This window comes from Eucalyptus grandis, chromosome 3 (assembly GCF_016545825.1).
Source record: "Eucalyptus grandis isolate ANBG69807.140 chromosome 3, ASM1654582v1, whole genome shotgun sequence".
Classification (NCBI taxonomy): Eukaryota; Viridiplantae; Streptophyta; class Magnoliopsida; order Myrtales; family Myrtaceae; genus Eucalyptus; species Eucalyptus grandis.
The window spans coordinates 56,103,707-56,166,354 of NC_052614.1; the positions used below are offsets into that span (position 1 = coordinate 56,103,707).

At 38.6% G+C, this 62,648-nt stretch overlaps 1 protein-coding gene across 1 annotated transcript; it reads left to right on the forward strand.

The window, feature by feature from the left end:
- Nucleotides 1–36,560: 36,560 nt before the first annotated feature.
- On the forward strand, nt 36,561–46,263 carry LOC104437872 (disease resistance protein RPV1). Its single transcript, XM_039309810.1, has 9 exons — nt 36,561–37,060; nt 38,904–38,965; nt 39,139–39,214; nt 39,264–40,389; nt 40,557–40,633; nt 40,802–40,838; nt 40,926–41,101; nt 41,781–42,369; nt 45,868–46,263. Exons 1-9 carry the CDS (start codon nt 36,561–36,563, stop codon nt 46,261–46,263), a joined length of 3,039 nt encoding a protein of 1,012 aa, XP_039165744.1.
- Nucleotides 46,264–62,648: the final 16,385 nt, after the last annotated feature.

Sequence of the window (62,648 nt, forward strand, 5' to 3'; positions counted from 1 at the left end):
GGTTGGGCGATGAGGAGGGGGGCGGCTCGGATGGCGTTAGGCGAACGTCGTTGCCCTCCTCCCTCCGTTTCCTCATTTGGGTTCCGGAGAAGACGGCGGGGGACGGCATCGATTGGGCGGCTTGGTGCAGCTCCTTCTTTTTTTTTCGAGCTCTCTCCCTGTCTCACTCTAGCTTCAACCCCCTCTGCTCACTGTCCTCCTGCCACCCCCCTGCTGCCCCCGTTTCTCTTCCGTTTTGCAGGTCCGCGTGCCAAGGAGGAAGACAGCCGGGCGTGTAATGGAGGAAAGGAAGCTAGGTAGGGCCTAGGCGATCGGGCCCAACTCAACCCTTAATTTTTTGTTTTTTTAGACAATTTTTTGGATTTTTAGCAACTAATTCCTAGTTTTGTATGCGATTAAGTTTTAAGTAAAATAGTAAAATTTAGGTGTCAACATGTGGTTAATTCAGTCTCAAATAAAGACCTAAACTCATCGGTTAGTCAAATGTCCACAAGCCCAACCAACAAGTGATTTTTCCTGCAATAGGAACATGGCTTCTTTTGTCCAAAAAATATGAACAAAAAATTGCGATCCATATAATTAAGAAAAATTCAAATTATTTTTTTCTTCTTTCTTCCGGCCTTGTTACTCTTAGGAGACAGCCCATGGCTACAGACAAAAAAAAGAAGAAAAAAACCATGGCCTTCGATGCCATTCCCACGATCTCGTTCATCGACACTATCGGATCTCTTTAGATACTTCTTGACTGGCGTCGAATTCACCGCCAGATCTCTCCAAGTAGTTGCCGGGGAAGAGGTCGCCGCAGTGAAACCAGCTCTCCTTTAGCCTCCTCAGCACCATCTCCCACGAGATCAACACCAACCTTTCCCAGTCCTCGTATCTTCCCGTCTTCTTCCATTCTTTACCATTGCTGCGTAATGATCCACTCTTTCTTTCTTCGTAATTACACAGTCTCTACCTGAAACAGTAGTTTCTGCGTCCTAGTTGTGTAGTCGAATGCCCTTATGTCGGTAGTTTCATTAATCTGCATTTTATACTAACAAGTACCATATTTTTCTTTGTATGTGTCTTTACCCGATTTGGCTCAACTATACCTTTTTATTGGCAGTCTTTGACGCGGACGCCTCTGGTTATGTGCAGAAACTGAAAAATATGGATCTTATAGACGTTGAAACAGTATGTGCTCTTCTGCTCTTCCAACTTTGGGGAACTATTTCCTTGGTCACTTCCTCGACCAGGAGTTAAGTTTCTGCTGTATTACTTAGAACTAGTCTCCTAATTGATAATTGGACGGTTTCAGAGTTCTATATGAACCATAAGGCTTTTATGATTTAGTGAGAAACAGCTAAACTGTCAAGGTTAAAGAGTGAACGTGTGAATTGGAGGCTCAGCCTTTTCGGTTCAAAAACCCAGGCGTGTGCATGGATACTGGGCCAGCTCGAGAACAGATTGTCTAAATCAGTCTGATAGTTGGGGCAGGGCAGCTATCTGCGGGCCAGCGGCTGCGAAGTTAGTCAGAAGACGGCCCCAGTCTTCACCTTATTCAATATTCCTTTCTAATTTTTTATCCTGTTCACACTGCAAAAGTTGGCGCTACAAGTGATTAAAGGAAAATATGCAAAAAAAAATAAAAATAAAAATAGCAAGGCTTGGTATGATTCATGTGTTCTTTGCTCTTCCTTATTGTGATGTCCGTGTTTCTAGTGAAGACCCGATGCTTTAGTGCGGTCAAGTGGGGGCAGGGCCCAAGTATATGTCATTTATCCCAATTTATTAGGTGCAAGAAAATGCAATTCTATGCTGACATGAATCTAAATTTATTTATTATGGCTGAATGCGGCACCCGTGAGTGATCCAAATCAAAAAGCAGTCGACAGTAGTTGCAGGGAAATGACCTGGAAAGGATGGTGCATGTCTTATGACCATTCACCTATATGCATTCATATAGCTCATATAGTTGAAAGACATAATTAAGCAATTTTAATCATTCATTGAAGAATAGAATTCAAGCATCAATTAGAATCATACGTGAAAAATAGGAGGTAAAATAAATCTAACCTCCTACCATTGTTCCAATCATCCCTCTAAGAAAAAGTTCGGAAATGGAGGCACGTCAATTTTGAATAAATACTTTTCAAAAGGTAGGAAATAAAAATAGCACTGAACGATAGGAACTCGATCTTGGGTCCCGAAATACAAAGTCTCAAAGGAGTGATAGACTTAATTTCTGATCGATAGTGTTTACAAGTACTAATTAATGTTTCAAAGCTTTAGAAAATATCATTCCTAAAATATTTCCCAATAATGCCACGCGTTGCACCCGCTATTGGCCTAATGTAAGTTGGTCACGAGCCTTATCATATGCACGTGCACACACAAAAGAAAAAAAAAAGGCTAGAGGTACAGGAGTCTTTAAACCATTGCAAAACGTCCAATTAGGTTCCTCAACATTTTTTTCGTATAAAATGAATCCCTAAACTATATGCGTGTTTTGTTCAAATTGATTCTTTAATGGAGATGTTGATGTGGTTGTTAAATGTTGACATGGCACTTTATGCGTCAGAAATTTTTTCACAGTTTCACAGATATATTAATTTGTATTTTTTGTGGTCAAAAAATTAATTAAGGATAAATTTATTACAAATGTATCAGTTTGGTGTTTTCGTGGTATTAACACAATAAAATAAGAAAAATTAAACAGAAATTCATTTTGGACAAATGCATGCATCTCCATCTAAAATAAGTTTTGTTAGTGCATTCTAGATTGCATTCATTCTGCTTAAAGATGAATTCATTCTGCAATAAATTAAATTAATTCACGAAATTCATGAGAAATGCATTTGTCTCCTTTTAATATTTTAGAAGATTGCACTCTTTGCTCGCTTTGGTCCTCTCCACTTGCAAATGAAGCTCCTGGAGAAGCCGGGGATTGTCCTCTTTGATCTTCTTCTATAGGTTATCCACGAGCACGCACCTCTCCAAATCCCCGAGCTTTGCGATGTCCACCACCTCACAGTCCAGTATAGATGCCCTCCTCGATCTTCTTCAACATACAGGTAGAAAGTGATGAGGGACACTGATCCTCGCCTCAGATTTGAGTGAGGGCCACCCCCTTTCTAAAGATACAAACGAGAGCCAAAACAGTATACAGATTAGGAACCCGATTGCACAAAAGAAAAATCGTAGGACATGATTGAACAATTTTTTACAATTTAGGGATTAGATGTCTTATTGTAAGAAGAAAAAAATAGAAGAGCTTCTGATTGGCCTTTATGGTCTCCCAAGGAGTCTTTAAAAATTTCCGGAACTTGTTAGAAAGTCTTGGACGCCTTCCCTGGTGTCCACTCGATGCAGCAGAACGTCAGGTGGGAGACAGACGCTGGTGTCCACTTGCGGCCGCAGAATGTTAGGCGGGAGAAAGATGATTAGATTTGATTTCAAAGTGAGCCGACCAACTTTGTTTCTTCCCTCGACCAGTCCAGAAAAATCTCTTATCCTTTTGAGGAAGATTCTCGCATTGACTTGATTGTCACAATGAATTAATATAAATTTTCAAGGACAATGCCCTCAAATGACATTATGTTATCTTGAAAAATTAAATCCGTCACAAAAGAAAGGTCGAACTTGTGTGCTCTGTATTCAGTTGACTACGATAATGAAATCTAATAGATGTCTGATTTCTTATTTTCCTTCCGACTTTCGCTTTAGTATCCCTTGCTAACGTATGCCAAGCGCTAAAGTCAAGATTTGCTACTTGTAAGATTATTTATCTATAGAGACGTCTACCTATAATTCTAGGAAGTTGGGACCTCAGTTCACTTTTAGGAAATTTAATCTTGGACCTGTTGGGTTGCACATATCTTATCAAGCCAAAAAGAAAAAGAAAACCAAAATATTTTATATTGAGATTTTTTTTTTTTGGTCGAATTTTGTATTGGGATTGAAAGAGAGGTGGGGTTGGGGGCCTTTTCATGGAGAACAGCTTGGATATAGGAGTTTTCACGCCTAGGATTGACCAGCAGTTGGCGGTTGCCTTTTTTTTTTTTTTTTGGGGTCGAAAACTTAACTTGACATTCAAGAGGAGAAAAGATTACAACCCTTAGAGAGGGCATCATTACACAGAAGATTAAAAAGGGGGGTGGTGGAAGAGAAGCCCAATTGGAGCCCAGAACTCCACGGCCCTGAGCCTTGGCAGCCCAGTCAGCCGGCAAGTTAGATTCACGCCTACAGTGAAGAAGTCGCAAATTAGGGCATTGACAAAACAGAGCAATGGCGTCCTCAATCAGCAATCGACATTCCGGGGGTGATCGGTGGCGGAGATTCCAGGCCTTTACAAGCTCCAAGCAGTCCGATTCAAGGATCAGGTCAGTAGTAACCATTCCCTTCCCTATCAGAGAGTTGAGAGTGAACAAGAGAGCATGTGTTTCTGTTTGAAGGGGGGAGGAGGCAGTGACATGTTGGGAGCTGCCGTTGATTGAGGAACCATTGTGATCACGGCAAAGATAAGCGATCGAACCCTTGAGGGGGCCAGATAAGGTACTACAAATTGAAGGAAGGAAAAAAAAAACTAAAGAAAACCAAAATATTTAGCTCCAGATCCGGACCGAGCTCACGTGCGACGAACCGTGATTCGCTTATATGGAACTGAAATCGCACGAGCGAATCTGTAATTCGCAGAGTATATGACCCGGGCAGCTCTTATAAGAGCATGGGAAAAACATTTGATTACGGTCCAAATATATATAGAAAAACATCCTGAGACCAACATATCTGCTTTTGTGTGCCAGCACAACAATTAGCAACACGTTTATTGAATCGAAGATATCAATAGATAAGAGAAATAGAGAGTCGTGTATAGAGTGACTGATTGAGAGAGTGATCAATCTCATTGTAGTGATGATATAAATTGATAAAGAAAAAAAAATTCTCTAGATCATAAAGTCATTGTCACCACACAATACTAAATAATATTAAAAAATCTCTCTTTCTTAGCTGAATAGGTGCGCATGGCAACGCTTGTTGGCTGGGAAAGAGTTTTTTTTTTCCAGAAATAGTTCTTTTCTATTTCTACTTCGGAGAACAATTTCGAGCAAGGCTCCGTTCGTTTCATTGAAAATAACTTACTAAAAAACGTTTTCCGGATTTTCCGGTGTTCGTTTCACGGAAAATAAACTACTCAAGGAAGATGTTTTTCATCATTGGAAAAAACAACCTTCAAAGATGAGAAAAATGTTATCCACTTTTCAAAAGTGGAAAACATTTTCCATAATTTATTCCATCTTACTTCTTTTCACCAACACATTTTTGTTTTATTTTTATGCTTTATTTTTATTTTTTCTTTTCTTTCTTTCCTTTTCATCTTTCTTCCAACCGGCCACAGCTAAGAGCTAGCTCGAGCTCGCCCCCGGCGAGGCTCCACCTAGCCCGATTTGGGAAGCCAAGCTTGCCCGAGCCTCGGCAAGCTCGGGCTGGCCGGATCGGGCGAGGCGGAGCTTTGGCCTCGCTAGATCCGGCGAGTGCAGGCGGGGTTTGGGCCTTGCCCGAGCTCACCGGAGGTTCGCGGGCTCGGGGGCGAGCCGCGAGCTCGGGCTCCCGATTTAGGCAAACCGGGAGCCGCTGCCAAACTGGTGAGCTCGTGGTTTGCCAAAGCCCAAACAAACCTGGCGAGCTCGGGTGAGATCGGCCCGAGCCTTGAGCTCATTTGGGTTTGGCGACGGGGTCTTGGGCGTGGACCATCGTCGGACGTGCGGTGGCGGAGGAAGGAAAAGAAAAAGGAAAAGAAAAAAAAAAGAAAAAGAAAGAAAAGAATAAAAAATTTCATTTTTTTTAAAATACAAATAATTAAAAATTCATTTTAAAAAATATAAAAAATAAAACTAATTTTTTGGTCAATTAAAAATATTAAAATTCAATTTTTGATAATTTTTTTTCCAAACAATTAAATTAGCTAACAAACATTGAAAAATATTTTCCACTCAAAGTTTAGGTTTCAGTAGAACACTTGGAAAATATAGTCATTTTTTCTGAAAATGACTTATGGAAAAAAATATTTTCAGAAATTGGCCATTTTCGCGAAACGAACGGACCCTAAAATAAGGTATTTGGTAACTATAAAAAAATTTCAACTCTAAAAATAGAAAAAAGAATAGAAATGCGTTTGGTACGAAACGCTTTTTTTTTTTTTTTTTTTTTTTTGTATTTATTCGTTTTTATTCTTGTTCAAAGATCGTCGACCGTTGACCGCTAGCCGCCATTGCCTATTACGCCCGCCACTGCGATTGTCCGCGCCCGATCGTCACCGCCGGTGCGACCGCCGTCGACCGAAGGCGCGGCGGCGGTGGGTGGCGATGGGTGGCGGCGTCAACGGGTCGGCAGCTAGGCAGTGTTAGAGGTGGCGCGGCAAGGAGAGGAATAAAAAAAGAAAAATAAAAAAAAAGAAAATTGGCTTATTACTAGAAATTGTTCCCGGGAACAAGAAGCTACTTTTTTTTTTTTTGTTTCTTGTTTTTGTTTCAAATCTATTTCTAGGCTACTTTTCTATTTCGGGGAATAGAAAAACAAGTTGGCATTACCAAATGGATTTTTGTTTTTTTTTTTGTTATGGGAAACAAAAGAACGGAAATGGGGAGGAACAAAAATGTTACCATGCAGGTCCATAGTAATTAATATCTTGTCATTGCGCCTTAGTTATGCCAACCCACTTTCAAAGTGACCAGCATTTCTCGAGAAAAATTATTAAAAAATCTTAAATTTATTATACTTTTATCAATTTAATTATAAGTATTTCAATTAAGTTTTGCAATTTGGGTATATCCGGTCAATTTTGGCCATAAATCATTAATGTAGATATCGGTTGTCCAACATGACATGATGGGCGCCAGACGTAAATAATTTTCATAATATTTTATTTGTTTCTTTTCTTTTATTGGTTATGTTAACTTATCTCTCGATCGTCTTCTCCATTGGAATTTCTTGTCCCCCCACCCAAAAAAGATCTTCTCCTTTGAACTTCCCAAGTTCACTTCGACATGCCATTGCCGGTGAGGGTGGGACACCCTCCAGGCCATAGGCCAGCCTTCATTATCTATTCGTGGTTACTCGGTGTGTGATCAAAACCAGATGCATAAAGATATGTGAAGACTATATAAAATTGCTCCCATGCAAGTTCCCGTGGATTAGCCTAATACCCAGATAGACCTTGCCTCAGAGAGGGAGTATGTAATGTTGACGATAGTTGTTCAGTCAAGTCTCCAAACTCTTTTGAGTGTTGTAATTTTCCTTTCTTCTTTTTATTAGGGGGGCCAGAATGGAAGTTGAGTTCTGAGGAGCTCGTTATGTGGGATTAGATTCCAAGTTTGGGCTTGCATAGTATACCAAGCCCAGTGGCCTATTGATGTTGGATGCAAATTGCGCAATCCCAAAATCTCCATAACCAAAACAAGAACATGCATAATTGATTAGAATGATTAACGCACCTGTTTTGAGATCCATCGTTCTTGAAGCAAAAGCGGAAACACAATGTTCCACGCGCAAGTCATTCTCCTTTATTGCCCTCCGTATCACTGGCTCAATGAGGCGGCCCCCCTCACCTTTAGCGTTAGGTAAACGCTCTTTATGTGATGATACACGTGAGAATTAAGGTTAAAGGAAAGACTTGAGCACTATTTATAGAGTTTCCAACCAAGCCCCCTCATTATGGGCCAGGCTCAATTCGGCCCATACTAGAAAAGTCCCATATTAGACTAATTAATAAACCTTCTATCTCACCTTAGACCAAACCCTGTAAAACAGTAACCGTTAAACGGTAAATTACAATATCAATTAATGTAGTCTACATTAGGAAAACTCTTACATTCTCCCACTTGGATTATATTAATTGAAATTGTACGGTATGTGCGCACTTTGGTCTAGAGATAATTCTTAATAGTCAATTCTATCCTATAAAATCTCAAACACCGAATCACGGCGGTAACTGCATGTATACACACAGAGCCTTCCACAGTCACGAGTGCTTTCAATTTTATTGATATGGATTTAATATGATAGTGTGGTAAATAGATAACATCTCTCATAGAGAGATCCCATTTGTCAGTCACCATTCTTACCTTAGAGAATATCTTTATGGTTCTAATGAACCCACATATGCTTTGTCCTTACGGTTAACATTTCTTTATGTATAATAAGACATATGCACAAGGCTAATAACCGGATGCCCCTAGCCTTCACTCAAGGTTTATACAGTACCTCAAGACTTTATTAATATGTATTCAATATAATAACAACACATTCAAAAATATTTTATTGAATGCAAAAGTTGATACATATCAAAACGTTACAAAGTATAACGAGCACAGATGAAACCTTTATCAGAGTAAAGCCAAAATAGCTCCCATTAAATAACAGCATCTCATGATGCTCCTAGGCCCATGCTAATGACATGTCGCTTAAATATACATGAGTGTAGGCCTTTAGTTAGTGGATCTGCAATTATATCATCTATAAAAATATGTTATATTGTTACGTCACATTTTTGTACCATTTCATTTTGGTCAAAAATTTTGACCGCCATATATTTATACCATTTGAGACATCTGCAGTTAATAAATAATACCACAAATTTGTTATCTCAATATAACCGTATGGGTTTATCCATAAAGTTAAAAAACAGTTAACTCCTTCACGAGGTTTCGGAGTTTAATAGCCCAAGTAACAACCTAAAATGATGTTACAAACTCTGCTTACATAGTTGAAGATAACATAGAACTTTATTTACTGTATTTCCTGCTAACATAAATATGTATTTTGTTATTGATCTCATGTTATCATAACAGCCAGCAAAGTTTACATCTAAATACCCTACTAATTGGAAGAATTGAACATGTTTGTAAATTAGCATATAATCTCTCGTCCTCTTTAAGTACCTTAAAACCTTTTTGGCAATAACTCAATTATCGCGTCCTGAATTTGACTGATATCTGCCTAGAAGTCCCGTTGTAAAGATGATATTTAGTTTAGTGCAAATTTGAGCATACATTATACTTTCAAGTGCACTGATACAAGGTACACCCTTTAACTAGATTTTCTCAATATCTAAATAAGGATAATGTAATGGATTCGGTCCATCACCCTTAATAACATGAGCAATTCCTGGCTTGTAATGATGTATATAGAATATTTCCAAAAATACGATTAACAAGTGTCATCTAAGATAAATCTAATAAAATATGGCGAGAATAATCCTTACGAACCTCAGTGCAAAGAACAAGAGATGTCTCAAGGTCACTACTTGTTAGCAAAATATCATGTACATAGAATATGAGAAAAATAAATTTCCTCCCACTAACCTTGCAATATATTGAATTACTTTGTTCCCAATTGAACACTATGAAACTTTAATAATATTGTCTGAAAACTTGCTTAAGACCATAAATAAGATTTTTCAATCTATACACAAGTTTACTTAAAATATGTGCTGCAAAATCTTCCGATTGCACTATATATATTTTGTATCTATTTGGTGTAAGTTTATATCAAAAAGAGCTATTAATGTCACGTTCACTTTGAAAGAATCTTTAAAAGATACTAGAAAGAAATAATTATTTTTTCATTATAAACTATCTATCCCTCTTTCAGAGTGAAAACTTTATCATCTTTTATGGTATCTAATTACATACTTGATTGAGGACAAGAAACGACATTTATAAATGTCACTAAATCAATCATATAGTGGATATTGTAATCATGCTCTCACAAATAGACTATATAGTCTGATGGTATAACTGATTGTCTTTCCCTAACAAATCTCCTAAATAAAGTTGCAACCACTTCATTCTGCACTTGAGAGGTTTGAAAAATTTCATTATAAACTATATCAAAAAATAGTACTTTGAACCTCAATAAATTTAGTCTATAATACAGGAGATTCTACAATTATCTGTATAGGCAAAGACAAAAACACAATAATCTCCATTGTACTATTTTCTTTAATAGTCTGAGAGCAGCTATCCTCTCCAACTACGTCAATCTCTAGAAACTTTACTGTATATGATTCCATAATTCTTATACCTTAATTAGGGTCATAAAATTAATACCCATTTAACAATCTAAATAAGATACAAAATAATTTTGAGTAGATCTAAATTTCAATGCACTTAAAATTGGATTAGATAATCTCGCTTTTACGTGACACCTCTAAATTTAATATGATTCAAGTTAAAATTATGTCCAATTCATAATTCAAAAGAAGGTTAGGGAACAGACTTTGATAAGAAACTTGTTTTGTATGTGTGAAAATGTTACTTTCAAAATATCAGTCCATAGAAAATCGGATAAATTAGTCTTATTAATCATACTCATCACCATATTCATTATGGTGCAATATGCCTTTCGGCAAAACCTTTTTGTCATGATTTTCGGGCATTGTAAATTAAGTTACCACCCAAGAATTAACCAAGTATTTGACAAATGACCCTTTAAGCTATTCTGCATTATCATACTTGCCAAAATACGCACGATCACTATTAAGCCTGACAACATTTAAGATTAATTCTAATCGATTTATTCTTTACCTCTGTCATTTTACTTCTACAATAATCAATAGGATTCTTTAAATAACCATTAAGAGTAGACAAAATATCAACATTATCAACTTTTCTACTATTTCTTTAATCATGTGTGAGATTATTCCTTAAACATAAAACTTTTGAAACAGCCTTTTCAACTTTGTATGAGACGTATATATCATTAGGACTTAAACATAATCATTGCATATGTGTCATAATTTCGCTATTAGACAAAACATAATTTCAAGCCATTAAGGCTTCCATCATCTTTTAGCAGTGTAGTCCGCAGGCAAATCACTTTTCAAGTGTTTCTAAATGGAATGCTTTATGGGCAGTAAGGAAATTCAATTACTATTTTCCCAATCAACAAATCATATGTCCACAACTTAAAATTTCAAGTAGTAAAAATCTCGATAATAGTGGAGTTATTAATTACAAAAAATATAACTGAAAACCACCGCCCGTAGCAACGCAGCTGGCTTGGGCTCTCTCCCCCTCACGAAGGGGAGGAGTTCAAATCCCAGAGGCGTCGTTAGGGATTCTTACCTGGAGTATTGTGGTGGTAGATCCTACAATCGCTCCCCTAGGGTTTGCTCGCCAGCTATCAGCTTACGGGGTTCCTTGGGTCACAAAAACATAAATGTAATTGAAAAACAAGCACGGTGTAACTTGATGTACAAGTACACATCTAGAGAATTACACGAATAATCATATAATCACCTTTGGGCAGAATACATGACACGCAGTTGTACACTCCCCACATGATAGCAGTTATGATAATATATTTCAATCTTCGTGAATTCATCATCTTTGGGCCTATGAACCACTAAGATCAGTCACTCCTCTACCACACCATCATGTATCCCTCCATGAACTAATACACAATCACCTCCTTTGAAAGTATAATCACGCATTAGACCAGAGACATCCCAATCAATATACGAGACCGATATTTCTTAAACTCAATCAAACGTGCCACATTGGCGATCACTACTTAATTGAATCCTTGAAATCCTCTCATACCAGGGATATAAAATTAATTCTCATATACACCATATACATGTGATTTTAACTTTAGTGATAGGAGCAATAAATCACCAAAATCACCTACCATGCTAATTACATTACTTTTCTCATAGATAATATCTTTATTTAATAAAAATCAATCATACATATATATATATATATATATATATATATATCTATGTATGTATGTATGATTGATTTATATAAAGAATCTGAAAGACAGACTCCAATGAGATCGTCAATCACAGCAACACAAGAAACTTCTAACATAGAAGAAAGTATCTCTTATCCACCCCAATTATTGATTACCATAACAACATAAAAAGAATGCCGATCCAGAGGATCCCTCACAAGTTAACATCAATAGCAATACAGGGTACCACAGATCGATAAACCTGACAGCTGATCCACTATCGCACATGAGTTTCATAAGGCAAAGTATGACTCCAAGGCTAACAACTGATTTATTAGCCAACTTTAAGTAACAATTTATCATTGCATCAACTAGTGGCCTATAAATTGAGTCAAACCACAGAACCAACTATCTAAACTATAATAATAGATACTATTGCTTTGCGTAAATGTTGTCATACTTCTTAACCATAAAAAAAAAAGTTTAACTTGATGGACATTAACGAGTGACTAGATGAGTTTAGGTACAATATGCAATATTTTAACTGACATGCATTACCTACATTCAGTAGATGTGTTAATTAGTACAATCAATTTGGTCACGAGTTCTTAAGACGTCAAACATTTAAAGGTTACCAACGTGTAAATGAGTATGCTTGAGCAACAAAAGTTTCATAACATTTTACTGTTTCTCATCAACTCAATACATAATCCAAATACTATCTCATAATGGTTGTATTTCAATAAGCCAGCTTTAGTTTACAATAAAGTTTAAATTTATTAATAAATTACACATTTATAATGTTTATGTGATAACATACCAGTAACCCAACACTTGTATTTCTAAAATCACAAAAAAATTACAAGAAAAATACGCAAAAATACACTTAAAATACACGTATTTAGGGTTTCGTATGCATTTTCACATCCATAAATCATCAAACATGTAAAATAAATATACCACAACATAGAGGATGGCCATACGAATCTAACGCCACCACCCATGCGCCCATCGGAGGTCCCACGCGCCCGCACGCACCGCTTGTGTGCGCGGTGCATGGGGCTCATGCGCAGGCGAAGGATCCAGTCAAAAATTAGTTCAACCAATTCCCGGTCTGACTGTCCGGTCCAGCCACCCGATCTGACCGGTTCGGTCAAGGGTTCATCGGGTCGGGGTCAGTCAATGGGTTAGGTTAGGTTCACGGGTCGTCGAGTCAGGTCAGCCGCCAATTGGGTTGGGTTGAACCCGGGTCACCGACGTCATCGTGACGTTAGCACCCGCGTGCATCGCACACGTGAGGTGCGCCCCGTGTGTAGCAGTGCGTGAAGGCACGTGATCACGCGTGGGGGCGATTGCCTCCTCCGTTGACGCGCCGCCCATGGTTCTGCTCGTCTTGTTGAGCCCAGTTCGAATTTGTGATTTAATTTTATTTTTATCGAATAAAAAATCACAAAAATCACAAATTATGGCAAAAACATTATGTGTTCAAGTTCTAGGGTTATGGAGGCTCTGATACCACATGTTAGATACAAATTGCGCAATCCCAAGATCTTCATAACTAGAACAAGAATATGTATAATTGATTAGAAGGATTAACGCGCCTATTTTGAGATTCATCGTTTTTGAAGCAGAAGCGGAAACACAATATTCTACTCGCAAGTCCTTCTCCTCTATGAGACGACCCCCCTCACCTTTAGCGTTAGGTAAACGCTTTTTATGTGAAGATACATGTGAGAATTAGGGTTAGAGGAGAGACTTGAGTACTATTTATAGAATTTCCAACCAGGCCCCCTCATTACGGGCCAGGCTCAACTCGGCCCACACTAGCCAGCCTCATATTAGACTAATTACGAAATCTTCTATCTCACCTTAGACCAAATCGTGAAACGGTAACCATTAAACGGTAAATTACAATATCAATTAATGTAATTCACATTAGGAAAACTCTTACAGTTGAAGCACGTTATACGCTCAGGATACATTCAATTTGGGTGCCGTTTTTGATTCGTTTAGAAAGTCGATTTTCAAATTTTTATTTTCTGAGTGTTTCTTAAGCAAAAATAATATTTGATTTGACCGAAACATAAATGTTCATTAAACATAGATATTACGGACTTGTTTGTTTGATGTAAGTTGCCTAGAAGACTGGTTTGTTTTTTTTTCACTTGTGATGATGATTGTTTGTGGTGCCTCATGTCATGCACCCCATGTCTTAGTTTCTTTGTGTCTCACAAGGTGGGAGACTATACTTTTGTGAGGATGGGGCAATTCTGATGTTGTAAAAATTGTTGATGTTGTCTAGAAACTAGCTTGGGCAACAAACTAATGCTTGAGCATGTGAGGCATATTCCGAACATTGGGGCGTACTTGATTTCTACTGGAAATTTAGATGTTGACGGTTTGGAAAGTCGGCTCAAGGATGGGACTTGGAAGATGGTCAAGGGGTGTCTCATGCTAACAAGGAGGAGGAAGTGTCCTAACTCTTTACCGCACACAAGTTAAGGCGTGCAAGGACCAAATTCATGTCGTGGGAGAGGAAGCCACACCTGATCTATGGCATATGACACTCACAATGTATGCATAAGTTGCTTTGATAAAACAAAACATCCAGCAACTTCAAGGACTCTGAATATTTTTTATAAGTAAGGTGCCGTTTGGATTCATATAAATTTTGTCGATAATCAATGAAATCAATTGACTTTTTATATATTTCTATGTACATGTTTCTTAAGTGATTGTATTGTTGGGTGTTATGCAATTCAAAAGTTTGGTATGAGTGCTAATTTGGTATGTTGTTACCTTAGCCATCCATCCATATGAATGCTGTTAAATTGTTAATTTATCACAGAACATGGCACTCGACAAGTATACTTGTCTAGTCATTTGAGCTTGTGAAGATCCGATTACCAGGAGCACCGGAATCATTGGAGAGCCTACATATCGATGCTTGTCAATCTCTAAAGAGATTTGGATATCTCGCGGAACATTTAGGCTATAATAATACAAAAGATATCACGTTACATGATGGATTACAATCTTCGAGTGAGTTAGAAAATTACATGGGACTAATATCCCTTAGGGAGCTAAGACATTTCGCTGTTTTTTAGTTGCTCAAACGTAGTTGAAATTCTAAGTTGTCGGAGCTTTGGAATCGCCGGAAGAATCTTATGTTTACGACTGCGAATTTCTAGGAAGATTAGGTGAGTTATCAAACTTGAAGATCCTGAAGTATTTTTATATCTAAGAGGGTGATGAACTCGATTCGTGTTGAGGGCCTTGATGAATTAAGGATTTCTGAAATTGTTGACGGCCAAATTGGGGAAAATTGTCCAAAAAGTCCTAAACCTATTGCAGTTTTGCCAATTCAGTCATAAACCTTTTAATTTTGCCAATTGAGTCCTAAACATTTTCACTTCTTGCCAATTCAGTCCATCCGGCCAATTTTGGTCGGAAAATGTTGACGTGGATGCCGGCGGTGCCACGTAAGACTCCGACGCGGCACTGACATGGACAATTTTTAATAATATTTTAATATTTTTAAATTTTTTGAATTTTAAATTTTCTGTTTTTTTTTTTTTTTTTTTTTTAGGTGGCTGGCCACCCACCATAGCTAGCCGGGTGGCCTTGCCCACCATAGGCGAGGCCTGGCCGGGTGACAGCAATCCGGGTGAGGGCTAGGGCCAAGGCGGCCTCGCCGGCGTCGACCGAGCGACGGTGACGCCGGGTGAGGGGAGCCCTCGCCAAGGCTTGCCCTCACCCAGGTGAGCATCAGCCTCGCCCTGACAGATCTGGCGAGGCCAGCTCTCGCCCCAGGGCTAGGCGGCCTCGCCCGGTGTCGCCGTTGCCCGGGCTGGGCGTTGCTTGTGGCGGCGAGGCTAGCCGGCGGCTATGGCCGGTGGCCGGTGGTCGGCCACCGGAAAAGGCCAAGGAAAAAGCCAAAAAAGGAAAAAAGGAAAAAAAACAGAAAATATAAAAAATTCAAAAAAAATTCAATTTTATTAAAATATTAAAATATTATTAAAAATTGTCCACGTCAGCGCCGGTAGTCTATGTGGCACCGTCGGCGTCCACATCAGCATTTTCTGGCCAAAATTGGCCGGATGGACTAAATCGGCAAGAAGTAAAAAGGTTTAGAACTCAATTGGCAAAGTTAAAAGGTTTAAGATTGAATTGACAAAACTGCAATAAGTTTAGGACTTTTTGGACAATTTTTTCCTGCCAAATTTTGCATGTCATTGAGAAGGTTGATCGATGTGTCCCCCACAAACAATGCCCGACCATTGCCTTACCATTTCTTTTTTCTTTTTAAGATTTTGCCTCGATCGGAGCCTTCTCTCTCCTGTTCGGCTATCAATTCCGCTTAGGCTTGACTGCTCTACCCACTTCTCCACTTCTTTTTAGTATTCCGGCCAATTTAAGACGGGCATAGCTCGTGCATTTGGCCGGTCCACAAGAGGTCCGCAGCAATCTTGCTTAAGTGGACGTTTCGCGGGGACATGTTATTCTCAAACAAATGTCTCTAGTATCCAAGTGACAGGAAAAAAAGAAAAAGCAGCAGTAAAGAACGAGAATGACGGACCATGGGTCAAATTCATTCATTTTAGGCAAAGTCGATATCTAATTTTTTTGTGAAATGATTGAGTAGATATGCACATTCTTCATTCTTTATGTGTTTCCCACATTACAGGCAATGCAAGGTTATAAACCCTACTTCTCGAAGGAGACTCGAGGCCAATATGTCAAGGTAAAATTCTATTTTCCTCGCATTTTTCGTACATTTTACCTAAAGGAGACTCAAAACCAGCTTGCTGGTTTTGAAATGCAAATCAACTGTCTCCTTCCATAGGCCAATCTGTTGTGTCCTGGAAAGAAGATCGCTCGCACGCGTCTCCAGAGTTTTCTATGGGCGCCTCTTCATTATGAAATACAAGTGAAGGCCTCTTCAATTAATTTAGTTTTTTTAGTGAAAACCGCATGTAAGGGTGACTTTGAAATATGGGAAACCATCACTTGCTGTTGAATTTCATTTTGTTGGGAATAACGGATCCCCAAAAACCGGATTCGACACTAAATCGAACCTCTAAAACGATTGCGGAAGACAAGCCCAGGAAAATCATGTATCACCGATCCTAAAGCACACCACGGATTCGAGCGTACCTTTTTAGCCACAGATTAAACACTGACGCCGACGTGAGGAAGAGAATTTGGCCCTGTTCGATCCGATGACACCAAATCGTGGTTGAAGGGAAGAAAAACGTGCCTTGTGCTTTACTGTTTTCCTTTTTTGGGAGAGAAAGAGAGAGAGAGGGAGAGAAAAAGACGTATGTACGTTTATTTCCAAAAGGTATCTTCTCTCTCTCTCTCTCCTCCCTCTTATACGTCCCTCCATCCACGGGCCCTAATCCTACTGGCCGGGCTTTTAGGCCCAACATGGGCGGACAGGCCTTAAGCCCATCACTAATAAAACCATCATCTCCCACTCGCACATGGTGGGCCAAACAGGATTCTCTTTACCTCTCTTCGACATTCATACCGGTGAATAATCCGTGCGACCAGCATAATTTGAGAGCTTGTTGCTATACATTTGTTAGGAATATATAACAGCTCATAATGGGCGTCACACTCTGAGTAGATTTAGTATGCAGTACCCTAGATCGATCGATCACATTTATATCTCTCTTGATCTCTTTTAAACAATGATATATATATTGTATTCACAATTATAGTTATCACAAAGACAGCCATAATTGGTCGACCAGTTAATACAAAACTACAATGTGATTTTCCAAAATTGATCTTCCTCTTTCCTTCAAACTCTCAATTTCAGTTCAGCTTACTTTTCTAGAAATGTCCCATTAGATCGAATCAACTCATGACCATTGGCAACATCCTAAGATAGCAAACACTAAATAGAAATCTTGAGAATAAGTAAAAGTCATGAGAGCACTAAAATTGAGGAACTCTTTTCCTCAAGAGTCTCACACGTCATAAAAGTTGAGATCAAACTTTTTGCCACTCTTCTTGGTCGTCTCATGCATACGTAGTATGAAATACGTATTACGGTATTAACTCCTTTCCCATGGAGCGTATGTCTACACCTTTCAATACCATACATATGATAGTACAGACACACCCAATGTCTAACTTGAGTTCACGTACCTACTCATTCACAAAATTCATCAGAACTCACATCTGGCATCTTAGACAGATAAAGTAAAATATGTGGGGTATTTTACTTTCGGACATCGTAAGTATTATGTCCTCATTTTAACACTTGGTTAAGGCGACATTCGTATTTTAAGCTTGAGCTCTCGATTATCACCTAGATAATAAGCTTAAAAACAGTCTCATATCTATTTATCACATAGTAAATAGAGGCGATTATCCGTGTGAGTGGGCTAATCTTTTATCTGTCCGACATACTTCCTCAACTTAAAATAATGCACCGAGCATTAAGATGCATAAAAGATCATACATAGATTCATAGGCATTAATCAATGAAAAACAAAATTTCATAAATGTGAACAACTCAGGGAAATTACAATTCGGTACATCGACTCTACGCAATCCTAGAGATTTTACATGACCACAAAACACATCTCTAGGTATTGGCTTTGTCATAGGATCTGCAACCATTCTATGCGTAGATATGTACTGTAAGTTCACATCCTTTCGTGCAACCATATCTTTTACAAAGTTATACTTGGTATCTATATGTTTGGTCATGCCATGATACTTTGGATCTTTGGTGTACGCTATAGCTGCTTGGCTATCACAGTTAACCAATAATGGATATGCAGCTTTCTCAATAACACATAAATGATCCAAAAATCTCTTAAGCCAAACTCCTTCTTGTCTCGCTGCTGATAATGCCACGAACTCAGCTTCCATCGTGGATAAGGCTATGCACGTTTGCTTCTTACTACTCCATGATATGGCGCCATTGTTCAGTAAGAAAGCAAATCCAGAGGTAGATTTTCTTTCATCTAAATCTTCTCCCCAATCGGCATCGAATAGCCTTCAAGTCGCAGATCCTTTCCTTGGTAATTCAACTTGTAATCAGTTCCCTTCGGATACCTCGGTATTCTCTTAACGGCCTTCCAATGTCTTTGGACTGGATTGGATTGGAATCTACTCACCATTCCAACTGCAAAACATATGTCGGGTCTTGTACACATCATAGCGTACATCAAGCTCCCAACAGCACTAGCATAAGGAACATGTTTCATTTGTTCCTTCTCTTGTGGAGTCCTTGGACACAATCTATGACTCAATCCTTCACCTTTCGTAATAGGAGTGTCTATGGGTTTACAATCTTGCATACGAAATCGTTCAAGAACCTTATTTATATATGTTTCTTGCGAAAGAAACAACGATCTCTTCGAACGATCTCTTGAAATCTTAACTCCAAGAATGTATGCAGCCTCACCCATATCCTTCATCTCAAAGTTGGAAGACAACCAACTCTTGACAATATTAACAAACTCCATATTACTTCCGGCAATCAGTATATCATCAACATATAATGATATGATCACAAATTGATCATTGGATCTTTTGACATATACACAATCATCCTCATCAATCATTATAAAATCATATGCTATTATGGCATTATGAAAACGTATATACCATTGTCTCGATGACTGCTTGAGGCCATATATCGATCTCAAAAGTCGACATACTTTTTCTTCTTGGCCTTTCACTATGAAACCAGCGGGTTGTTCCATATATATTTCTTCCTCTAATTCTCCATTGATGAAAGCAATTTTACATTCATTTGATGTAATTCAAGATCCAAACTAGCCACTATTGCCAGAATAATGCGAATCGAGGTAAATCTCACTACAAAAGAAAACGTATCTTCATAATCAATTCCTTCATGTTGATTATACCCCTTCGCCACAAGGCGAGCCTAATGCCTTTCTATCGAGCCATCAGCCTTTCGCTTTATTTTGAGAACCCACTTGTTCCCAATAGCTCTGCGTCCTTTTGGAAGATCAACCAGTTCCCAGACTTGGTTTGATTTCATTGACTCCATTTCCTCTTCCATTGCATGAATCCATTTTTCCTTACTAGGGCAATTTAGAGCCTCATTAGTATTTCTTGGCTCATCCTCATCTTGTGGAGCAACCATAAAAGTTTCCCCTTCAATGTCAAAACGTCGACAGGGAATACTATGGCGACTTGTTCGCCATATGGGAAATTGTACACTTTGCACATCATTCCCCATCATGCTCCCACTTGGATTAGGTAATGATGATGTCATCTCATCATGTGGTTGCAATTGAGAATGAGTTGAATTCAATTCATCACTTCTCATATTACTCCCACTTGGATGAACTCCACTAACATCATTATCTTGATCCAAGGTCTCAAATAGGAGTAATCTTCCCTATTTCGCCCTTCTTAGGAAATTCATCCTCTAAGAATGTGACATCTCGTGATTCAAATTCAGTTATACTCCCACTTTCCTGCTCACCTATGAACACATATCCTTTCGAGTGTTCCGAGTATCTTATGAAAATACTCTTCTTTCCTCTGGGACCCAATTTCCCAAACTTGTGAGATGACTCATGTGTATAGGCAGCACAACCCCATGACTTAAGAAAACTTAAGTCCGGTTTTCTACCTGTCCATAACTCATATGGAGTGGAAGTAACTAATTTGGAAGGCACACGGTTAAGTATATATGCAGCAGTTAACAACGCATCACTACAAAAGGTAATAGGTAAGTTAGCATGCGCCATCATGGACCTAACCATTTCCAGTAGGGTTCTATTTCTTCTCTTCGCAACACCATTTTGTTGAGGAGTATATGGAATAGACAACTGTCTTTCTATTCCTTTTTCATCACATAATTTTCTGAACTCATCAGATAAATATTCTCTACCTCGATCGGATCTCAATGCTTTTATTTTCTTGTCTAATTGATTCTCTACCAGGTTCATAAACCTTTTGAAACAACTTATTGCTTCAGATTTATGAGAAATCAAATAGACATATCCGAATCGAGTATAATCATCTATAAAAGTGATGAAATAAACAGCCACATGCCTTCCTCTCACATTCATTGGACCACAGACATCAGAATGGACTAAATGCAGAGAAAATTCAGCTCTTTTACCTTTTCCAAATGGTTTCCTTGTCGTTTTCCCTTCTAGGCAATGCTTACATATGGGTAAATTGACTTTTTCAATGTTGCCCAACAAGCCCTCTTTGGCTAGTCTATTCATACGCTGTTGGCCAATGTGACTAAGTCTAGCATGACACACATTCACATCATTATCATATGTATTAGGAGACGTGAGAAGGGAATAACAAACATTTACATTAACATAATCAATATCTAATACAATGAAACCATCCAGAAAATAACCACAACCATAGTAATTTGTATTCAAAAACAAATCCACACCTCTATTATAGAAGTTCATATTAAAACCTAATTTAACCAACACTAAAACAGACACTAAATTCCGACGAATCTCCGGAGCATACAACACATCATGTAGGAACAAAGTGCGTCCACCACGCATATTCAGTTGGCATGTGTCAATTCCTTTCACTTCGGCTTTAGAGTTGTTTCCCACATAGATCCACTTAGTTCCAGTTGGTACTCGTCGGAATTCCACGAAGGATCCTCTATTCTTTGCTACATGGTCTGTCGCTCCTGAATCCACAGTCCACAAAGGATTAGACTCAATTAAGAACACAGAACTCGACACAAAAGCAAAGTTATGAAAAGTACAAGGGGTGCAAACCTTCTTTGGCTCACAACAGTCGCGAGCATAATGACCATTCTTGTCACAGTTGTAGCATTTCACCCTTGCAAGATTTTTCATGCGAGGACGCTTTCCTCTTTCATGTTGGTTAAACTTGGGTTTCTTCCCTGAAGGACCTGCTTCCTTGCCTTTCCCTTTATCAAGCCAGTTAGGACGTTTGCGGTTGGAGCTCGACATGTGAGCTAGAATTAGCATGATAGAGTTCAGCATCCAGCTTAGCCACCAAAAGGCGGTTCTCTTCCAGCTCAAGATGGCGCACTGCATCCTCAAAAGTTTTGATATTTTCATTATGGGTCAGATGCACCTTCATATGCTCCCAACTCTGAGGCAAGGAACGAATCACTGCTTGCACTTGCTGCTCATCTGTGAGGACATGGCCAGCATCTTTCAGCTCATTTATCATGTTTGACATCTTTCTAAGATGTTGCTTCATGTCTGACCATGAGGCTTCTTGTAAGAGTCAAATCTAATAGTGAGCTGTCTCGATGGTCACTTAGAAGTATGACCAAATCTAGCTGCCAATGCCTCCACATTTCCTTGGCATTGTCAAAACGCCTAAACTCTCGCATGACGTCATTTTCCATGCTGCTCGCAACGTGATGCGAGCAAGAGAGTTCTTCCTTTTCCATGCAGCAAAAGCTTCTTTATCTCTCTTGTGCTGTGCAGTGTTTCCTTCTTCAGGTTCTACCATGGTCAGGTTAAGAGCTTCAAGTGCCTCTTGCTCTTCCAGCACATATTGGATTTTCATGTGCCATATTTCATAGTTGTCACCATTGAGCTTTTCACCTTTGTTCAGCTCGGCAACTATGCTCTTTGTGGCTGAAGCCATTGATCTGAACACATCAAACATATATGCACGAATTATTAATACCTATCATTTATGCATCCCTATTTTGCATAGACCTATCATATTAATAAATAATTTCAAGTAAGGCTTCAGAATCAAAAAGTCACTATGTTTCCAATCATCCTCCAAAAATCCTAACTTAAAATTATCATTATTATAATTGTCTTATGCAAAGTAAATTCTATGAAGTTACAAAAACTTCTATAACTACCCACCGCAACTAGCAATAACAGAAAGCAACAGATAATAATTGACATCCAATAAAACAATAATGCTTTCACATAATACAACTAGCATATCGGTTGCTACATCAACAACAATCAAGTAGTAAACATTACATAATATGTCCACAAAGCACACTTAATAAAGATCAGCCAATACAACTAACACCAAGTTAGCACACGAACTGGGAAAGATCCTCTTTTGTTCAATTTCTTGATCTTTTCCCTTGTAATAATCCAGTAATATTCATTTACAAAATCCATTACAATTTTCTTATAAGAAGCAGCTCTGTTGACATCCCATATGCGATTCAACACTCCTTCCCATTCAGGTGGAAGGGTGTTCATGAAAAATTGCATCATCTCTGACTGTGGCATAGGACGACCATTCCATATGACCTTTTGAATTTTCCCGTTGACTTCAAGGACATGATCAATTGAGTCACCACTCTCCCATCGATGATCGATCAGCTCGGCCTATCAACTTAGATAGCCTTCCTCCTTTGTTCATCGGTAATTGCGAATAGGTGTGTGCAACTGAGGGAGGCATAGTTCCTACAACAAATGCAGAACTGTTCGCAACAAATGCAGAATAAATAAGGGATCACATATAATCCACATAGAGTTAATTGAAAAAGAAACACATTCTTTTCCTTTTTTTTTGTCAACGGTCAACGGTCGTCAGACCGGTCGGACCGGACGGACCAGTTGGGCCGATCGGGCCGGTCAGGCCGATCGGGCAGGGTCGCACGAACCGACAGCACGTGCTGGTTCGCCGACCGGCGCGTGGCGCCCACGCGCAGCGGCTTCTGGCCGCGCGTGTGGGCGCGTGCGGCGTCTCCTGGCGGCGCATGACATGTCGCCGGACTCGTCTCGACGAGCCCTTTCACTCTATTTTATCAGAATTTGATTTCGAGTTACAGAAACTCGAAAAATGGACAAACAGTGCTTGGGTGTCGGGATTTCTCGCCCGATCCGTGTCGGCCAAATTTCTTTACGAAAAATCAATCAAAAAACATGAAAAGGGTTGGGAAAACATGAACTAGGGCTCTGTTACCAATGTTGGGAATAACAGATCCCCAAAAACCGGATTCGACACTAAATCGAACCTCTAAAACGATTGCGGAAAACAAGCCCGGGAAAATCACGTATCACCGATCCTAAAGCACACCACGGATTCGAGCGTACCTTTTTAGCCACAGATTAAACACCGACGCCGGCGTGAGGAAGAGAATTTGGCCCTGTTTGATCCGATGACACCAAATCGTGGTTGAAGGGAAGAAAAACGTGCCTTGTGCTTTACTATTTTCCTTTTTTGGGAGAGAAAGAGAGAGAGAGGGAGAGAAAAAGACGTACGTACGTTTATTTCCAAAAGGTATCTTCTCTCTCTCTCTCTCTCCTCCCTCTTATACGTCCCTCCATCCACGGGCCCTAGTCCTATGGGCCGGGCTTTTAGGCCCAACATGGGCGGACGGGCCTTAAGCCCATCACTAATAAAACCATCACATTTGTTGATCACCTCCAATCAAATTTAATTCCTTTTTTCAGCATTTGACGTCAAAAGCATAATCTTTTCGATTAATGATCCTACATACACTAAAAATTAAGTTTCAGTAACAGGAGCACCAAATCCAATAAGAAAACTAATGAAAAAATTGACATTAGATTATATGAATACCAAATTAATAAGCACACCAGAGAGTCATTATTGCCTAAAAAACTCAGTAAAAGACAACCACTATACAAATAAACCTCATCAAACCCATTTTTACTTCAGCAAATTTATTATGAAAATCATTGGTATCTCGCTCGCTCTTGAATACCATGCCTACTGTTGATACACACTACATGACCTAGAAATCTAGAAGGGTCAACATTAGCCTAGTTTAATCACATTTCGAAAACATATAAAATGAGAGACGGATCAAGAACTTATGCTCCAACATACTTGAACAAATGAATAAAAGAAAATAAAATATTCGAAATTCGCGAGAAAATAGTAGTATTGATGGATTATTGAATGAATAAAAATTAAGTTACTCATAGCAATTTCACATATCAAAACATGACTTCTTATGGCAATCAAAACTGAGTTACCATACCATGCATCGTAATGCACTAGACATACGACCACACAAGCCCTATTATCTAGTCCAACCAAGCATCAAAAAGCATGTTATGATGAAAGGGACAAAGAAAAGCATAAATTTCCACCCCAACAGATGCGCAATACAATAATTCACGTTTTGCATTCCACATTAGCTCATGGAGCAACAACCGATCGTAAGTGGAACTCACGAAATAGAATTATCAGCAGCTTGGAGAAGAAGACGACGGCCCAAACCCTTCCATTTCTGTTTGTTGACTTGGTTTCCTTGTTATTTTGATATCGGGCCACTAGAGAAAGGTTAAAACACAAGGCCTACAAAATTCATTAAAGCCCACATGCAGAGCTCGCACTTTCGCAGCCACGGCATGCTTTCTCTCTTGAAGCTTTGACGCGGATATGAGGTTCGATGTGGCTAATTCAGTCTCCAATAACGACTTAGACTCACCGGCCAGTCAAATGTACACATGCCCAACCAACAAGTGATTTATCCTGCAGTCGGAACATGGGTTCTTTTGTCCCAAAAATATGAACAAAAAATTGCAATTAGTATGATTAAGAAAAAACTCTTTTTTTTTTCTTGTTTTCTTCCCGTCTTGTTACCTTAGGAGACAGCCCATAGCTACAGACCAAAAAAAAAAAAAACATGGCCTCCGATGCCATATGCACGATCTCGTTCATCGACACCGTTGGATCTCTTTAGATACTTCTTGACCGGCGTCGAATTTACCACCAGATCTCTTCGAGTAGTTGCCAGGGAAGAGTCGCCACAGCAAAACCGGCTCTCCTTTAGCCTCCTCAGCACCTTCTCCCACGAGATCCTCACCAACCTTTCCCAGTCTTCGTATCTTCCCGTCTTCTTCCTTTGTTTACAATTACTGCATACTAACCCACTCACTCTCTGTCTCTTCGTAATTACAGTCTCTCCCTGTCTCTACATCCTAATTGTGTAGTTAACTGCTCTTATGTCGGTAGTTTCATTAATCTGCATTTTATAATAGCAGGCACCATATTTATCTTCGTATGTCGCTTTACCCAATGTGGCTCAAGCATACCGTTTTATTGGCAGCGTCTTTGACCCGAACGCCTCTGGTCATTTGCAGAGACCGAAAAATATGGATCATATGGACGTTGAAACAGTATGCGCTCTTTTGCTCTTCCAACTTTTGGGAAAAATTTCGTTGGTCACTTCCTCAACCAGGAGTCAAGGCTCTGCTGTATTCCTTAGAACTAGTGTCCTAATTGATAATTGGACAGCTTCAGAATTTTATATGAACTATAAGACCTTTAAGATTTAGTGAGAAACAGATAAACTGGGTGATTTGGAGGTTAAGCTGTTTCGGTTCAAAGAACCCAGGCGTGAGCATGGATACTGGTCCTGTTTGACAACGTATTGTCTAAATCGCAGTCTGATAGCTGGGGTAGGGCAGCAATCAGCGGCCGCAGAATCAGACAGGAGACGGCCCCAGTCTTAACCTTGTCCAATATTCCTTCCTAATTTCTAGTTCACACTAGAAAAGTTGGTGCTATTAGTGGTTCGGCTAGCTGTGATTCATGAGTATTCTTCGCTTTTCCTTTTTCTTTTCTTGGTTATTTATTGTGATGTTCGTGTTTCTAGTAAAGGCCCGATACTTTAGTGCGATCAAGTGGGGCAAGGCGCAAGTATCCGTCAGTCATCCCAATTTATTAGGTGCGTGAAAATGACACTGCTGAAATTGAATCTAAATTTATTTATTAAGGCAGAATGCAGCACCTATGAATGATCCAAACCAAAAAGGAGTCGACAGTAGCTGCGGGAAAAGACCTGGAAAGGGTGGAGAATGTCTCACCCCCGTTCATCTATATGCATTCACATAGCTGTAAGACATTACTGAGCAATTATAATCATGCATTGAAGAATAGAATTCAAGCATCAATTAGAATCACATGCAAAAAACAGGACATAAGATAAATCTGACTTCCAACCATTGTTTGACTCATCTCTTTAAGAAAAAGTTTTGAAATACTAAGATTATCACACGAGGCATGTCAATTTTGAATGCCTAAATAATTTTCAAAAGTAGGAAATAAAAATAGCACCGAAGAACAAGAGCTCGATTTTGGGTCCTCAAAAACGAAGTCTCAAAGGAGCGATAGACATGATTTCTGATCAATGGTGTCTACGAGTCCTAATTAATGTTTCTAAGCTTTAGAAAAAATCATTCCTTCCCAATAATGCCACGTGTCGCACTGGCTATTGGCCTAATGTTAGCTGATCACAAGCCTCATCATATGCGCGCGTGAACACAAAACAAAAATGGGTAGAGGTACAGGGTGCCCTTAAACTAGCAAAATGTCCAAATAGATTCCTCAAAATATATATATATAGTATAAAATGGATTCCTAAATATACACTTGTTTCGTTCGAATTGATTCTTCTATTAAAATTACAAACGGAGATGCTAATGTGGTCATTAAATGCTGACATGGCATTTTATGTGTCAGAAATTTTTTTGTAAACATATTAATTTGGGTTTTTTATGATAAAAAATTAATTTATAATAAATTTATCAAATATATATCACTTTGCAGTTTTTTGTAGTATTAACTGAATAAAATACGAAAAATCAAACAGAAATATATTTTGGAGAAGCGCATGCATCTCCATCTAAAAGAAGTTTTGTAGTGCACTCTAGATTGCATTCGTTCTGCTTAAAGATGAATTCATTCTGCAATAAATGAAATCAATTCACGAAATTCATGAGAAATGCATTTGTATCCTTTTAGTTTTGCAGACGATTGCACTCTTTGCTCGCTTTGGTCCTGTCCGCTCGCACATGAAGCTCCTGGAGAAGCGGGGGATTGTCCTCTTCGATCTTCTTCAATAGTTTATCCCCGACCCCGAGCACGTGCCTCTCCAAGTCCCCGAGCTTTGCGATGTCCACCACCTCACCGTCCAGTACAAACGCCCTCTCCGATCTTCTTCAACATACGGGTGGAAGCAATGAGGGCCACCAACCTTCGCCTCAGATTTGAGCGAGGGCCGCCCCCTCGCTGAAGATACAAACAAGAGCCGAAAAGGAATGCCGATTAGGAACCCGATTGCACCCAAGAAAAAAAAAGGAATTTGCGGGACATGGTTGAACATTTTTTAACAATTTACGGATTAGATGTCTTATTCCAAGAAGGAAAAAAAAAAAAAGCTTCTGATTGGCTTTTATGGTCTTCCAAGTAGTCTTTAAAAAATTTCCAGAACTTGTCAGAAAGTCTTGGACGCCTTCGCTGGTGTCCACTCGATGCAGCAGAACGTTAGGTGGGAGACAGACGCTGGTGTCCACTTGCGGCTGCAGAATGTAAGGCGGGGGAAAGACGATTAGATTTAATTTCAAAGTGAGCCGACCAACGTTGTTTCTTCCCTCGGACCAGTACAGAAAAATCTCTTATCCTTTTGAGAAAGATTCTCGCATTGACTTGACTGTCGCACTGAATTAATATAAATTTTCAAGGACAATACCCTCAAATGACATTATGTTATCTTAAAAATTAAATCCATCACGAAAAAAAGTGTTGAACTTGTGTGACTCTGTATTTCAGTTGACTAGGATAACGCGATCTAATAGATGTCTGATTTCTTATTTCCTTCCGACTATCACTTTAGTATCCCTTTTCAACATATGCCAAACGCTGAAGTCAATACTTGCTACATGTAAGATTATTTATCTATAGAGACGTCTACCTATAATTCTAGGAAGGTCGGACCATGGTTCATTTCTAGGAAATGTAATCTTGGACCTGTTGGGTTGCATGTATCTTATCAAAGCCAAAAAGAAAAAGATAACCAAAATATTTTATATTGGTATTGAAGAGACGAGGGTGGGGTTGGGGGCCTTTTCACATGCGACGAACCGTGATTCACTTATATGGAACCGAAATTGCATGAGCGGATCTATAATTCGCGGTGTATATAACCCAGGCAACTCGTATCTGAACACCGGAAAAACATTTGATTACAGTCCGAATATATATAAAAAAATACTTGACATTATAGCTACGTTTGATCGTCCGAAATTCTAACAATGATAGGATTGAATAGGATTAGATATGAAATCTATGAGATTTTACTATTTGTCGTCAATTGTTTGATGATTACAATAATAAAGTTGGATATATTCACATCATATTATGTACATTATTTAGTATAAATGCCTATACGAATCACAAATTTTATGAATGCATATGGTAAAAATTTATCGCGACACTCTTTTCTACTTTATTTTATTTTTCCTCTCTTTTTATTTCTCTCTTCCCCTTCCATCATTCTCTTATAAAATTTTATTAAATAGAAAATTTTATTAGTATACCTAAAATACTAAAACACCTAATATGTAATAAATATATATTTATATATTTAATTTATATTATAAGATAGAATTAAATTCAAATATATAAATAAAAATAATATTAAATTAAGAAGCTAAATTTTTATTTTTTGTTATTTTGAATTTCTTATATTAAAATTCAAATATTATTTATATTGAAATATAATTTTAATTTGTTAATTTAAGAAATTTGTTATTTGAGAAAAAAAATTTCATATTATAGATATTAGAAATCTTATCTATCTTTATCTCACCTTTCCCATGAGATAATTTTATTCGGTCTATATTTCATTTATATCTAACTTTATTCTATTTTGAGCAAGTACTAAATCGAGAATATGATAAATTTTATCATGTTCCGAATTTTATCTTGATCGCCCTTACCTAACATCTTTACTTTTGTGTGCCGGTATAACAATTAGCAACATGTTCATTGAGTCGAAGATATCAATATATAAGAGAAATAGAGATAGAGTCATGTGTAGAGCGAGTGATTGAGAGTGTGATCAGAATCTCATTGTAGTGATGATATTAATTAATAGAGAAAAATAAGTTCTCTAGATCATAAAGTCATTGTCGCCACACAATGCTAAATAATATTAAAAAATCTCTCCTCCTAAGTTGTTTAGTAATTAGTATCTTGTCGCTGCCCACTAGTTATGCCAACCCACTTCCGGTCACCAGCATTCCTCAAAAAAATTTATCTAAAAAGTCTTAAATTTATTATACTTTTACCAATTTAATCATAGATATTTCAATTAATTTTTGCAATTTGAGTCTATTCGGCTAATATTGACTGGAAATCATTAATGTAAACATTGGTTGTCTAACTTGGTATGGCCAGCACTAATATGTATAATTTTTATAATATTTTAATATTTTTGAATATTTTATTTTTTCTTTTCTTTATTGTTTATATTAACCTATCTCTCTCATTCGTCTTCTCCCTGTGAATCGGTTCTAGCGACTCAAGCACGAGGGCATGCGCTTCGACTCCGTCGGATTTTATAGTTTTGTTTGCTAGGTTTCTAGTGTATTGCTCGCTTTTGCTGCCGATTCTTGCCAAGAACACCGAGGCTTGCTTTGCTTTTCCGTTGAAATTTGAAGACGGTCCCAATTCCAAAGGAGAAGATTTTTCTTTTTTCGGACGAAATTCCAAAGGAGAAGACAATCAAGAGAGGTAAATTAAAATAAACAATAAAGAAAATTTAAAAATTTAAAAATTTAAAAACATGAAAATATTATTAAAAATTATTCACGTTAAATCAACGATTTTTAGTCAAAATTGGCTAAATTGACCCAAATGGTAAAAAGTGAATTTTTTAAAGATTTTAATTGGTAAAACTGAAAGGTTTATAATTTAATTGGTAAAACTATAATAGATTTAGAATATTTTTTTTAGATAATTTTCTCGCACACATCGCTAGTTTGGATTAACCCCTCCTCGTCCCCACCCCCACCTTTTCTCTCATCACACGTGCTTGTGGGTGACAAATTCATTTCAAAATATCAAAATATTTTCCTCTCTTTGGGGAAACCATATGATGTTTTCTCCATGTTGAAGTAAATTAATTGCTGCTTTTTATTTTAAAAGAATTTCTGATAGTGCGAGCTAGTACATGTTATAGAGGACAACATGTCCAAATCAAAAGGGGGCCAAAAGTATCATTCCCATATTTTTTGCGATGATAAGCTTAAGACTCGATTATATAGGGATGCATTCCTAGAGCATGAGGAGCAATTTACCTATTAAGTCAAGGCATAGAGCATAGGTGCAATTAAGAGATGGAATCTTAATGACCTTGGCTAAAATATGGTAATTAGTCGTGGGGTTTGCTAGCATCACAATCTTTTGGCTATTGTGAGATAACGGTTTGTTATGAATCATAATTTTTTTAAAAATAAGCCATACAATAATTTATAATTATTTTTCATTTAATTTTTTGTGGTCTAGATTCTCAAAGTAGATTAAAGATTATCAGCTAATCATTTCTCATTGGTTATTTACCAAGCCAATCCTAAAATTATTGGCTTTTCTTGACATGACAAGAGAAACACTCATTAGAGAGAGACAATAGTAACAAATAAGTTAAAGACAAATATTACCAAAATAAGATAAAAAGTTGAGCCCAAAAATCTTAAGCATTACTTAATTAAGGGTTGGATCATAGAACAATGCATTTGAGGTAATTTGTTGTTCATTCAATGTTTAATAATATGATCCAAACATAAATAAAGATATGTCGACTAAACTTTCATTAAGTATTGCCGGTATAAAAGTAATTTACACTTCATTGGATAGTTAACATATTGATATATTCTACTACATAACTATCTTAAAGCACACGTCATATATTCAATGGTCAATGTGTAAAAAAAAAAAAATTACATTGGCATTGGATATAATAATCCTTTCAACATTAAAATAGAAAATAATTAGTAAAAAAGAAGAATGTCCTGAATTCAAAAGGTTTGAGATATCAGCTTCATCTTTAGCAAGCAAGAGAACTCTTGTGTATGATAGATCATTCCATACAAGAATTAGAGGGTAGTAAAACTTAATATGGCTGCGGGATGTACTTGATTTTCGAAAGAAGAGGAAATGCAAATCACGTATAAACATACTACTTAGAAACAAAAACCATCTAAATTGATATTCAAAATACAAAGTTTCTATTCAAACATAATGTTTCAAGAAAAGGTGTCTACATATATTTTATTACAAAGAATATTCGTCTAAACTACTTCTAGAAATATGAAAAAAATTCGACCAATCATTTGGTGAGTATGCAATATTTTAATGTAAAATGTCTTTCCTAAAACATGTCGGTAGTGTTTAAAGTAGTCACTAAACCTTCAAGCTTTAAAAAAATATCATTTCTGAAATAGTTCTCGATTATGTCGTGCCATGCACAAACTATTTGTCTTGTGTAAGTTGATCTAAGAGCTTCATCATATGGACCTAGATTTAAGGACAAAGACATTCGGAGTCCTTCCAGCAAAATGTTTAATTAGGCCCTTCAACTACTATCATTATAGCAATCATCGAAAGAACAAACTAGGAGCCGCCGCTAATGACGATAACGAGATAGTTTGGTGTTGTTGGGGGGTGACCTCAGGTTACGTTTGGTCGTTCGAATTTCTAACCATGATAGAATTAGATATGATAAGATATAAAATTCAGGAATTTTACTATATCTTGTCTGCAGTTGGAAATATTTACATTATATTATGTACATTATTTAGTATAAACGGCAGATTAATATAAGTGAACCAAAAAATTTGCAAATCTCTCGTGACACTTTTGTCTACTTTATTTTTATTTGCTCTTTTCATTTTATTTTCCTCTTTTTTTAATTAATTTCTTTGTTATTTATTTCTTTCCTTTCTACCATTCTCTAATAAAAATTTATTAAATAGCAAACTATACTAATATACCTAAAATACTAAAATACCTAAAATATGTAAAAATATAAATATAAATATAAATTTATATATTGAATATATATTATAATATATATTAAATTCTAATATATAAATAAAAATAAGATTAATTAAAATAACTATTTTTTTGAATTTCTTATATTAGAATTCAAATATTATTTATATATTGAAATATAATTATAATTTTGTTAATTTTTTTTGGTTGAATAATTTTAATTTAGTAAATTTTGTTAATTTTGTTAATTTAAGAAGTTTGTTATCCAGAAAAAAAATAACTTTCTTAAATATGAATGTTAAAAATCTTATATGTTGGAGAAAACACGTATTTGTTTTGAAGTTGACAAAGCGTTTCCATCGTTTAGTCTAAAGACTTGCAGACTCTTTCGTCAAAGTCCGAAGACCGCCAGGACCATGACTCAAGATTCAAAGTCTACCCTCATTGGGTTTCAGACCGTCGAAAAGACTTATCAACTGAGTATTTCTTTAAGGATTTGATTCTATCGACTAAAGAAGATCTCTCATTTGGATCTAGCATCTCGGAATCTTTTATTCGTCTTGATTTTAATTCGAATATTTCGGATCCGTTGATTGGCGAAGCATTCTTGGAATGTTCTACGCATGGAAACCTAGATCCTAATTGTATGGGCGAGCAAGATTGGTGGGCTATCGTTATATTCCTTAAATAACTCAAAATCTTCCTAATTGATTCTGTCCAACGGGTAGATTGGAAGAGCTCATTTGGAAAGTGCCAATGGTTATGAAGGCATAGAGGAGTATATAAAGAAGATGTTCTAGTTATTCGAGTATGTGCGCGATAGATAAATTCCAAAGTTTGAAGCTCATTCTTCTTTGCCAATTCAATTGTTGAACGAAATATTGTACTCAAAAGAGAATTTATACATTAGTGAGACATTGATGAAGTGTAGTGAGTCTTTACACCTGTGGAATCAAGGACGTGATGCGTAACGACTCTTTTGATTCATAGTGAAATCCAGCCCGGTGGGGGTCGGTGCGGGGAGAATGAACGTAGGCTTGGATTAAGTCGAATCACTATAAACTTTGTGTTATTATTCTCTTCCCTAAACTCTTTTATTTTACTCATAACTTTATTTAATTGTTAGAGTCTCGTTTCTATTTTAAAATCTACTATTAAACGGACTCGGGTTAAAAGTAAAGTTTTATAATAAACTTCTCAAAAGTTTGTTTTCGCACCTATTCACCCCCTAAGTGCTCATACTAGCATTTACATTATATACATTTATCTCACATCTCTCTTGGGATAATTTTATTCGATATATATTTCCTTATATATGATTTTATCTTGTCTTGAGGAGACACTAAATGTAGAATATGATAAATTTTATCATATCATGAATTTAATTTTAACTGTCAAATGCAATTTTAATAGGATGGGAGTGAGACTTGGAGGAGGAAGAGGATAAATTCAGGTAGTGAGGCAAAAGCCCGCGGAGACTACCCGCGGAGACTAGCTTATCTCCATGGACGCCGTGCGTGTTGCATTTTTTTCGGGAGGAGCAGTAATTAGGGCCAGCCAATGGGGCTGCTCCGTACAGTTTCTTTTTTCTTTTTTGCCTTCTCCCTCTTTCTCTCACTTTCATGGGGAAAATTGGATTTTCCCCAGAAAATTTGGTTATTAGCTAGAACGCGTGGTGGTTTGTTGGAATTATTTAGGGCTGGTGGTTCAATCTTTGTTCTCCACCTGAAGCACTATATCAATTTGTCCTTTCGGATCTTCCCCTAAACCCGCTTAGTTATGCGAGGTAGGGATGGGAATGGAAAATTTCCCCCGCGGGGGTGTAGGGCAGAGCCGGATCTCAAGTCGTTCATTAAAGCTTTAAAGCTTTAGAAAATATCATTCCAAAAATAGTTCTCGATAATGCCATATGTTGCACGGGTTATTGGCCTTGTGTTAGTTGATTGACGAGCCTTATTATATGCAGAAAAAAAAAAGATCAAGGTATTAGGCGTCTCTAAATTGTTGCAAAACGCTCAATAAAGTCCCTCAAATTTTTTGTGCAATTAGGTCTTTAAACTGTATGCTTGGCTTGTTCAAGCCTTATGTTGAAAATGCAAATAAAGATGCTGACAATGTTGTTATATGTTGAAGTGACACCTTACGCACGAAAATCATGAGAAAAGCATTTGGGTCCCCTTAATTTTGCCTATAATTATCCGATTGCATTCTTCGCTCACTTCGGTCCTCTCCACTTGGTCAGGAAGCTTTTGGAGATGTGGGAGATTGTCATCTCCGATCTTCTTCAACAGGCTGTTCACGAAGAGACGCCTCTCCCCGTCCTATAGCCTTGCGAAGTCCGCCGCCTCACAATCCAGCGAAGCCGCCCTCTCCAATCTACATGCAAGTGGAAACGATGGCCGTAGCCCTTGCCATCTAACTGGGACTGTTCTTCCCCTTCTCCTCGTGATTTTTCTTTGTTTTGAGGATTTTGGTTCTTTCCATATTTTTATTTTTTAAAGATTTAATATAATTTTTTATATTATAATTTCCCTATAAGGTGCAACATCAACATCTAATGGTGACATCGGCATCTCTGTTTATAATTTTAATTGTTGAATCAAATGGAACAAAAAGGTATGCAGTTTATAAACCCAATTGCACCACCAAAAACAAATTGAGGGCTTGATTGAACATTTTGCAGTAGTTGAATGACCGATGCCTTTATTCCAAACGAAATAAAAGGACTTTTGATTGATTTTTGTGGTCTTCCGAAGGGACCTCCTTGGGGAGTCTTTCCCTGGTGGGAGGTCAGCCGAGGCGGGCAGGTCGCCTTGGGGGTAGCCCCCGTAGCCCTAAGGAGACGTAAAACAGGATCGGGGTAGAGGCAGCTCCCGTGCCTCGAAAAATATAGCAGCTCGGATAACCTCTCATAAGATTTTGGTCCTCGGCATGACCTTAAACTGCAGCGCTCCGGAGGAGACAACCCCGATAACAAGGCTCCCGAGCTCGTGTTGGAGCCCGCCCTGCGCATTAGTGGGCCTCCCGCCGCACAATGGGTGTTTGCTCCCGCCCGGAAAATATAAGGGCTGGGTTAACACCCGTAAAACCGGACCTAAGCAGGTCCTTAAACTGCTTCCCCGTCAATGAAGGGACCTCCTTGCGGAGTCTTCCCCTGGTAGGAAGTCAGCCGAGGCGGGCATGTCGCCTTAGGGGTAGCCCCCGTAGCCCTAAGGAGATGTAAAATAGGATCGGGGGTAGAGGCAGCTCCCGTGCCTCGAAAAATATAACGGCTGGGATAATCTCTCGTAAGACTCGGACCTGAGCAGGTCCTTAAACTGCTCCCCTATCCATGAAGGGACCTCCTTGGGGAGTCTTCCCCTAGTAGGAAGTCAGCCGAGGCGGGCAGGTCGCCTTGGGGGTAGCCCCCGTAGCCCTAAGGAGACGTAAAACAGGATCGGGGGTAGAGGCAGCTCCTGTGCCTCGAAAAATATAGCGGCTGGGATAACCTCCTGTAAGACCTTGGACCTGAGTAGGTCCTTAAACTGCTCCCCCGTTAATGAAGGGACCTCCTTGGGAGTCTTCCCCCACGCCTAACCGGCTGCCTTCATTTCCCTGTAAGGCATCTAGGATGTTTTACCTGGCAGCCTCATCGCGGGGATCGTGGCGCAGGGGAGGTGTAGGTTAACACCGTTAGGTCCCCCAGAGGTTTATCATTACCCCATTTTACGTTTGGGGTTGACTTCGATAAACGTAACCGTTTAAAGTCATGCTAAGGACCAAAATGACCGATGCCTTTATTCCAAACGAAATAAAGACTTTTGATTGATTTTTTGTGGTCTTCCAAGGAGTCTCTAGAAATTTCCAAACTTGTTAGAAAGTCTTGGACGCCTCCACTTTGCTAATGCAGAACGTTAGGTGGGAAATAGACAATTACGTTTGACTTTAAAGTGAGCTGGCCAAGTATTTTAGGTATTGGCACTCACTTGCCTCGTTCAGATCCAAAACCTCACCTCACCTCATTTCTTAGCTTGGCCACCCCACACCAACCTTTATTTCTCTTAAGTTGAGAGAGATTTCTGGAAGTAGTGAGCTTCCTAACTATGGCAATCTCAGCGGCTAGATTGATTAGTGATGTTGCACCAGCATCACGAGGCAAGTACGATGTGTTCCTGAATTTCAGAGGAAAAGACACTCGTTATGGATTCACAGACTTCCTTTATCACCACATGAAAGAAGTCGGAGTCCACGTGTTTAGGGATGAAGAAGAACTCTCCATGGGTGAAGTGATTGGCGAGGAACTTCAACAAGCTATCAAAAATGCCGTCATCTACATACCTATTTTCTCTCAAACTTATGCTTCTAGCAAATGGTGCCTCCGCGAGCTGGCTCTCATGGTAGATAATGTGTCTAAGTCGAAGAAAAAACGTATTTTTCCCATTTTTTTGCACGTGGAACCTGATGATGTTAAACTTAAGAAACCACTCTATGAAGCTGATTTCAAGAAACATGAGGAGGACTTTCGTAATGAAGTCGAGACATGGAAAGGAGCTCTTAGGAAGGTAGATGAACTCAAGGGATGGGTTGTGAAAAAGGACGAAAGGTAATCCTCTTTAATGTTCCCTGACTCTTTCATCTTTTTTTTTTTTCCGTATTAGGGGATTCGACGTTACCCTGTTAGATGATTTCTTTTTCCTTTTTCTTAACGGACAATACTGAAAACAGCCTCCGATTGCTGCTCTCATTCAACTTTACATCCTCTGCTTTTAACGTCTTCCCCAAAATTTTCCCCTACGATGTCAGTAACTTCAATGCTTTTAACATATTCCTCTTAGCCATTTTTCCCCTTCCTGTCTTGTAAGGCTACGAAATATTCAAGAGCACCAGTTTGCATTTGCTATTTGGGATGATTACCAAAATCAACTTCAGATTTTGCACCCATATTGATCTGCATACTCAGTTGCTTCGACCCAAAAAATAGATTTTTCCCTTGTGACAAGAACATCAGTTTTCATTTTCATCAACAGGGAAGAAACAAACGAAATTAGAGATGGCATCTGATGCCAACTTTAATTATACGCATTTTTGAGTGCGACTTAAGAAACACCAATTACACGAGGGAAGTAAGATTTAGAGAAAAAAGTTCATGTATAAATATTCAATAGAAGCGAGAGCATCCTGCGAACATGTAAAAGAATGATTGGGCCGTCATCTAGGGCCTCAAGCTCTAAAGAGCTCGCAGGAGGTCCAATCAAGGCCGGGCAACCTCAATATGGACAGGGCCAGAGGTGACGACCATAACTGACCTCTGATCTGAGGTCGGCGACGGCACGTAGGCTTTCGAGTGGTGTGGCCCCGTGTGCACAGAGAGAGAGAGAGAGAGAAGGGACACATGGTGTAGGGGGTACTGAATTTCGCGCCAGTTCAAGCAGCGAACCAATTTACAGCGGCCAAGGACGGGCGGCTGAAAGTCGATGGTCACAAGTCAAGGAGAGTGGTGAGGGTCCTTTTGATAAGAAAGTTAGGGCAACAGATGCAATTTTCAAAAGAACATGTAAAAATTGGGGATCCAATTTGCATATTGTGAAATATATAGATGCAAGTTGATGTGTGTGGAAAACAGTTTTAGGGATTTACTATTATTTCCCCTTTCACCTTTCTTAGGGATTGTATCAGGCAAACTAAAAAGCCTTGAAATAATAATCAGCCTTATAATCTAATCCAGAGTAAAAAAGGTGGAAATGAAGACTGGGCCACATGGCTCATTAGCTTATCATCACTCATCAACAACAACACACAGTTTAGCTGTCAATTGATAAATTTAAATATAACAAACGGTCAACACCTAGTATGTATTATTATAGCATTGTGGGCGGCCCATTACCTTCACCAATGTAAATGAGCTGTTTTTGCACAATTTAGAGTTGTCAATCTCTTATGCTTTTGGGTTATGTAGTCAAATGTGACCACCACGTCGCTTGAGAATCTTGGTTTTTTAACCAAAAGATGGAGTTTTTGGAGAGCAAATTGACATGGCCTCTCCATTTTGTTTTTTATGTGGACAAGGAAGTCCACCGTAGATGGGTAAATTCTGAAACAATGACTTATCCTACTAAGTCAATGAAACCAGGAAAGGCACGTGCCAAAATCCAGATTGGTGGCCCAAACATAGAAATGCATTCACTTAATGGTCTGGGGAATCAAATCGGTGATGTGCGCCTAATGCACACACAGATTCATTCTTTAAGCACCACATTAAGCTCATTAAGCTCATGGGAGTCTGACTCCTCGGTTGAGACACGGCTCTTTAAATGCCTTATACTTGATATAATCAAATTCATAGCAGACATACATGCAAAAGTTAAGCAATACAACTTATTAAAACTATACGGCGCTGAGAAATAGTTACATGAATCGGGATTATGTTTTTCTTTTCCAAAATGTAGGTGCTTAATGGATTATGTTGCATCTGTCTACATTATCTCGGATCATGATTCTCCTATTACGAGTGCTTTCAGGCTGAGCTATAAATGCCGAAATTTTGCTTATGCACGATATAATAGTCACTTAGTAACTTTGCCATCGTGTAAACCAATACTACAGTCTTCAGGAATTTCTCTCATCATATATGAAAAATGTATTATGCGACTTCTACTAAATTAGCATATACTGAATTTTCAGAGTACTTCAATATTGTTATTGATGTGCTTCAATCTTTTCAAGTTAAGATTCTGACAAACCCATGGGTGATGCATGGGTATGTAATTAATCTAGTCAGCTAATGAAAGCATTTTTATACATGGCAGCCAAGCAAATATTGTCAAATTGGTTGTTGAAAAGGTTTTGGCGGAGCTGAGGATAAAACAAAAATCAGTGCCTGAACATTTGGTTGGATACGATGGTCAGGTAAATGACTTGATGGAATTATTAGATGTCAAACAATTTGATGTGCGGCTCATTGAAATTTACGGAATGGGCGGTATGGGTAAAACAACTATTGCCAAGGTTGTCTTCAATAAACTATGTTCCCACTTTGGAAAGTATTGTAGCTTCCTTGAGGACGTTCAAGAAAGGTCTACCAAGAAGGGCATAGTCCACTTGCAGAAGAAATTACTATCTGACATTGGTGGTTCTGGATCTATAGAGAAAATTAGTGATAGTGAAGAAGGAATGAGGAGGATTGGAATGGCACTTAGCAATAATAAGGTCCTTGTGGTTCTAGATGATGTTGATGAGAAAGTGCCTATTAAGTATCTTATAGGAAATTCCAATTTACATAAAGGATCTAGGATAATCATTACAACAAGAGATAGAGATATTCTTGGAATTGGGGAATTCAGAGATATTCTACAAGTTGGGGGATTCAAAAATAATGTTAAAAAATACGAGATGCAAAAGATGGATAATGCTCTTGCACTTCAGCTTTTTTGTCGGCATGCCTTTGATGGAGACTTTCCTTCGAATGATTATCGTGAACGTTCACGTGAAATTGTATCACTTATGGAAGGGCTTCCTTTGGCAATTGAACTGGTAGGTTCATTACTTAAGGGGAGAAATGAAGATTTTTGGAATAATATGTTGGTCAAGTTAAGGGAAGAACCTATGAAAAAGATTCTAGATAAGTTGAAAATTAGCTATGATGACCTAGAAAATGATCAAAAACAAATTTTTCTCGATATAGCATGCTTCCTTTTCAATGAGAAGAAGACTGATGCAACTTACATATGGGACGATTTTTTTCCTGCAATAGGAATTGATGTTCTTACCAAGAGGTGCTTGGTAAAAATATTGGATAACAATAAGTTTTGGATGCATAAACAACTAATAAAGTTGGGAAAACATATTGTCCGTCAAGAAAGTCCAACCAACCCAGGAGAGCGGAGTAGGTCGTGGGTTGCAGATGAGGCCCTCAGAATCATAAGAAGCCAACAGGTGAGTAAGAAATGTCCCATTATTAAATAAAAGTTGTATATCATGGAATTAAGGATTCTCTTTTTGTTTATGATCTTTATCATTTTTGTTCTGCCCATTCGAGTTGTAAAACATAATTGTTAAAAGTTGACAAACTTCTTTACATCATTGCAAAATTTCACTTGCAGAGGAAGGACAAGGTTCAAGGGATTAGCATAGATGGACTGAATTACTCCATAGAGATTAAAAATGAAGAGTTTGAAAGGTTAGAAAACCTAAGACTCCTTAACTTAGGCAATGGAACTTATGCCGCGGACTTTGCAAAGTGTTGTTCAAAGTTGAGATGGATTTCTTGGCATTCTCCTTGTCGAGATTTGAGGGGAGACAATATGTATTTCAATAAACTTGTTGTTTTTAAACTTCATAATACTAGCTTCAAGGATGATGCAAAAGCATGGGACATAATCAAGGTAAATTACATGCTTTAATTCTAGTATGATAGTCATAGTGTATACAATGCATAGTTCTCACACTTGACATGCCATCCATTTTTGCAGATGGCATGGAATTTGAAAGTTCTATCTCTTACTCAATGTGGTGGGATAACAACAATCCCGGACCTCTCTAAATGCTCGAGTTTAAAGAGGTTGACTCTTGCACATTGCGACAGGCTCAAGAGAATTGATAACTTCATTACAAATCTAAAATCATTGATTGAGTTAGAGATTGAATGGTGCGAGGGTCTTACATATTTGCCAGAAAATGTGGGGGAACTAGTAAAGCTTGAGCGCTTCTCATTGAGGGGATGTTCTGGATTGAGAGAACTTCCATGCTCACTTGGAAATTTAACTTCATTGATAGAGTTAGACTTATCAAAAACAAGCATTGCCAAACTTCCAAACTCCATGAATGGACTACTGAAACTTGAATCTTTTCTTTTGACAGACAAGACCATGATAGAATTTCGCAAATTCATTACAAACTTAAGATCATTACGTGTATTAAGTTTACCGAAAAATGGATCATATTCTCCGGAGCATCATGTTTGGCAGTTACCTAGTGACATCAACATGTTGGAAATTCTTGAAGAGTTGGGTCTCTTGGGGGGTGATGAAATGACAGATGAAACTCCCGTTGGAATTGTAGATTTATCATGTTTTAGAATCCTAAATTTAACTAGCACCCAAATTTGTGAAATTCCGAGAAACATCGATGTGCTTCATTACCTCCAAATTCTAAACTTAAGAAATTGTCATGAGATTCAAGAGTTGTCGGAGCTTCCCACAAGGACAATCAACATGCTTCATCAACATGCTTCATCAACTCCAGTCGGCTTCTTTGTCTCAACTAGACCTAAAAACCGATGGAAAGCTTTCGTCCTCTCTACTGAGATTGGATTTACTATGCTCTAGCTTCAAGTGGGCAGATTTATTTCCCTCCAGCTTGATATTGAGAAATTTGATGACTTTAGAGTTCTATTATGTTGAAATGGAAGACATTCCACTCGATAGACTTCCAGGATTGGAGAGCTTGACTGTTGACGGTTGTGAACTGCTTAAGAGATTAACCTTTTCTTCGGAGAACCTACGGCATGCTCACGTGTCATCTTGTCCAGATCTAGTTGATATATCTTTTTCTCTTTTGGAAAAATTGGAGTCCTTCTTCGTTTTCGGGTGCAGATCTCTGGGAACAATAAATCAGTTAGGTTGCGTGAAAAACCTGGAGAAATTGGAAATCCAACAGTGTAATGGACTTACGGATGTTTGGGGCCTAGAGCATCTAGAGTCTTTGAAGTCGTTGGAGGTCACACAGTGCCCGTCATTGAGAAGGTTGATTGATGCCTTCTCCCCAAATATGCCAAATGATTGCCTCGTCAAAATTCAAGCGTGTGGAGATTTTTTCAAAGATTCTACTCCGAGTGACCCACTCGGGATGCCTTTGTTGCGTTATGTACAGGAGATTATTCTGGATTCATCAAACTTTGAATCCAAGTCAGACAAGGTGCGGCATCTTCTTCATTAATATACAGTAGACGTGTGAAAATTGATTTGTTCTAATTTTTGTTTGATGCTATAATTTGGTAAAACAACACAAATTGTAAAAATTTGAACATTACTCTGAAATTTATGTGGACAAAAATATTATTTTTATCCAACAACAAAAAACTATCAAACAGATCTTTAAATAATTTCAAATACATTAGTGCTCTTTTGACATGTTCTTTGTAATTCAAAATGTTGTTTGGAATAAATTAAGTAAATACACCTATAAACTGTAATTTTTAAGTTTATTTTTTGCTATATAACTGAGTGTTGGATACTAAGTAATATGATATGTGTTTATTGTGATGTCCCAATGTTATTAGCAATAATTGCCCTCATGAACTTTGACACTATTGCACAATAGTCCACAAACTTTGTAAAATTAGACATTACCCCCTTCCCCCACCCAAAAAAGCTTTGATTTACTGTTGCATCCATTAATGTTTCAATCTGCATAACAGTTAAGTGTTACTTAAAATGGACTGACTCACTTTTCTTGATCAAATTTTCTTAACTAATTTGATCAACCGTGCTTCATTTTATATTTTCTTAACTTCATAAACTATGGAATAGATGCTATTGTGTTCTATATGAATTAGTACATTTTCAGTTAACTTGTAACGGTCATACAAACGGAAAAAGTAATGGCTGAAACAAAAATGACAGCCTACATAGTAATCTTTAATTTTTCAAAGGTTGCGTGCTATCATGCAGAAGTGCCTAAGTTTAGGAGGGTCATATGCCTAAGTTTAGGAGGGTCATATGATATTTTCAAAGTACGGAGCTATTGTGCATATAACGAACTTGTTTGGTTCAGAACTTTCATTAGATGTCATTAACCATTACTTTCAGCAATGGATGACCTGAGATATTCTGTTAAGCATTCCAAAGTCTTCAAAGAGCAAGACATAGTTACTTAAGATTCTTTACGAAAAGCAAAAGAAAATTCTAAATGAACAGTTAAAATGAATGTGGAATCCGAAGTTTTGTATTTTGTTAGTATCTAAATGAAACAATACTTAAAATGAACATGAGTGGAATATGAATATGTAATCTCGTGCGAGTAAAGGAAGGAATAAAATTTGAAAGAAAATCTTATATGTTAGAGGGAGCTTTGCTTCCTTTTTTGGCCAAATATCCTCCTTTCTATAGCCACATCTACATCGGCCCTTTAAAGGTTGCCATTTTTTGTTGCACCGTAATTACGTTGCACTCCCTCTCTCTCTCGCTCACTCACTCTGTCTCGTTCTCTTTGCAGACAAAGACTGAAGGCAGGAAAAAGGCCACACCTTGGTGGAAAAAAATTAGGGTTTTCAGGACGAGCAAAGAATCTTACACCAAGAAAAAGGATAATGAAAAGAAAAAGGAAAAGGTGAATGATTAGTTGAGACGATTGAGAGCTGATTTTCTTGTTTCTTCACTTAGGTTACTCATTTTATTGCCTTACATCAGTCACTTATCTCAACTTCCTTTTTGGTGTTGGATATTCTTTCCTCCCTCTCTTGAGATTCCAATTTTTTGTTGGATAGTTTTGGTTCTTTAATATTGCAGTGAACTCATTTAATCATACTATAATTATTAATTCATTAAAATTGCTTTCACAGATAAGATATTAGATAATATATTACACATTAGAGATTTCAAAAACGTTATTTTTTTTTGCAACAGGAATAATCAATGCACAAATTTAATATTATACACATAATAATAGTAATTATGGATTATTTGATCCAATTATTGCATTAATGAGCTGTTGAGAAATTAATGTCAAATGATTTGATCACCGCCATACAAAAGAAGAAAACAATAACTCATTAGATTCCTGTCACGTGTTGCCATACCCATAAATGAATGGTCGACAAGGGGTAGCTGATTCGTGGTCTATACGTTTGATATTATGATGATCCATCTCGTATGAACTTGTTGTTGGTCTCTCGAGTAAAATATCATTAGAATGTTTATTTTGCCTCGTTTCTTTAATAATTCCACTAGTCTACTTGTAGATTAAGCAATAACTATGTTACACAATAATTTGTGATTTTGCCAATGCATGCATATATAGTGGGCTGGACTAGTTTTCTATTATTGGCCACTAGTAGATCTTTTTGGTTGGAACCATAGCAAATTGCCACCACACTGGATTCACTTCTTTTCATAGTACATGACTATTTCAAAGTAAATTAAAAGCACATATTGCTTGAGAAGAGTCATATACTATGTCAGGATGTAACTTTTATACGAGTGAACATATTATTTCCCTGAAAAGTGCAACGTACGATGAAAAGAGACACTAATCGATTTTGAGGTATATTACTTTAGATTAAGAAAGAACACAAAAACATACAAACTTTCGTAAACTTCTTTGAAACAATGTGTCCCATGGTTATGGATTTTTTATTCGAAAAGTAGAAAAAAACTCTTTTTAGTTCCAAAATGCAAGACGACTATTAGTATTATAATGAAAATAAACAGTTTAAATTAAAAAGATAGTAGTAGATGAAGTACGATACAATTATCCAAAAATAATAGATTAATGTAATTAAGGTGAAAATAAGATGGAGGAAATTCACCGAAATAATAACATAAATAATAGAAAGAGAAACAAAACCGGATGTGGATTTAGAACAACAAGACTTTGCTATTCCCAAGATGTTCGATGCCCTTTTTGCTGCGTGCCAACAGTCTGTATGAGGGAAATAGATTCCTCGTAAATCTTGCAGCATAAAGTATCAGGACAGTAGCCAATTTTTCAAAATTGCTTAGCAAGCATAGCTCTGTTAAAGCTCAACAGACCTTCCAACCCCATTCTCCCTTCCTTTTTCTGCCTTACCAGTACCTCCCTCCAGGATATTCCAGTTCTTAAGAGTTTTTAGACCAAAAAGATGTGATTTTTCCCCTCAATTGCCCTGCAAATAGAGGCTGACATTTGAAGTATTACTTAACTGTACCACCTTAACTTCAGCTTTTTCGTTGTTAGCAGGATAAACTTTGCTAGATATAAAGTGATCTTGGGAGCAACACTTGTTAAAATGTGGTTAAAGCCTTATTTGAAGTACGTAGACTTGGTAGAATATGTGTACCATTAAGAATAAGCCAAGCTAAATGTTAGCATTATAATATTCGAGAGAGAAGCCTTCAAAAAAATTTTACCGACCCATTTTTGAGCAATTATAGACATGTGAAGAAAATTTTCCATAAACGACATAATCTATGCTTGATTTGATGGTTAGTGAGAACGTGAGTACTTAGTATCCTCAAATCAAAAGGGAAAAAACTGTTACTGGAAAGTTTTATTTACTCTGATAACTGGACATCTTCCGAGTACTTGACTCTAAATTTGTCTCTAACTAATGAAAAATCTGTACCTCATTGGATTTCGGGTAAATATGCAAAAAGTTTTGGTATGTATCCTGTACATATGTTTTTTGGCTCTCACATTGAAGTTGTTACATCACAGATGGAACTTTCCTTCACAATCAGATTCCACCTTGGAGTAAAGGAGTCCAGCGAGCAGCTTGAGTTTGTTGGTGGAATTACGGAGGAAAACAAAGATGTCACCCCTGATTCAGTGACATATAAAGGATTGATTGCTAACGTGAAAGGATTCGGCTTTTGCTTGAAGAGAATGTGGTACAAGACTCCTGGTGAATTCAACAATTTGCTCATAGAGATCAAGAGTGATGAGCAAGTGAAGGGAATGGTGCAACTAGCATGTAAACAAGGATTGATTCATTTGTACGTTGAGGGAGGGGTTGACAGTGAGGGAGAATATAATGACCGGATTAGGGAAATGTTTGGAGAGGAATGGAGAACGAACACTGATGTGTATCCCCATGAGGGTGGGGCTGAGTGAAGACTCGGACTCTGCATATAATTTCCAGGCAGAGTCGCCCACTGCTGAATGTTTTGAGGCCATGGAAAATCGGAGGCAAATGAGGGATGGAAGGATTGGGCACCGTGGCGATGTTGATGGAGGGAAAACTGTGAGTTTGGAATATTGGAAGAAGGATAAGGATGAGATTGGAAAACCTGTCAACCAAAATGATGTTGTCTCATCCAGCTGCCAGAGGGGCAAAGGAGTTGAACATTATGAGAGATCATGGAAAGCTACAACTGAAGTTGAGGATCAAAGAGACCTTTCTTGTGTAAGTACCAAAGATTTGCATCATCTTAATTGTGCAGTCCTTAAACTTATGTTGAATTTCAACTTGGTCCAGGTGAAGGATAGAACTGTGGAGACTGAACGGGTGCCTGCACAAACAGGCAGAGGAAGTGGGAACAGATGTGCTTCAAACCCAGGAAAGGATCCTGAAGAAAGAGGCAGAGCAAGGGGTATTGCTTCAACTTCAAGAAATAGCCTTCCAGATCAGGTGGGGTTGCAGCTTCCACTTCAGGAACAGACCCAACATCAAATTGAGATCAAGAAGGGGCAGAGATTCAACTTCAAGAAAGGGCACAACTTTGATCAGGAAGGGGCGCGACTTTGAGCTTTGGAAGGGCAATAGGTTCGAGTTCAAGATGGGGCACAACTAAAATGGGCGTAATTTTGAGATAAAGGATGGACAAAGGTTTGAGCTTGGGCAAGGCTGAGCCTCAAACATCAAGCTATTTATAAGAACAATAAGGCAAACGTGAACGAGCACTAAAGCAAGTGGAAGATCGAAGGTAATATGACATACTTAGTAGATGTGTTCTTCAGTGTCCTACCGACATTTATCCTTGTGTGCCTATGTCACAGGCAACGTAACCCTACATTTTTATCAAGGAGACTCAAAACCAACAAGTTGTGATTGAACGTGGCTCATCTGTCTCCTTCCATGAGCCAATCTGTTATCTCATTTCTGTTATAAGTGTTTCTGGTTCTTCTTTTCTGCCCTCTTCCCTAGTTTTATTTACGTTCTCTCAAGTTGTTTACCTAATAACTGCAATAATATCTTGTTCTATTACTGCATTCATTTCTTCTAAAGTGGCAGGTTTACTCCATTCTTCTTCCTTGCCCCTCACCTTTTATGTCATGCTGTAGTGTTCTCTCCCGATTTAAATTCTACCACCGGTGGATAATTGCTCTTTTGGGTATTCCTTATGCCATGATATAAGTTGTATATCTCCTTGTTTTACTCTATGTTGAAACCAATCGAAGAATTTCAGATTTACTTTCTTTTTGTTTCTTAATGCATATCATTGTCCTAGAAGAACCTTTCTTTCGGTTGAAGTATATATTTCTGCAAATTATTTTCTTTTTGCCTTATTTTCTTCTGAAAAGAAATCTTCTTTTGAGATTATGTGATCTATTTTAAAGGAAGCATTAATAAGTTTATTTGGTAATCCGAAAACATGAGAGAGCTTGGTCTTGGTTACCCTACATTTGCTAGGATGAATATTCGTAGACTCTTTTTCTAGCAATATAGGATCAATCCTATAAGTAGGATATTGCTCGGTCTTCTGCTTCTCTAATTCAACTGCAAACTATTCTCTCATGCTCTGTTTCTGGGATAAGTGAGCACGATGACTTAGAAGGTACTTTATATGCAATCCTCGTAGGAATTTTTCCTTCATTTAATTCTCCAATGTTCAATTTCACCAATCCACTCTCTTTAAACTTGATTTCTATTTTTCCGTCTTCATTTTCAATGACCTTTTCAACTTCTTGATTTTGTATAGGCCTTTGAACTTTTTTTGATAGGAAAATTCACTTTCTTTAAATTATAATTTCATTCCATCTAATTGTTTTTTGCAGTACTACGTTTGTAATCTCCGTATTTGCACATAGCATAGCAAAATCTTTTCCCCAATATCTAAATCTAACTTATGTGCTCTTGACCAATTGTTGCTGAAATGACCTTCGTAATATATTCTATGGGTAATGACATCCGCAAGAATGTGAACTTTTGCTCTTTTTATAATAAAGTATCTAAACTTTTTTTATTCAATCAAGTATAACTTTTCAAATTTGGCTCAGTGTGAAGCCTTGTAAATTGCCATGTCATGTGATTTTACTAATGTGGCTTACTTACTCGGTTTTGAGGTTCTTTCACTTAATAAAAATTGTCATCTCCATTTAGGTGTTTGGTGATGAGGGAAAAGAGAGTGCTAACTTGGAGCTTTAGCCATTCCATTTGTCTCTACTAACGTGACATCATCTTAAAAAACCACTAAATATCATCCAATATGGGACCATAAAACTTGCCTTCATCAATTTTGTTTGTCATTGTCATCCAATGTTTTAGGCCAACTTTACTAATTTTTCTCCATAGCTGATGAGACTTTCTATATGGAAATGGACTCAAGAATCGTACAGTGGCCAATGCTATCACATGGATCTGGCTAGGACCTTGTAAATGCAAATTTTTTATCTGTCAAACTGAAGAGAAGTATTAGATGAGTTGTCAATTCGGTGCTCTATATTTGATTGAAGTTCTTTTCTTACGAAATCTTTTGTAGGTGCATAGGTTCAATCAGATGAATCTTAAGCTTTTGTTTGTAGGACGGAAGATTCATGCATTTGCTACGTCAGAGAAACCGTCTTAATGATCAGCATCTAGAGCATCTCATCGTCTAGTTTATGCATCGAAAAATTTCTAGTTTAATTTCAGGCCTCCAGTGCAATTGAACAATCAAGTCTGGGTAATCCTGCATCTGGTTTTTAACTTCTTTCCCCAGAAATAAGAGTTATTTGTGTTGCACAAGCTTTGCATCCAATAATTTTGTAGTCTCTGTGACACTAGCAGTGTGAAACAAATCAGTTCATCTTGTATTTTTTATCATGTTGATCATTGATTTGCAACCTCTGGTAGTGAGTTTCCTTGAGACCAGAAGACATCTATGTATTTAATGTGAAGTTTTTCAAAGGCAAAACCAGTAAAATCCTTACAGGTTTATGTTCAAATTGTTAATCATACATGAATCTCTTTGTCCAAGTGATCAACCTGAAAACCAGCAATTCTGGAGATATTTGAATCTGCATAACCTTCTAAAATCTCATGTTGGGAAGTGCTCTCTCATTTTTTGAAGGTGAATGAGTTCTCTCTTAATTGAGACAGCTACCAATCAGTTCCAGGCTTAAGCGACAATATTGTCCGAATAAAGCTAAAGTTCGTTGTTATTGACAATGATTCATAACTCATTCCAAGACAGGAATGATGAAACCCTGGCAATTACCAGAGCATCTGATTGCGGTCCATGGTACAATGAGAAGGTCAACCGGGGATTAGACTGATCGGTTCGTCATTTTTTTCCATGATTGACCTGTTCAGATGATCACATCAGGAAGCCACCGAAACCGAAAGAAACCACGATTTTCTTTTTTTTTCCTTGACGACAGGGTGTTGTTTCTGTTACTAGTATATCTTCTCGTCCAACGCCGAAAACACCATCAAAATAGGTCTAATGGATTCTTATGGCTGCGACGTGTGCCGATCTGGGACATAATTCCTATGTATGTACACCATTAATTGCGACTTAGGTGTTCCCAGGGACACGGGAGGACTTGAATTATGGCTTAAGACTCGGCGTTCACAAATATAAGGATCGGCAACAACCAAATCAAGACATCATAAATCAATCCAATTCTGAATAGTATTAGAACAGGTGAGATGTGTGATGCAGTGGAAAGGAACAGAGCATAAATTGCACTCCGCAACATGGGTAAAACTTGGAAACACGCATGAATGTACAACGTGCTCGAAGCACACACAAAGATGATCTCCCAAACACCATTTTCAAATTTCAATGCATCTTTCTTCCCTGAAATCAGACTAGAAAAAAACTCTCTTATTCTTTTGAGAAAGATTCTCCCGCTAACTTCACCATCGAAGGGTGCCTATCAGTGTCGAGGGGAATTTTAACTCATTATTAGCGTGAAACTAGATCGCAGCACGCAGCCTATCTATCTCAACTAATCCTGTGCGTCAACAATTTATATTAATTCAATAAAATAATACCTTCAAAATGATATCTTGCTATCTTAAAAATTTAATTTATCACGAAAAAGGCTGATTTGTGGAAAGTGATTGTATTCTAGTTGGCAAAGATAAGACAATATAAATGTTTAATTTCTTATTTTCCTTCCCTCTATCTCCTTGATGTCAAATACTAGATTATGAGGTCATTTATCTTGATATCAAAAGAGTCCACATTATTTTGAGGGATATGTTCACCGAAAGTTTTAAAATTTGTCACCCAAGTGCAATTGAGTCATAAAAATTTACAAAAATATAATCAAATCCTAAAACTTGTTAAATTGGTAAAATCAAGTCCTTTGGTTAACTTCGTCAATTTAAACTAACAGAAAATACTAACATGGCTTCTTTTAAATATTTTCTCTCTCCTACATGGCGATAACATGACTAAAACATGGAATACAAAGCTAAAATGACATAGTTTTGGATTAAATTCTAATTTTTTAACCAAAATCTTAAGTAAATAAATTAAATATATTTAAAAAAACATGCACAAAAAAAAAAAAAAAAAAAAAAAAGGGGGCAAGGGCAAGGGCCTACTTTGCCCTTGTCATTGTCGCCCCCGATCACTGGAAAGGGTTGGCAAGGGTTTGATAAGGGCTGACGGGGTCACCAAGGCCTTGACCAAGGCCGGTGACCCTCGCCAATTGCAAGTGAGGGCCTAGCAACCCTTGCCCAGATTTGGATGGAGAGCCACAACGCTTACCGAGCCCCCGCCAGCCTTTCCGGCGATGGGGTGATGGTGGCAAGGGTCCTTTTCCTTTAGCTTTCTTTTTTTCCTGTCCTTTTTTTTTATAAAAACTTTTTATTTAATTAATATTTTGGTTAAATAAATTAAAATTTAGTCCACGTCATCGCCACATTAGGAGAAAAAATATTTAAAAAGTCACATCGGCATTTTCCATTAATCTAAATGGACAAGATTAATGGAAGATTAATTGAATGACTCGATTGTATCAATTTAATAATTTGGTCAATTGCACTATCATGACAAGTTTTAGAATTTTTAGTAAACATATCCCTTATTTTCTATCAACTTGTTGAAAAGTCTGGGGCTCTACAGGATAACAACTCCACATGTTCCTTTGTGTGCGTGGGTTGGGGGAGGGGGCGAGAGAGAGAGAGGAACCGAATATACAAGTTTTGCTTCTCGAAAGAGAAACATAACCCTTTTACCATTCCATTCTTCTTTTTTTCCTAAGACTGCTAAGAAGATACATACATAAGAACTACTGTTTCACTTTCCACAAACAAAATGAGACAAAGTCAATGAAAATTCCTGTAACAATGCAATTTCTTATTAGGGAAAAAAAAGGAAATGTGTTCACTAAAAATGCCAAAAGAGATGGAAATATGATGAAAACACCCAATGACAATCAAGCAAAGAAAGCCACGACAAACTTTGAATTGAACGAAATGAGGGGTTATATATTGGTTTTTCCAAACTCCAAGTAGGGTTTCCTCCTGACTTTGTCCATCGAATGATGGCTTGCATTTGGTCCCCCAAATATTCTATCTCCCTTAATGGTGAGCTCCACGGCTTCTTTTCAAGCGGACAAGGGATTCGACAGGGTGACCCTATGTCCCCCTATTTATTCACTCTTGTTATGGAAGTTTTTACTGGGATTCTCAACACCCAAACTGGCAAGCTGGGTTTTGATTTCTTCTAGAGGTGTAAAGCAACCAGGCTCTCTCACCTCTTCTTTGCAGATGATGTTCTATTATTCTCGGAAGCTAATATGACATCTTTGCGGCTTCTTTTGAATGGAATTCATTCCTTTGCTAGCTGGTGCGGGCTCAATCCTAACCTCAACAAAAGTGAAATCTTTCTTTCGGGTGGCCACGATTCTCTAAGGAATGCTCTGGTACGTACCTCTGGATTTCAGCTGGGCTCTCTCCCTTTTAGGTACCTTGGTGTACCTATTATTTCTTCCAGATTGGGCAAGGAGGCTTGTGTTTCCCTAGTGAATACTATTACTTCTCGTCTTCAATCTTGGACAAACCAGTTTCTTTCTTTAGCGGGCATATTGCAGCTAATCAAATCTGTCCTTCATTCTATCCAGGTTTATTGGTCTAGTGTATTTATCCTTCCCGCCTCAGTCACTAACCGAATTGAATAGATTTTCCGGCAATTTCTTTGGAGAGGCCCGAGCTTAGGGTCTGGGGGCGCAAAGGTGGCATGGGTGGATATCTGTTTACCTAAGGAGGAAGGTGGTTTGGGTATTAGATCCCTTCGGGTGAGCAATATTGCTGTCATGCTCAAGCACCTATGGCTCCTTTTCACCGATAAGGAGTCGCTTTGGTCTAAATGGATTCATTCTATCTTCTTAAATCGCAAAAATTTCTGGATTGTCCCAAGACCTACCTATTGCTCTTGGGCTTGGAAGAAGTTGCTTGGCCTCTATGACTTGATCCAACATCATTTTAAATGGCGCGCTGGTAATGTGCTATCTGTCTCTTTCTGGTTTGATCACTGGCACCCTCGTGGTCCGCTCTACAAGCTATTCTCTGACCGTGAAATCTACTGCTCTAGTATATCAAGGCTTGCTACGGTAGCTCTTTTGCTTTGGCTTGCCTTTCCCTATCTTCTCATTTGCGACCTCTATAAGGAATTGGGATGATCCCCTTCCAAACCTCAATGAGGCCAATGACCGTCTTCTATGGCTTGGTCATTCTTCAGGAGTGTTTTCTACTGCCTCAGCTTGGTGCCTTCTAAGGCCGAGGGATGTTGTGGTCCCCTGGTCGAGATTTATATGGAATCCCTCCTTCCCTCCTCGATATCAAACCCATTTATGGTTAATCTCCCGCAATCGACTGCCAAGCCAGGTATTGTTATTAGCTCACGAGAGAATCCCTAATGTTTCTTTTGCCTTCTGCTCTTCTATACCAGACTCGATTGATCACATTTTCTTTGGATGTTCTATCACTAATCACCTTGCATCCTTTTGGGCGGCTAAGTGTAACTTACCTTGGAGGAATCATGCTTGGAATGACAATCTTTTATGGGTTATTGAACACCTTTTTGATGCATCCTTCCACCAATCCTTGGCTCGCTTTGCCTTTGGTGCCTTATGTTATCTCATTTGGAAAGTAAGAAATAACATTATCTTCCGCAATGAAAAATTATACCTCCCGGCTTTAAAGGACCTCCTTCGTAAAGCTGTCAATGATAGGGCTTTATCATTCCCCAAGGTCCCGGACAACCCCCATAATAGAAGACTACAACTTAGTTGGGGCATCCCTTCCTCCATCTTTGATTGATTTTGCTTACTATTGGCGCCCCCTCTTTTTCTTCCTCGGCGATGGTTGGTGAAGCTATCCTTTGCTACATTGCTGCCCATCTCGCGATTCTTGGTTGATACTTCTAATGGATCTCTCCCGAATCTATCCTAATGTTGCGGCTTGGGTTCCCATCTTGGTGTCTCTCCTATTCTTCTCCTCTTTGTGTCTTTTCCTTGTGCGGGCCATAGTGTTGCGTGCTCTTTGCCCTTGGCCGCTGTTTTAGCCTTCTTTTGCTGCTGCTTTTATTTGCAATGTATCTCTCTTGCAGCTCTTCCCTCCCCTTTTCTCCCCTTGGCCCCGGCCCCCTTCCACTCGTTTGGATTTTCTGTCCTTCGAGTGTGGTAGGTGCCGGTCCCTCCCTTTCTGTACAACCGTATAGCTTTTTTTGTGCAAAAGTCTATATACCTATTACCTTTTACTAAAAAAAAAAAAACTACTTCGCATGTGTTGGTCTACAAATCATCCAACCCTTAATTAATTAGCCAATGCTTAAGATTTATGTGCTTATCTTTTTGTTTCACTCTATCAATATTTTGTCTTTAATGTGTGTGTGCGTGTGTGTGTGTGTTTTTTTTTTAAATTTTTTTTATCTCTCTCTAATGATTGTTTCTCTTTTTGTATTGAGAGAAGCCAACAATTTCACAAATAACTTGGCAGATAGCCAATTGTCGTATTTTCCCCCAGATCCTTCAGGTTCCATTTCTTAATTGCACCTACATGGGCAAGAGCATCTCGCCACGCCTTCACTTCATGTGGAAATTGCTCTAGTGCTTAGACACGCAATTATGTATAGCCTAAGCTTAACATTGTCAAGTATCACACTAAAACATGTGAGAAGGATACTTTTGTTCCCTTTTGATCTTGACGTGTTGTGCACTATAACATGAACATACGGGCAATATTTGCATAAAAAGGTAGCAACTAACATTTAGTTCAACATGGAAAAAAATCATATATTTTTCCAAAAGAGAATAAAAGATTCCACTTTTATAAAGGATTGAAATGGACTCGTCACTTGTCGCCCACGAGCACATGCAAGGGAAAGAGAGGAAGGGAGGGAGGGATGGGCGGTCGATTGAACCTAGTGAGGGATGGTGGTGGCGATCATCATGGCTTCAACAATGGGTTGGTGTCACTGGAGGGTAGCCGAAAAAACACTATGTTTCTGAAGGGGAAAGACTTGTTAATAGTGTTTAGTAGGTTTGCGACGACAATGACTTATGGTCAAGAGAACTTACTATCTCTATCAAATTATATTTTCATTCCTAACAGATTGTTAGCACTTTTTCAGTCGCACGCTCTATATATGATTTTATCCCAATTCTTTTATCTATGGATGTCTTCAATTCAGTAAACGTGCTGCTAGTGGTTACATCGACAAAAAAAAGTAAAGATGTTAATGTCAGGTTGTATAGAGTAATTTGGGAAATGGGGGTGATGGGATCTGTAATTAGGGGGAAATTATTAAATATTTCTTCCACTTTAGTAAAGATGGAGGGAGGGATGCCCCAACTAAGTTGTAGTCTTCTATTACGGGGGTTGTCCGGGACCTTGGGGAATGATAAAGCCCTATCATTGACAGCTTTACGAAGGAGGTCCTTTAAAGCCGGGAGGTATAATCTTTCATTGCGGAAGATAATGTTATTTCTTACTTTCCAAATGAGATAACATAAGGCACAAAAGGCAAAGCGAGCCAAGGATTGGTGGAATGATGCATCAGAAAGGTGTTCAATAACCCATAAAGATTGTCATTCCAAGCATGATTCCTCCAAGGTAAGTTACACTTAGCCGCCCAAAAAGGATGCAAGGTGATTAGTGATAGAACATCCAAAGAAAGGTGATCAACCGAGTACGGTATAGAAGAGCGAAGGCACAAGAAACATTAGGGATTCTCTCGTGAGCTAATAACAATACCTGGGTTGGCAATCGATTGTGGGAGATTAACCATAGATGGGTTTGATATCGAGGAGGTAAGGAGGGATTCCATATAAATCTCGACCGGGGGACCACAACATCCCTCGGCCTTAGAAGGCACTAAGCTGAGGCAGTAGAAAACACTCATGAAGAATGACCAAGCCATAGAAGACGATCACTGGCCTCATTAAGGTTTGGAAGGGGATCATCCCGATTCCTTATAGAGGTCGCAACAGTAGAAGATAGGGGAAAGGCAGTTAAAGCAGTAGCTACCGTAGCAAGCCTTGATATACCAGAGCAGTAGATTTCACGGTCAGAGAACAGCTTGTAGAGCGAACCACAAGGGTGCCAGTGATCAAACCAGAAAGAGACAGATATCACATTACCAATGCGCCATTTAAAATGATGTTGGATCAAGTCACGGAGGCCAAGCAACTTCTTCCAAGCCCAAGAGCAATAGGTAGGTCTTGGGACAATCCAGTAAATTTTTGCAATTTAAGAAGATGGAATGAATCCATTTAGACCAAAGCGACTCCTTATCGGTGAAAAGGAGCCATAGGTGCTTGAGCATGACAGCAATATTGCTCACCGAAGGGGATCTAATACCCAAACCGCCTTCCTCCTTAGGTAGCAGACATCCATCCATGCCACCTTTGCGCCCCAGACCTAAGCTCGGGCCTCTCAAAGAAATTGCCGGGAAAATCTGTTCCAATTCGGTTAGTGGCGAGGCGGGAAGGATAAATACACTAGACCAATAAACCTGGATAGAATGAAGGATAGATTTGATTAGCTGCAATCTGCCCGCTAAAGAAAGAAACCGGTTTGTCCAAGATTGAAGACGAGAAGTAATAGTATTCACTAGGGAAACACAAGCCTCCTTGCCCAATCTGGAGGAAATAATAGGTACACCGAGGTACCTAAAAGGGAGAGAGCCCAGCTGAAATCCAGAGGTATGTACTAGAGCATTCCTTAGAGAATCAGGGCCACCCGAAAGAAAGACTTCACTTTTGTTGAGGTTAGGATTGAGCCCAGACCAACTATTAAAGGAATGAATTCCATCCAAAAGAAGCCGCAAAGATGTCATATTAGCTTCCGAGAATAATAGAACATCATCTGCAAAGAAGAGGTGAGAGAGCCTGGTTGCTTTACACCTCTAGAAGAAATCAAAACCCAGCTTGCCAGTTTGGGTGTTGAGAATCCCAGTAAAAACTTCCATAACAAGAGTGAATAAATAAGGGGATATAGGGTCACCCTGTCGAATCCCTCGTCCGCTTGAAAAGAAGCCGTGGAGCTCACCATTAAGGGAGATAGAATATTTGGGGGACCGAATGCAAGCCATCATTCAATGGACAAAGTCAGGAGGAAACCCAAAGGCCAATAAGGTTAACTCAATAAAAATCTAGTCTACCGAATCAAAAGCTTTGCAGAAGTCGACCTTAATGATGCATTTTGGTCGGTAAGGTTACGTGATGAAAATCAACGAACAATTCTTGGCTAGCATAATGTTATCACTAATGCGTCTACCTTTAACAAAAGCATTACGAGGTGGCCTGATGATCGAAGAGCAGCACAACGGCTAACCTGTTAGCCATAATCTTGGTAATGCATTTATAGATTGTGTTGTAGCAAGCGATGGGTCGGAAGTCATTGACAGACGAAGCATTGGGGACCTTCGAGACTAAGGTCAGGATGGTTGTATTAATCTCCTTAAGAAGATGACTAGAAGCAAAGAAGTCCCGAACCGCCAATAAGACCGAAGGGCCAACAATTTGCCAAGACCGCTTGAAGAAGTCCACATTAAACCCATCCGGGCCAGGAGCTTTACCACTTGCAAGAGAGAAGAGGGTATCTTGGATTTCTTTATCAGAGACAGGCTGAGAGAGAGTCCGAATCTGATCATCATCAAGGGTATGATTTAGTTTTTCCCTGATCTCCTCAATTGTAGGCACATAGGAAGGTGGGATGCCGCCAAGAGAGCTTGGAAATGAGAGACAAAGAGCTGTTGTACCTTAGCAGGATCAGAAACCAGATTGTCCCCATTGTAGATTGAAAGGATTATGTTTCGGAGGTGGCTTTTCTTGGTCGAGTGATGAAAATATTTAGTGTTTAGATCTCCTTCTTTAAGCCAACGAACCACAGTTTACGCTTTAAAGGATTCCTCTTGAAGGCGCAACTCGGAGAAAACCCATAGGTGTTCCTTTTCCGCATTTGCCCGCTCTGGTTGAGAGGGTCCAGTTGAATGGCATCTTGGGCCAGCGAGAACAATCTCCTAGCCTCATTTGTTTTAGCTGAAATATCCGCATAAGCCTCTTTATTCAGGAGTTTAAGCCTACATTTAAGAGCCCTCGCCACCTAAAGAGAATGCACATCGGCATTCCAGAGAAGGGGGAGTCCCACACTTGAGTCACAAGATCAAAGAAGGAAGGATGGGTCAACCAAAAATTGAAGAATTTAAAGGGTTTACGGGTGTTGGGAGTAGGCAAAATCCTAACAATCATAGGAGAATGATCTGAGACTCTAGGAGGAAGAAAAGATGCCTCAGAAAAGGAGAAAATAGAGTTCCAGGTCGAGTTAGTCAATACCCTGTCAATTTTCCTTTGTTTGCGAGTAGGACCCGAGGAAGCTAACCATGTAAATCTGTTCCCCACATATCGAGATCATCCATTGACTTGATTAAGACAATTGCCAAAGTCGTTAAACAGGGATCTAATAGTTGGATCTATCGCTCCATCGGGCGGGCCAGAATGGCATTGAAATCCCCCGGCAATAATCCGGCGAGTCCACAACTTGGAGACTAGGCGGATTAAGTCGAAAGGGTCTTCTCAAGACAAAGAGTGCTCATACACCGCGGTGAGGATAAAAGAAATACCGCTATTCAGACAAACCAGGCGGCTGTGGATAGCTTAAGACGAGCAAGCAGATAAAACAAAAGAGGCAATCTCGGGGTTCCAACCCACCCAATTCTTCCTCTAGGTGAGTGAACATTATTAGCGCTCCAACACCATCCCGGAATGAGAGCGCCCGAGACCAAAGGAAATGCCGCAGGGGAAATTTTAGTTTCCAAAATACCAACACAACTTAGGTGATTGGTTCTGACAAAATTTCTAATCTCAGCCTGCTTAAGGGGGGACCCGAGGCCCCTAATATTCCAAACTCCAAAAAACATAGAGGGAAGGAAGAAGGGCATTACCGTTTCTTGCCACCTCGTTTCTTCACCGAGGAAGTCATTGGCTTTAGGCTCTAAGGAATAGCCACATCAGCAGAAGTAGAGTGAAGATTACCTTTTCGGCGGCTAGGGACAGCCACAATAGGTTCAGGAGGGAGCTGGGGAGGGAACGGCTCCTCAAGGATGGAAGACGCAACCACAAGGGGGGAGTCAGAATCACTTCCTCCAGAACTAATGTCATCCACAACTTCATCATCTGAGGACGATGATGACTCCGGCATTGATCTTTCAGGCGCCTGAAGTTGACCAGGTTGTGAAGGAGCTAGGGAGGTACGGGAATGAGTTCGGGGAGGAGGGGCCTTCCTCAGCGGCTTTCTTAGGAGGAATCACGGTAGGCTCCGCTATCGTGGTGCAGATAAATGAACTTCAATTCTACGGGGAGGGGGCGCAATAGTACGAGAGGTAGGTGAAGCAACATCCGAAGCACGGGTTCTGTTATTTCACTTTCCACCAACTTCACGCCATTCACTGGAGGGATGCGCTGAAGGGGCCTTGGCAGCTAAAGATCCAGCTTTAGGAGGGCCAGGTGCTTTAGGGTCAGCACATCTATGGCCAAACGAACAACAACTCGGACACAGAGTTGGCACCCATTCATAATGGACATCCACCGAACGAGGCTCACCATTCAGCATAAAATCAATAACTTCAGGGAATGAGCTCGAAGCATCAATCTCAATGCAGATACGGGCAAAAGCAACCATGGCCATCTGTTCAATGCGGTTATCTACAAAGAGAGGCTTACTGATTACACTCGCAAGGGCACTAATGCCCGAAGCAGACCACAAGTTGACAGGAACATTCCTTAGGCGAACCCAAATAGGAACTGATTTGTGGCAATCTTTCTTGAGCTCCATCATTAGGTGCCATTGTTGGAGAATAAGGGGTATTTTGGCAACTTGGTGATTGGCCCCCTTCCAGCCTTTTCCTTCTAAAATCTTTATAAGGAATATGGAAATAGTAAAAGCCAGTGTTGCAATAACTTGAACTAGGTGGTTACCCCGGGCATGTTTGAGCGCATCCTCGTCAATTGAAAATGGAGTCTCTTCCCAATGTAATAACCAACTAAGCAATCATCCCATTTAGGGTGGGCAGCTCGCAAGATCTCTTCTGAGATTTGAACAACAACTTTGTTATCAACTACGGCAGGCGGAATATAAGAGAGGCTATAACCCTTAGTAGCCGAGCGAGTAACAACAGCCAATGACCGAGTTGGGGGCTGAGCATCAATAGAGGAAGGGACCTTCTGGGTCAAAGCCGACTTACCCGCCTCGGATGAAGGCACATCGCGCTGAGGAAGAGTTGGATGAGAGGGGGCAGCAGGAAAACTACCAACAGCAATTCCTTTATCCTTAGTAGAACGAATCGAAATCGAAGTAGAGTTAGAGCCATTAATAGCCGAAGGAGGGGGTGGAAGAGTACCCAGGAGAGCGCTAGCCTTTCGGGCTCTGCTGCGAGATCGTCCACGCGTACCACGAGCAACCGAAGAGTAACGAGCAGGGGGGGACGAGAGGGGGGTGGGAGAGAACCATCCTTAGGGGCCTCTTGAGGGCCTTTGCCCAAAATGCCAACCGGCGTAGAGGAGGAAGACGCCATTCGAACAAAGAAGACCCGCATAGCCCAATCCCTAAAAACACAGCAGGCGATTCCCGACAGCAGGAGACATACCGGGAAAAATCGCTCAGAGGAAGTGTAGATCGGGTAGGGGTGGAGGCCGGCTCCGAAGAAGAGCCTCAACGGACGGCTGAAGTGGCCGGAACCAGCAACAGCCACTCTTGATGAACAGTAGAGACGCGAACAGCCTTGAGAGCACCAGGGTGAACAGTAAACCGAGGAGGTGAAAAAGTTTGTTGGTTCATTCATCAATTTTAATAGTAAAATTCAAATATAAAGAAAATATATGTTCACAGTAGGTCTACTGCTAGTGTAAGGAATAATTTACACCTCATTGGATATTTAACATGTTGACGGTTTCCATTACATAGTTATCCCGAAGCACACATTCGTCAGGTTCAAAAAATTACACTTCATTGGATAGTGAATCAGAGATATGCTTTAAACATTGAAATAGAATAAAAACATAGATGAAATGAAGAATGTCGTGAATTCAAAGGTTTGAGATATGAGCTTCACCTTCAGCAAGAAAAGGATCTTTTGTTTTTTAGAGATATGTTCTTTACATGAAGTAAGTCTAGTAAATTTAGTGTGGTTGCGCTACGTATAAGTAGATAATGTAAATCCCTAGCAAAAAAAGTTGAAATGAACAATGTTGTGAATTCAAAGGTTTGAGATATAAACTTTGTCTTCAGCAAGAAAAGGATGTTTCTTTTTCGTATGATCGAATAGAAAATTACTTTTGGAATACAAAGAAATGGGTCTGTTCAAACGTTTTGTTTCAAGAAGGGGTATATGCATATTTGTTTCGCTTTTTGTTTGAACTACTTCTAGAAATGTGAAGAGAAGTGTATTCAAATATAGTGTTTCGAAGAGAGGTGTCTGTTCGTGCAAATATCAAGAACATATTATTTAAAAAACACATACCATCTAATCAATTTCAAGGAAACATGTGTTTTCATGCAATAATAAAGCAAATAGTGCCTAGATTCTCTGATCTATATGTTGTAGAACGAGAAATTTGGAAATAGAACAGCAAACATAATGCGAATGCGAAGAGATATGCCTGTTTGAAGTATAAGAATTATTTTCAGTAAAGTTGTTAGTTCAATTAATAAACTATTCAAAACATGTGTATTATTTCAATGAAATAAACTAATATAATTTAAACTACAATTTAGTGCGAACAGACATGTCTGATTAAAGTTTAGACACATTATTTTCAATTAATAAACCATTGAAAACATGTGTATTATTTGAATGAAGTAAACTAACCTCTAAATATTGTGCTTCAACTCTGGGAAAAGATACCACGAATGTCATAATTTTTTTTTTTCAATCACTTGAGTGCTATAACTTATGTACAACGTTCACTTGAATGTTATAATTTTTTTTCCGATCAATTAAGTGACATATAAATTTTAATCGATCACTTCAATGCTAAAACGTTTTTAAAATGTTCATCATAAATTCTATGTCATGTTGGATTTCTAGTATTCGGGTAAATTTTTTTAAAAAGTTTTAGTAAGAAATTAATTTTAAGTGATGACATTTAAATGAACATCTTTTAAATAAATAATGGTACTAGAGTGATCGAGAAAAAGTTATGGCACTTAAATGAGTAGTGTACAAAAATTATGATACTTGTAATGTCTTTATGCCTATCAACTTTCAACTTAATAGTACATGTTAGGGTTTTTATCTCTACGAATGGAGGAATACTAGAAATCATGATAAAGAGACTACTTGGAGAATGTAATATAAAATACTACTTAAGAAAAAGAGAAGAGATGCATGTTTTTAGCGAAAAGAAGGGTACAGATGTCTGGATTGCACTTCAGGTGTTCTCCTATGGAGGCGGGAGAGTAAACTCCATCTCTGCGAACTCCGTCAATGGTGCAATTGTTTGGGAGGAGCAATAATTAAGGCCAGCCAATGAGGCTGCTCCGTACAATTTTTGGCTCTTTGCTTTTTTGCCCGATTCCTGTTTCTCTGGCGTTGGGAGAAAATTGTATTTTCCCAAGAAAATTTGACGATTAGCTAGGACACGTGATGGTTTTGTTGGGATTTTTAGGGGGTGGTTGTTCTGTGATGATTCTCCTTTTTTTTTTTTTTGAACCGAAGATGATTCTCCTTTTTCACTTATTTCTTTGTTTGAGTTAAAATAATGTCGGATTAGTTTTGTTGTGATTGGTGTAAGTCGAGAAAATTGCCTTTTAAAAAACTTTGGAATGCCAAGTGAGCATC

What these genes read in the sequence shown, in the direction of transcription:
- LOC104437872 (XM_039309810.1), top strand. Translation starts at nt 36,561, where the DNA reads ATGGCAATCTCAGCGGCTAGATTGATTAGTGATGTTGCACCAGCATCA. An exon ending in GTTGTGAAAAAGGACGAAAG is followed by an intron (nt 37,061 to 38,903) that starts GTAATCCTCTTT and finishes TCCAAAATGTAG; the next exon opens with GTGCTTAATGGATTATGTTG. An exon ending in ATTGAGTTAGAGATTGAATG is followed by an intron (nt 41,102 to 41,780) that starts GTGCGAGGGTCT and finishes ACTATGCTCTAG; the next exon opens with CTTCAAGTGGGCAGATTTAT.